A 72,089-nucleotide genomic window follows, 5' to 3' on the forward strand; every position below is an offset into this window, starting at 1 on the left:
TTATGCACATTATCCATTTATCTGACTTCTTTTATAATGGACTCACAGTCTTTGCAGATATTAATTTCATCATAGGAAAGTCAGGAAATCTTTCAAAACAGTCATCTTATTTTCCTCTTAAGACATCACCCTCTAATATTTTTCAAACTCAAATAAAATGTTGTATTCTCATTCTCTTGACCTTAATGTGTTTATTGCTACTTTCTACTTGTTTGTCCTCCTTGACTTTGTCATTGAAACATGTGCAACACTGACCTTTTCTTTCATATTCTTATACTTCCATTTCCCACAGATATGACCAAGATGATCACTTGCTATTGTTTGGGAAAACAGCATACTTGCCATATCTATGAATCCTTCCAAAGTCTCTCTTTTCATGACTTATGATTTATTATGGCATGCCTGTAAATTGTATAATGAACACTTATTCGATAGTATAGCATTATAATAAATACATAGATTTCGGTAGATCATACTTAATATTTTTATGTGAAAATTATTTAATGTTAAATATGAAATTTAAAAATCATCAAGGAAGATAGTATTTATGAATATGAACATGACTGAAGTTTGTCATCATGTGATACACTAAAAAACAAAGTAATTTTTGTTCACTTGCTTTTGAGTTATATAAATTTATTGAAGTTAAAAAAAATAACTCTAAACTGAAGGTTCAGTACAGTCTAGCCAACAAATTTTATGAGGTTTAAATAGAAAAAAAAAATGAATGAAAACATTCATCACCTTGTTTTCAATGTATAACTATTCTGTTATTGAAACAAAGAAAACTTCTATCCATCTGTATGCAGGTACTACTTACAGTTCATAAGAAGTTCATATTAGGGAATAGCAGAAGAACACTTGAAGTATTTAAGCTATGTAAAAATAGAATTTTTATAATCATAGAATATCAAGCTAGGAGGGAACAAGGAGGTATGGAAGTGCCATTATGAAGGTAACACCGCTGATTTTAAACAGAACTGAAACAATAGTGGCTACCATGATGAGGAAAGGGAGTTAACATATAGTGCCTACCCTGATTTAGGCCCGGTAATGGGTCATTTATATAAATTGTCTCCTGTAATCCTTCTCATGTGCTGGTGAGGTAATTACTATTATAATTGTTAGGCCATATTTAGGCCAGGAACAGAAACCTTCTTATCTTAAAAGTCATCTTGTCTTGCTTTGTACCTTGTACCTGCTGGCTTGTGTTTGCCTTAGGCTTGGAGAAGCCGCCTGGAATATAGAAACCATCTTATCCTAAAAGCCATCTTGTCTTGCTTTGTACTTTGTACCTGCTGGTTTGTGTTTGTCTCCTAGGGGCTTAGGATCAGCGGGCCTGGGTTGTCTAGATGGTGGCCATGGGGCTAGAATGTGGAACCGAGGGTTTGGTCATGCCCCGAAACTCTTTGTTTCGAGAGACAATGTGACGAAAATCCCCTGAAGCATTGAAGGGGGAACAGCCTAGTTTACCCCCTCCTATAAAACTCCATACCCCTTTTTGCTCGGGGAGGTTATGGTCTTTTCTAGCCTGACCTCCCGCAGCTCAAACATGCCAAATAAATTCTAATAGACCACTTTTGGTCTCCCGCCACTCATTCCTCCAGCCATGCCTAAGAATAATTCCCATTATACTGATAATACAACTGAGATTTGCCCATGATCAACTCAGTTTTGAAGAACCAAGTTCAGTCTGAGTGCAAAGTCTTTGCTCTTTCCATTATGCTATTCTGCCTCTCATATTTTCCTCTTCTAGCCCGATGTTTTCTTTCTATACCATTTTGTTGATATGTTTTTGCTTTCCCAGTAATAACAGAAGCTAAAAGTGCAAAAATATTCAAAACTGTGCCCTGTCATAACATTTTATAATATCCATTACCCTTATTTCTACTGCTTCACTTGAAATCTCAGTCAGGTGTGTGATGCATGTACAGCAATTGCATGAAGTTTAGAGAGTAGAATAAGTTTATAATAGAATGATAATAATGCACACAGCCTTCAGGGCACATTTTAGTTCCAACATGAGCTGAGTCTAGGGTTAAGAAAGAATTAAGGATCCAACAGAAATAGTATTGGGCCACGGGTTGGGAAGGCCAAGGACTGTGCTCTTAGCACAACAATCACCTTAAGTGAGGCCTAATCTAGGTATCCTTCCCCATCCTTAATCTCTGAATCTTAGAATTAGAAAATTTAAAAAGTAGGGAATATAGACTGTCAGAGACTTTCAAGCTGTTTTCTCCCAATCCACTTAGGGACAGCAGAGGAAAAGGGAGTACAGACCTGACCAATCTCCAGGGCCCTCCCTCCACTGTAGCTAAAGCAGCAGCAGTGCTTTTCATGTAGGTGATGTTGGATCTATTAGCAGTTTCAGAGTGTGGGCCGGATTTGTGTCTGGTGAAGCTGAAGAATGAAAACACAGACCAGGAGACGCAAAAAGTTTTAAAAAGAGGAGAGTTTATTAGAGGCAGGAGAAGAGGTTGCAGCTCCGGAGCGGGAGGGGGTCCTGAATGGGTGTGCCCCCTGATTGAGGCAAAAGCTCTTACTTTTATACCTTCTCTTGCCTGTTTGGGGAAGGGGAGATGTTTGAAGAAGGGAACTGGCACCTTCTAATGAAATTCGTCTATCAGGTTTGTTCTGCTTGCCCATCATAAGGAATCCTAAAGGAATTAGCAAAGTAACCCACTCTTTTTTTTTAATTTATTGGGGTGACAATTGTTAATGAAATTACATAATTTCAGGTGTATAATTCTGTATTACATCATCTATAAATCCCATTGCGTGTTCACCACCCAGAGTCAGTTCTCCTTCCATCACCATATATTTGATCACCCTTACCCTCATGTTCCACCCCCCAAACCCCTTACCCTCTGGTAACCACTAAACTATTATCTGTGTCTATGAGTTTTTGTTTCTCATTTGTTTGTCTTGTTCTTTTGTTGTTTTTGGTTTATGTACCACATATCAGTGAAATCATAGGGTTCTCTGCTTTTTCTGTCTGACTTACTTCGCTTAGCATTATACTCTCAAAATCCATCCATGTTGTAACAAATGTTTCTATATCATCTTTCCTTAACACCGAATAGTATTCCATTGTGTATATATACCACAACTTCTTTATCCATTCATCTATCGAAGGACATTTTGGTTGTTTCCATGTCTTGGCCACCGTAAACAAAGCTGCAATGAACATTGGAGCACAAGTGTCTTTATGTATACATAATTTCAAATTTTTGGGGTAGATACCCAGGAGAGGGATTGCTGGGTCATATGGTAATTCTATTTGTAATTTTTTGAGGAACCTCCACACTGCCTTCCATAAGGGCTGCACCAGTCTGCATTCCCACCAACAGTGTATGAGGGTTCCTTTTTCTCCACAGTCTCTCCAACACTTGTTACTATTTGTCTTGTTGATGAGAGCCATTCTGACTGGGGTGAGGTGATATCTCCTTGTGGTTTTTATTTGCATTTCTCTGATGATTCCCTCTTAAAACTGCTTTTGCTGCATCCCCAAAATTTTGGTAAGATGTATTTTCATTGTCATTTGTTTCTATGTATCTTTTGATCTCTCCTCTAATTCCTTCCTTGACCCAGTCGTTCTTTAAAAGCAAGTTGTTAATCTCCATGTATTTGTGTTTTTTCCTGCTTTCTTTTCACAGTTGATATCCAATTTCAAAGCCTTGTGATCAGACAATATGCTTGGTATGATTTCAATCTTCTTAAATTTGCTGAGGCTGCTTTTATGTCCCAATATATGGTCTATCCTTGAGAATGTTCCATGTACACTCGAAAAGAATGTATAGTCTGATGTTTTAGGATGAAGTGCTCTATATATGTCAATTATGTCCATTTCATCTAATGTGTCATTTAGGGCTGCTATTTCGTTATTTATTTTCTGTTTGGATGATCTATCCATAGCTGTCAATGATGTATTTAAGTCCCCTAGTATAATTGTGTTTTGGTCAATTTCTCCCTTTAGTTCTGTTAGTAGTTGCTCGGTATATTTCGGTGCTCCCTTATTGGGGGCATAAAGAGTGATTGTTATGTCTTCTTGTTGTATAGTCCCCTTTACCATTATGAAATGTCCATCTTTGTCTCTTGTTATCTTTTTCACCCTGAAGTCTGTTTCATCTGATATCATTATGGCTACACCTGATTTTCTCTTGGTACCATTTGCTTGGAGTGTCAATTTCTACCCTTTCACTTTGAGTCTATGCTTGTCCTTGTAGCTGAGATGTGTCTCTTGGAGACAGCATATGGTTGGTTTAAGCTTTTTAATCCAATCGGCGACTCTGTGCCTTTTTATTGGTGAATTCAGTCCATTTACATTTAGGGTGATTATTGATACGTGAGGATTTCGTGTCATTCTATCTTTAGTTTTCTGGTAAGGCTGTGTCTCCATTGTTTCTTTGCCTTTTTGTTGTCTATTTTTTCTGTGTGGTGGTATTCTATGATGTTTCCCTCTGTTTCTCCTTTTATTATAGTATATATTATAGTTCTGGATTTTTTTTTGAGTGTAACCCACTCTTATGTATCAGATCTTCTCCGTTTGTCAGGCCAAAAGGAATTTTATGATTAACCTCAAGGCCTTGTTACATTATGTCCTGGAGCAAAGGAGTGATTTCAAAACCTGAAGTTTTAGAATATGGCTGTCTGTTGTTTAGTTCACCATGGACCTCCGTGTCTACCTGGGGACATGCTAACTCTCGTGTATCACTTTTATCTGTTTTGTACATTTGGCTTCCAGTTAATATTTGATTTAAAGATAATATATTTCAACCAAAAAATTAAAATGAAAACCTTGTGAGGGTGTTTGAAGTCCAAATAATGTTGGTGATTTCATCATATTTGCAATAAAATTTTTTAAATGTGACAAAAACAAGAATCTGTTTAAGTTGTAAGAAACTTAGAACATATTTTTTTTCCCCTTTTTTCCTGCTAATACATTTTCTTGAAAGGGTGCCAGTCTTTTTAGGGATTCAACTAGCACAACATTTTTTATTTAGCAAGTAATGTTAAAGGTTTCTAGTGTCTGTCAGAGTATGCAGAAAGGCTGTAAAAGGAAACTATAAATTATACAAATTCTTTTTGAAATAATGAGAAAAACTCTCCTCTTAGCCAACAGTAGAGCCAAAAAGCTAATTAAATGGGTCTGAACATGCAAAAATGCGCTTCTGCCTGGCCTAATAGGAGAAAGCTTGGTTCTTTGTATTATTTTTCTTGCAATAATTGCTTTATCATTAATTTATTTTTAATCATAAATGTTTGTGTGTGATTGTCACTATTTCATTTTTGCAGAATCATACTGCCATCTAGTGGTAAGATTGATGATGATTACTGACTTAAAACAGGAAAAATATAAGACTAGGTCACAACTGCCTCAAGTTCCACTCCTTGTGGTTTCTCTTAGGACCCTAGTTTACTTCTATCTTAGTAAGTGTTAACACTGGACCAAGCAAACTTTGTTGTTCTTGTTTTAAATGGTAGAATTATACTAGAACATAGTGTAACCCACACCACGATGCAATTGTTACCGTTCTTAAGGTCCGGCTGCTCCCGCATGAAAGCCAAAACTGGAGAGAGGAGGTTGGTGGCAAGAAAAGTAGGTTTATTCAAAATGTTGGCATTCTGCAAGGATGGTGGACTCCTGTCCAAAGGATATTCGGTTCCCCTCCCCCCCACCCCCCATGGCCTAAATGTTTCATAGGCTTGTAAGGAGAGGCGGAACAAATGGGGGGGGGGGATTGGTGGTCTTGGCCTGAAGTAAACCTTCATTGAAAAGGGGCTTCCCGCAGGCTGGTTTGTTTCCGGGCTAGAAGTGGATGTTATGCAGATGTAAAAGCTTCTTTCAAGTCAGTGTCCTGGAGGTTTCCTTGAGGAAACAGGGTCATTGAGCCTGGTATGCATAGGGTCTGGAGTAAACAGAACCATTGAAATTGGCACGCATAGTAAATATATAGTAAAGAGTCATTAAGGTTTGGAAGGAGGGAAGAGAAGCAAAGAAAAGAAAAGTTTTAAAATCTCCCAAGCTAAACTACAGTGTTAAATCGAATTACACTAGAGGTTTAAATCTCAAAATAAAAAGTACAGTGTCACCTTTACACAGTCATTTCCAAAATATAACCACAAAGTGTAAACATGGTTATACCTGTGAAATCTTTCCCTTGCTATATATTTTGTCTGGGGTATCCTGTTCATTTCTATGATTTCAACTATAATATTTATAAAGAAAGCTCTTACATTGTTTGCCCCACTTTGCCCTGAAATTTTGCTGTGCATTTCTATACATCTGATGTACATTTCCACTTGAATATCCTGTTAGCATTATATATGCAGCACATCCTCAATTGCGTTTGTCAATGGTTAGAAGCACTGCCTCCAATGTCAGTCAAGCCTGTAAAAAAGAATGCAGCTTCCCACTGGTTCCCACTAGGGCAACTTATATAATTTCTTTAAGAACTCAGTTTACCCACATATAAAATGGGGATAAATTTCTACTTAACCATATAGAGCTATGGATTTAGTACAGTGCCGGTCACACAATGCATGTTCAGTAAACTGACATTATTTTTATTAACATTATCACAAGTTATTATTCCCATCACCATAGAGAACCCAATAAATTTTCTAGTGTTGTTAGTGGCACCACCTTTTCTCTCCTTTCTCAAATGTGAAACTGCCGAGCCTTCTTTGGCATCTCCTTCCCCTCAACAATCTGTAGATTTACTCTTTGAAATGTCTTTTGCATCTACTGCAGTTCCAATACCTCCACCTCTGTTTAGGCCTTTGAATCCCTCTTTCCTGAACTCATGTACTATTATCTCCCTTCTATCTGTCTTTACTCAGCCAGTCCAGTGCACTGTTATACTAATTGCACTAAAGCAATTAATCATGTCATCACCCTTTTAAAAATCCTTCAATGTATTTGCATTTTATTTAAGGAATAAATTGAACTGAGTAAATATTCTTACCCTACCATTCAAATCATTGTTTCTTGTTAACTTTGACTTCTCATGACTTTCTATGTCTATTCTAAGCTTAAGCCAAATCGAACCATTCATCGGCCCCCAAAATACTTCACAAAACCCCATTTCTGTGCTTTTAATCATCTTTTTTCTTTACCTAGAAAGATTTTCTGAATATACCTCTGCCTGTTAAGATTCTAAATATTTTAAGATACTTTCATTCATTCAATAGTATTTAAGTGCCCACTTTATGCAAAGTACAACTCTGGGAATAGTTGAGGTAAGCGGAAAGAACTTAATTAAGGGTTTATGTCAGAAAATCAGAGTTTAAACATTTGCTCTGCTTTTATCTAGCCATGGGACATTGAACTAGTCATCTCCATTGCTTAGTAGCTTCAGTTTTGCTTTTTAAAATTGTTATTAAATTTATTTGGGTGACATTGGTTAGTAAAATTATTGCTTCAGTTTCTTCATCTCTAAAAGCTTGTGTTACTAACACTTGCTCACAATATTTTTGTAAGTAATGAGTTAGATAAGGTCTGAAAAAAATATGCCCCAAACACCTAGCACAGGGTGTCTGCCAAATGAACACACCTTGAGTAAAATATTACCTCTTTTTTGAAGCCTTTATCTATCACCTAGGAAGATGTGTTTTCTTTCCCCCCACAATACTTTGGAGGAAAAGCATGACATAATAGTTAAGTGTGAGTTATTTGGATCCAGACAGATTGAGGTTCAAATGTCAGCTCAATACTCACTAGTATGTGAGCCTGAGAAAGCCACTTAATCTTTATGATCCTCAGCTCCCTTCTCTTCAAACTGCAAATAATAAGAGCTATTTCTCCCCGGGTTCTTGTAAGGATTAAATATTATGCATGTAAAATCTTTGACAATGCTTTATGCTATGGTATCATAGCCATTTTTGATATTTGTCTAATCTCCATTGCCTAATTGAAAGATTTCAAAAGTAACAGCTGTATTCTCCTAATTTTTATATTATCCATAGTGCCGTGCACATTGATTGATTGTCTCAATACATATTTGTGGGATGAAATTGAAAAAGAAGCATTCATTCTTGAGGTAGCACTGTGCACGTGAAGGAGTTGAAAGCACTAATGTAATGTAGGATTACTTCACTAATCTCACTGCCTCAATTCGTATAACACTGAGATCAATTTTAAAATTTCTCTTAACATGTGTGGTTTGTTAAAACTGTCAGACACATTTTGCATTGCTTTGCCCCTTTCACATGTAGAATATTCAAGTGTTCAATATCTTCAGATCACAGAAAAGAACACAATCAATACTGGGACATAAAGAACACGAAGATCAAAGGTACTAACTAGCTGGGCAATGGGCAAACTATTACTGGTAATCTCACCAATATCTAAGCTTTGATTAAACACAGTAATCCCTTTGCCCTAAACTTAATGCTTTTCAGCCTCCTGTAAGTAGGAGAAAATAGAAAATTTTTATTATTTTAAAATGACTTTGCTAAGTGAATTATCCAATGCAACAGTAAATCTGCGACAGAGTTTAGAGTAGAATAAATGCACAATCCACAGCCCAGAGGCTGTCTCAGTGTTCTGGCTGTATTTATTAAGATTTCACTTAAAATGTGATGCAGTTTTCTAAAAGAGCTGGAATTTCTATGGAAGTACAAAACTTTATTTTAAATGTCAGAATCAATTTACATTTCTGAAAACCTTTGCGGCAATTTCAAGGTAATCGTTCACTTGCCTGTTTGTGTGAATGAAATATTACTCTGGCAATTGTGTTATCTTTAATCAGATATGGTTCACAAATAGAAAGTAAGAGACTCATTGGGCCTCTTATCTAATTCTAATCTATGATAGTCAGTTGTAATAAGTAAAATTAATTGCCCAATTCAGAGACCATAATTTCTGTCCTAGAAATGGTCTCAAATCCTTTTCTATGGAAGAAGTGAAAACGACAGAGAACAAACTAATGAAACTCACCAGCCATTGAAAAATTTAGGTTTAAACTCCACAATTTCTGTCAACTTGTTAAGAGGAAAGATGAACATTACCCAGGAGATTCAAAGTTTTATTTTTACTTGCCTAGACAAAGCACATATGGAATTTGCAATAATGGACACTCAAAGATAACATGACCATGCATGTGAAACAGGAATTGAGCTGTATAAGAAAACTTAGACAAGGAATGTACCATCAGGTCTGAACACTCAAATGTAGAAATCGTTTGAGTGAATTACTAAAACAGATTGTGACTATCTCTCCCTTGAGACATTTTAAATGCAGTATCTTTAAGAATCATGTTCAATCTTATGTCTGCTGTCTGGAATAATTCAGGAGAATGATGCTGAGGGCCAGGTAATAGACTAGATTAAACCTGGAGTGTCCTTCCAGTCTTTTCTTTTACAATTTATGATACAATGAAATTTCAATTAACTAGAATATTTGAGGAAATGATTCTCCTGAGAAATCTGATGTTATTTTGTTTGTGTGAAAACTGAAAAAGGAAGAATATTAAACTAGGGTCCAAATTTGTAAATCTTTTATAGGTTATCCGATTCTATTTTCTTGCCACATAAATACAATATTGTTTTTTCCTTTCGTTGAAGTTTTGTAGAGCTCAGGGTCATCAACGTGACCATCAATTCTTACTATCCAGGATAATAGGAATGACTGAATTCAAGCGATGTATGCTTAAGGCAGAGCAAATGGGATTTTCTAATGGATTTGATGGGTACACAAAAGAGAAAGGCCAAGGATAACACCATGAATTGGGGTCTGAGAAACTGGCAAGAAAGAGTTTCCATGAACTGAAATGGGGAAAATTGTGGGAGGACCTCATTCAGGCAGAAATATCAGGAGTTCAGTTTAGAGTGTTTGTTTTGAGATGCCTCTTTACCATTCAAGAAGAGATGATTTGGAGGCAGTTAGAGGTCTGTGTCTGTAGTTGAAGGGAGAGCCAGGTCTGTGCTGCACAGTCACCCACCCAAGCGTTCTGTAATCCCTAGCTTTAGTCTAAGTAACAACATCCCGTAGCGTCAGGTGCAAAACTTTGCATCTTTAAATATAGTATTGCTCCTAAATCATTTTTCCTCATGATTTCCTATTATACATAAAAATGTATATATAATGTACTAAATAATCTTAATAGCAATACCCAATATCTGCCTTATCTCATGTAATCCCCAAATCTTAGATGAGAGATACCTTTATTATCTCATTTTACAGTTAAGGACACTGAGGATTAGGGACTTAAATATCTTTGCCAAGGTCACACAGGTGTTGAGTTCAGCACTGGTCTGTTTTCAAACTCCAAAATTGTAGCCACAACATAGTTCTGCCTCTCTCTGATGACTTTATTTTCTCCCTTTTGCATTATGTTGTTTTCCTCAACAGCTATATGCCCGCGCGTATGAACGCACGCGTGTACACACACACACACACACACACACACACACACACACACCTGCTTGTTAAAGTTTTTAATCAAAGCAGAGCAAGATCCATGACACTGCTATAGGCTCCGGTGCTTCTTCTGACTACCTGTAGCTTCTTCAACCCAGTGTATCTTTTTTCCTGTCAGTGTATTCATTGTGTACTGGTATCGGTTGAGAAAAATATTTGTTACACACATATTTTATGAGTAATATGATATCACACTTCTCAGTTACAGTAGTGGTGGGATCATTAAGACTCATGATAATTGACAGAATGTTAGGTAAAAAAGAGGCTTTAATTAATATTTTGGCACAAATAAAATTTGCTACAATTATTTTGCCATGCTGACTGTTTTTAGATGCTAGCATTTTTGAATGCCGAAAATACACTGCCAATAAATCATTTGACATATTATTTAGCTATGCTTCTACTTAGAACAATAATGAAAACAAAGATGGAAAACATGCATTCTGATTGTTGTCTTCTTGCAAATAATAATTTTATATTGTTGAGCAATCGGTTGCTTCTCTATTTCTCTCCATTTGTAATCAGTGTGAAGATCAACTTACAAGTCTATCATAGTCTGACTTTATTTTAAATGAGTTTCATCGTCTTTTTTAAGTTCCAGGTACTTGTAGTTTCAAAAGAATATTCACATCCTATCTGAGTTACATGTTATGGATGATTGTGCTGTTTTACAGCTGCAGAGTCTCAGAGTCAGAGAAACAGGTAGTTGACCCCAAAATTGCTTATTCTTGCAAACAGCAGAGCTAAATTTGGAATGTGATCTTCTAGTGCAATTTATCTCAAACTTTAATATACATAAGAATCATCTAGGGATCGTGTTAAAATGTCAATTCTGATTTGTTAGTTTTAGAATAGGGTCTGATAATCTGTATTTCTAACATGCTTCCTATTGCCAATTTTAGTCACTGGGCCCAGGACCACATCTTGAGCAGCAAGGGACTAGATCAAGCTGCTGTTCATAGTGGAATTCAGAATAATTTACACTATTTGCATAGATCAACGATTTATTCACTCACACGCAAACATCTACCAAGTTTGAAATGTTGTGGATGAAAAGACACGTAAGCCATAGTCCCTGTCCTCAAATAATTGACCATCAAATTGAGAAGGGAAATTCCTTTACAAACAACTGCAATATAACACATACAAATATGCATATGAGGTAATTTTGAAAGACAGGCAACATTTCATTCTTTATGTAATTACAAAAATTCAAACACTGAAAAGATATATCATATAAAAAGTGAGAGCTCCCCTCTCATTTTCATTCTCACTCTTTCTACTTTTTTTTCAGTTTTATTGAGATATAATTGACATACATCACTGTATAAGTTTGAGATATTCTGCTGTAAGAAAAAATGCTATAGCGTCATTGGTGACAGCATGGATGGATCTTGAGAGTATAATGCTAAGTGAAATAAGTCAGACAGAAAAAGTCAAGAACCATATGATTTCACTGATATGAGGGATATAAAATTGAAAACAACAAAGGTACAAGACAAACAAATGAAACAAAAACTCATAGACACAGACAACAGTTTAGTGGTTACCAGAGGGTAAGGGAGGAAAGGGGTGGTAGATGAGGCTAAACGAGATCAACTATATGGTGATGGAAGGAGAACTGACCCTGGGTGGTGAACACACAATGTGATTTATAGATGATGTATTACAGAATTGTACACCTGAAATCTATGTAACTTTACTAACCATTGTCACCCTAATAAACTGTAATTAAAAAATTAACATTGCATCTATAATTAAGCAATTCATTAAATTGGAAAAAAGTGATGTATAGCATAATGGTTTGACTTATATGTACAGTTGACCCTTGAACAACATGGATTGAAGTGTGTAGGTGCACTTATATGTAGATCTTTTTCAATAAATATATTGGAAAAATTTTTTGGAGATTTCCATACTATTATGAAGCAATCATATAGATTATACTAGGCTACCATAAAGCAATCATATTTCTGCTTCTTCATTATCAATGCATGAAATTGTTATACCTGTAAATAAATATGAATTTATTTTTCACACACTTTTCATTTTTCATGTCTAGTGTTAATCATATATGTAACATATACAGTGCTTTGTATCATATAATATTCATGTAGGTATTTTTAGACCATTCACCTTATAAACAGACTATGTAAATTTACAGTATCAGCACAGTATTGTAAATGTATTTTCTCTTCCTTATACTTTTCTTAATAACAGTTTCTCTTCTCCAGCTTAATTTATTACAAGAATGAAGTATACATGCATATACACGTACAAAATATGTGTTAGTTGATAATGTGATTGGTAAGCTGTTGGTGAACAGTAGGTTACTAGGAGATACATTTAAGGGGAATCCAAAGTTGTACACGGTGTTTGACTGCACAGGGTGTCATTAAACACCACACCGTTTAAGCGGCAACTGTATTGTGAAATGATTACTGCAATAATTTTAGGTAGCTAGAAATACCTACTTTTAATCGGTCAATGTGTATTCTTCCAGACTTCAAAAGTAAATAGACAAATACAGTAATTTACAAAAACAAAACTGGTATGAACTCTATTGTTCAGCAAGTGTTTTGTTCTTTATTATTCACAATGAACATCCTATTTCAGTGTGTGTGTGTGTGTATTTTTTCTCTCATTCACTTTAATGGCTACATAGTTTTTCCAGTAAGGAGATACCATAATTTGTTGAAATATCCTCCCATTGATACACATTTAGGTTGCCTCTATTTTTCTTAGTACAAACAGTGCTTCAAAGAACATACTAGTTCCTAGGCCTTTGCCCATCGTCTGTATGATAGAAAGAACTGCAGTCACTTTACTTTTCATAAGTAATGATAAATGAACCTCCAAGGAGGTTGTACCAATTTAGACTCCCTTCAACATTATATAATAATGCCCTATGTTCCACCTACTCTCAAACACCGAATAGCATTATTTTTTTTAATCTTACCAATTTATGGCATATTAATAAATGCATAAATATTAAAATAAGACCACTTAAGGAATGATGTAGATGCCTGATCACTGCACTGTACACCTGAAGCTGAAGCTGAACGATAATGAATGTCAACTACAATTTTATATACATATATATATAGTTACAAGAAGTGGAGTACAGCATTAGGAACAGAAACAGTGGAAATGTAATGGCTGTGTGTGATGTCAGAGGGGTAGTAGATGGGGGACGGGGTTATCACTGTGTGAGGGATATAATTGATAAATGTCTAACTATTAAAAAAAGAAAATAAAAAATAAAAAATAACATAAATAAATAAATAAATAATGTGCATGATAAATCAAATAGTTAAATATGTATGTGCATACTTATATGTCTCTTTGTATGACGTAACATGTATAGTTTATATAAATATTTACATATATTATTGTCATGGGTAAATATAAACTTATCTATTACTGTTACAAATGTATTTTTCATTTTTTTTTCTGTCTAAAAGATGATTTTTGTTGTAAATATTTTCATGCCAGGCAGATATAAATTCCATCAGAGATCAGCATCCTGTCTTATGGTAATGGCATTTACCACCAAATGGTCATATCTAGAATGATATTTTCAGGCCATAATTGTGAATAACTAAGTATTTGAGACCTTGCCCCAAGTGTCTTGGTATATCCACTGTTTTCACTACTCTAACAGGAATATCAAAAGATCTCTATCTGCACTGTTTATCACTCACCCAGCATTCATTTTCCACCTCTTCACGCTGATTAAAACCTTCTTGCTTCATGTGTTCTTCAGGAACAGCTCATTTAAAAGCTTAGTTTAACATGGTTATACCCTTACTCAATGACAATTTGGCAGCAATGAAATGCATCCTTTTCTTTCTTCATAGCAAAACTGTGAAGTAGTTCTATTTTAAGCAGGTTGTGATTTTATTTGGTAATAAATTGATCTGTGAGGATGGCTAATGATTTTGATTCCACATCATTTTATTTGACTTCTGTTTACTTAACTGGCTCATTTTATTGGCCTCTGTATTTTCTGTTATATAGAAAAAAAAATCCCCCTTTCTGCTCTTATTTCAGTGATTACGTGGAAATAAGGTTTATAGAAATAGCATTGCATTGAACATGATTGCTATTTTTTTTTTTTTTTTTTAATTAATTAATTTATTTATTAGTTTCAGGTGTACAAAACAAGGTAATACTTAGACGTTCATCATTTATATCCCTCATACTGTGAACCCCCCTCCCCCCATCCACTATCCCTCCGACCTCACACTGAACCATCACATTATATATATAAAATTATAGTTGGCATTCATTAATGTTTAGCTTCTGATGTACAATGCCATGATCAGGTCATGATTGCTATTTTTGATTTGTGCAGGCCGTGCCAGAAACACACACACCTCTCGGAGGGTGAATTTTCCTTATTTCTCAAAGGGCTTTGCTTACTTAATTGCAATTGTGTCTTCACAAATCTCTTTTAACATCAAGCATAGATATCGGGAAAATATTCTGCCTTCTATTACTCTTGTCTACTGGCTGAGACCCTGGAAACTCACACCAGTGATAACCCATATGGGGAACTCATTGTTGCATTTCTTCTAAAAGTATTTGCATTTTTATCCCATACACTCAATAACAATTTTTGCCTACTTTCTGATGAGTACTGTGCTAGATTCTGATTACCCAATTGCTGCTCTGGGATGTAAGCCCAGGTCTATAGGGCTCTAAGTTTGGTGCCCTGAAGCCTTGCATTCAAAAACATAATATCTCTAGCAGAATAGTGACATGATTCAAGAGAGTTTTGAGCACTTACACTGGTCTGGCTGTAGTATTCAAAATGGATTAGTGGATGTCTACAGCAGGTAGCAGAGTTAAGAAACTATTGTTTAGTTAGTAAGGGCACATATTGAGTGACATATAATAACAACAACAATAATAATATATTTAAAGTTAAGGGATTAATGGAAGGATGTCATTTAATTACTATTTAACTACCACTACAGCCCTGTATAAAGTAAATACAACTTATATCAATTTTACAGATGAAGAAACTGAGCTTCCGATAATTTTCCAAGATGGATAAATGGTGGAGGCCAGATTCAAATCTCAGACCTCAGATCTTAGACTCTTAACATCTACACAACAAAATTTTATGCCCTAAAAGTAGAAGAAAAGAAAAAAACCAAGAATACACAGAAGCCCTCCATACCTTTTCCTTTATCTTCCCCATGAAGTATGAAGTGTCTCTGATTCTCTAGTCATCTAACTAAAACCTAGAAAAATCAAACCTAAGAAGATGTGGTATATGTACACAGTGGAATACTAATCTGCCATAAGAAAAGATGAAATACTGTTATTTGCAACAGCATGGATGAATCTTGAAATTATCATGCTAAGTGAAATAAGTCAGACAGAAAAAGTCAAGAACCATATGACTTCATTCATATGTGGGATATAAAACTGAAAGCAACAAAAGACAAACAAATAAAGAAACAAAATCTCCTAGACACAGACAACAGTTTAGTGGTTACCAGAGGGTAACCACTGGTAGGAGGGAGGTGGTTAGAAAAGGGAGGAGGGAGGTGGTAGAAAAGGGTAAACGGGGTCAAATATATGGTGATGGAAGGAGAACTGACTCTAGGTGTTGAACACACAATGTGACATATAGATGGCGTATTACAGAACTGTACACTTGAAACGTATGATATTTTACTAGCCAATGTCACCCCAATAAATTTAATTAAGAAAAAAAGATAATTAGAAATTGAATGGATGGCTGCAGCACACCACCTGCATGATCTGGACACATTACTCAATTGTACTCTGCTTGTTTTCCACATCAGTAAAATGGGAATAATAACAGTACCTACCTCATAAGGTTATAAGATTAAAAATCAAATGAAAAACAGCATATACATTACAGAGAATAGTGCCTAGCATGTGGTGAGTGCTAAAAAAATGTTAGCAATTATTAGTATAAAATATCTGTAGTTTGAAACTAACATGAAGGAATTTGGAAGTTTCTACAATTGACATCAATTACTTATGTAAAAAAATCTGCAGTGTTAAAGAAGCTGCACAAAACATAAACTAATTGAAACACTGAATAGCAAACACACTGCGTATGCTATTTAATCCTTTTACATAAGCCACCCAACAAAAACAAAGCTTCCAAAGAACTACTTAGAAAGTAATGTATTTTGCTATTCTATAAACACATTTTCCAAGTTTCCTGTGAAGTCCCCAAACTGTCTTTTTACCATTCAGAGTTTCTAAATAAGAGGTGTCTATACTCACATAACAAGTCCAGATGGATTGCTTTCTAAAAATACTGGCAGAATTATTGTGAGAATTTAATGTGTTTCAAAGTCTTTAAGAACATCTACTCTGCAGTCCATCACCAAATAAACTTTGAGCGCCTTAAAATTTTCTCAAATTGCTATAACCAAATTTACAAAACAAATTTACTTGTTTAAAAAAACATTCTGTATTTGTGACCAATTGCTGCTTTGTTATAAGGATACTTATAAGTAACTATGTTGCTAGGAAATATAGCTCTCAATTGTCACTGTTGTCTCTTTGTTAAATAAAAGTATGTTCATTAGTTGATACTGGTTTTCAAATGAAAATCCAGCAGCTCATTCTATTCTGATTAATGAAGCAATGTATCATATTAGGTCAGTGTTCAAAGGCTTTACTAACAAGAATTGGAACTGGAACAGTCTTTGATCATTTTAAACATCTCTTTGTAGTGCACCTACCCTTATGCTAGATTGTCTCGATTCATCTAGGTGTAAACATAAGCTAGAGTTTGCCACATCTTATTATAGTTTTCCTCAATATCTATGGTAACATGCATTTAATGTAAAGAGTAGATGAAAAATTATTAGGCCTTAATCATCTGGAGACACAGGAAAAAAGAAATAAGATTAAAATTTATGAATTCATGAAAAGATAGTCACAGTGTGAATTCAACCATATTGATCAAGTCCTAGTATGTTAATGAACTGGGATGAGATCCTAATGAACACTTGAAACCTATATCAGTTTACTGACAATTGCCATCCCAATAAATTCAACTAAAAAATGAAAAAAGAATAAGAATCAACAACGTAGATTTTCAAATAATTTTGGCTTCTATAACTCATCTAGCCTGTAGTCTCCATTCTACTATCTAGCCAAGGAAAGAGGGATTAGTGGGAAAGAATTATTTCTGTCAAATAAAGGCATCCCAGTCTGCCCCAGTTGAATAACCAATAATAGTTACATTGCTCCTACTATGTACCAGGCACTATTATAAATATTTTACATATGTAATCATGTAATCCTCACAGTAACCTTATGAGGTAAGGACTATTGTCATCCTCTTTTATAAATGCGGAAACTGAGGTACAGATCACTTAAGTGATTTTCCCCATTTTCACACATGGACATGAAGAACTGGCTCTTTTATGTTACTCTTTGAAGTACATCTTGAAGTTTTCTGATTGTGTTCTTCTTGCAGTGCCAGCATCTGTGTGTGGAGAAAAGTCTATCTGTTCTCATGGTGATGAATGAGGGGACATTTGTAGGTGCACACTCTTCTAGGTTTTTACTGGGTTCTGATGTGATGTGATTGACTGGCTTGGTTCTCTCCCTGGGCATCACAATATTATCAGCTGTTGAAGTGCATGAATGGTGAATTGCGAGATCTGCTGCTGTTTCGAGCTCTGGTGATGTCTAGTTGATGTTGCAATCATGTGGCACTGGTGATGCTTTTGGGTACCCAACTCCTTACCCTTTCTACAGTGTCTCACTATCAGGGAGGCTACAGAAGCTTGTCTACTACTCCCCCTATGCCACTAGCAAGATATCCACCTTAAAGCCTCCTCACGGGACAACTTTGCCCTACCACGTAACAGTAAAGGGGATAAGTGAGGAGAGGAGATTGGAGTCTACGAGGTGTGACAATTAAGTTCACTAACTTGTTGCAGCGATGTTGCTAATCTTTTGTGATATCAGAGGGATTATTCATTAGGAATTTGTACCAACTGGACAAACAGTTAACCAAGTTTCTTATTTGGAAGTGCTGAAAAGGCTGTGTGAAAAAGATGACCTGAATTTTTCACCAACAATTCATGGCTCTTGTATCACGACAATACACGGCACTGTCTATGAGGGAGTTTTTAGCCAGTAAACAAATAACTTTTTGGAACACACTCCCTACTCACCTGATGTGCCTCCCAATGACTTCTTTTTCACCAAAAAATAAAGGAATTGAAAGGAAGACATTTTGATGATGTTCAGGACATCAAGGGTAATATGACGACAGCTCTGATGGCCATTCCAAAAAGAGTCCCAAAATTGCTTTGAAGGGTAGACTAGGCGCTGACATCAGTGCATAGCTTCCCAAGGGGAGTACTTCAAAGGTGACCATAGTGACATTCAGCAATGAGGTATGTAGCACTTTTTCTAGGATGAGTTCGTGAACTTAATTGTCAGACCTCGTACGTCCCAGTTTTCTTCCACAGCCTGCTTTATTTAGGTCAGTGGGACACCTAGGGATACCTGCCATGCCAACCTTGTCTCTGTGGAAAAATCAGAGTGATCCTTTCACTCTCTTGTCCTTACCTTTCTGTGCTAATATCCAAGGTTACACTTCAGCAACTGTAGGTGCTATTGACTACTTCCCCTCCTTGCCTGGATGGCCTTCTTGAACATTACATCTTCTTTCTTCCCAAGTTTTCACCTAACTTTTTCCTTCCCAGTGGCAATACTGATGAAAAAATAATAGCTTACTGAAAAAAGAAGCACCTTAGGAGTTACTTAAAAAAGATCCTCATCAATTTGTAACACTTTATTAATATTGGCTACCTCATCAAACTGTGGGGCGGTGAGGTGGAAATGGATGGAGAAAGGAAAGAGGAGCATATTAACTTTTCTGTATACATTTCTATGTACTTTGACTTGATACAACAAATATACTACTTTTTAAATTTATTAAAAGGTAAAGATATATTTTAAAAAAGAAACAAAATGTAGAAAATAATTCATCAGGGCAAACAAAAAGAAATAATACTTAAATGTCAGAATGTTCAGAAAAGCAGATACAGAAAAAATAGATTTGTGAAAATAAAAATAGTTTTCATATGCTCACAAATAAAAATATCTATAATAAGGTATATATTATAGGCTATAGCAGAACTAAGTAACAGTTCTAGCTTTAAGACCGATAAACTTCTGTTGGTGCTGTTGTTTGAGATATCTTCTTGCCATGAGAGGGCTATCAGGTGAGATTGGATGGAATTTATTAGTTTCTTAAATGAATGTTCTACACTTCAGTTTCAAAATTCCAAGTGTCAATTGTGAATGTCACCTTCAGATGTTTGTTTAAAGTATGAAAACAAATGTCCAAGAGATACAGTACAAAAGGTACTGAGCCAGAGCAGGCATCCATGCAGAAGCAAAATCCGAAAGACTGGCATTTTGGCAGCAATGTGAAGAAAGTGTTTCAAATAGGAGAGACTGACAAAATATATCAAATTCTCTGGATATTCCAAAAGTTTTCTCAGATCAAGAATGAGGTGCTGAGAACTTCATCTCTAAAAGTCAAGCAGAGTTTAGAAATTCATCATGTTTGTGTTATTATCATTAAATTTTCTTTTCTACCAGGAGGATAATTTGACACATACACATACGTGTACTTCTCATGCATGTTTAGTTCATAAGACTAAATACTCAAAACATTAAATATCAGTTATCTTGGAATTTTATTATGAGTATCTACCTCCATGTAAAATCAGTGGTTCTTAACTGTTGAGACCCTTTCAAAAAATCTGATGAAAAGTATGAACCATCCTCTGAAAGAAATGATAGAACCACAGTTTCAAAATTTTATATTCTATTTTAGGTGGTTCATAGCCCTCTCAAGCTGCTTCCATGGACCACAGGTTAAGAAACCCTATAATGTGAATTTTTTATTTTAAAGAAAAAAAAAATCAAGCAGAGTATCTTCAAGTAAAAACCCAAATGAAAAGATATCTAACAGCAGCCTGGGCTGAAACCCCAAATGAAAACAATCATAGACCTATATCTGCTTGGTCTAGAGGTTGATAAAATAAAATAGTTGGAGTCACACCAACTCAGATAGTTCACAGAATTATTGGGTTGGTCCTGACAGCAAAGTAACTCAATTTTGGGGATATGCCATCAACGATATGAGCTTTGAAGGGACTATGAGTTGAGCCTTGCAATTTTTATGACAAAATGCACACTAGGTAATGTCCTTGGTCCACAAAAAACACCAAAGACACATAAAAATGGATTCTAAAATAACAATGATTCTAAAATAGCAATGACCCCTAGTCTTTAGATCAAATATGTTTTCATAATAACAAACTGTACCTTGATTTTATCCTATATATCTTACTATCTAGAGATAGCTAATATGTTTTTTTTAAAGTTTAAGAGCACTCAGTAAAGAATAATTATAGTAGAGAAGGAAAGGAAAAGCAGTAAAGAAAATGAAGAAATAAAAATAGAAGGAGGAGTTAGTTTCTTTCAAACAAGTTTTACTTCAATATTAGTGGTTGTTCAGTTAGTCAGTCAAATATCCACTCAGTCATCCTGCTCAGTTTTATTTTTTTTAAGCCTCACCAATGGTTGTGATAGGTTTTAATTGATATAGCCTTCCAGCAACTGTCAGATCATCTTCACTTACATGATCATCCAATGTGTATTATAAAAAATAAGAATTTAATTAAAAAACATTATAGAAAAGAATGACAATGATATACTGCACTGCAAAGCTAAACATATTTGGGTTCCTTGGGAGAGTAACATTTTTCATTACAAAAACTCTCTTCCATCTCTCCTTCTATTCTGCATCTAGAATCTAGAATGCTATTCTGAATCTAAAATGGAACTACTAGCTTAGTGGGACTGTTTACCGTATTTCCCCGAAAATAAGACCTAACTGGAAAATAAGCCCCACCATGATTTTTCAGGAGGACATCCCCTGAACATAAGCCCTAATGCATCTTTTGCAGCACAACTTAATATAAGACCCGGTCTTATTTTGGGGGAAACACGGTACATGTGGGAATTTTATTCCTTCTTGTGAAGAATTCTACTTCTGATTTCTTTAGGAAAACCCGAAGTCAAATCCTTCCTTCTTCTCAAACAGTAACCTTAATCTGTCTTGCTCCCTGGATACTGCAGGTGGGAAGAAAGGATGGAGGTTCATTCCAGCAGGAATTGGAGTGGCAGGCAGTACATATAACAGCAGTCTGTGGAAGTTCCTTTTAGTAAATCCAAAATGTTTACTTTGCTTTACCAATAGAAAATTTCAGGGTCAAACTGGTGGTATTATGAGAATCCACCAGCAGAGAAGATAGAAAGGTAGCCAGAGGTTGGAGACAATTTCAATGAAAGACAGCTCTGCCTAGCCCCAGCTTTGATGTGAGAAACGGAGTTTATCTCAAAGCCTGAAGCATATCAGCCATTTACTAAAATTATATATCTTTTACCAAAAATCAATGAATACAAGGCATTCCCTATACCCTATTACTATCCTCCTCCTAATCTGGATGGACCTCTCCTCAGAGGATTTGAAAGAAGCTATTTTCACCCCAGTCAGTTTTCCAGGAGTTGTCAGGAAGCCACATGGGGTGGCATTCTGAACTCTTCAGCCCAGGATACAGATGATGATATGCCAATACACTGCTATTAAAAAAAAAATCAGCATGCTCAGAGTAAGCTCCCTTTAATCCAGCCATTACACATCTCAATCATGAGCTTTTCATTTGAATGGACAGTTGTAGAGTCTGTAACCGTAGTGTTCGTCTTCTTAGTAGGAAGAGATGAAATCAGCCTAACAGAGCTTTTCACATTTAGGAGTATCTTCTCCCTCTTTATTACTTAGGCACAAGGCCCATTGACATGGTTCTAATAGGGAAGTGGAAGCTGGAATATAATCTGCTGCTCATATGGGAGTCATAGAGCCCACCAGAGACCAGAATCCTCAGGCTCCAGAGACAAGCTCCCATTGCCACCTTCCCCGTGCTCCAGGCTGCATCAGGTGAGCAGGTCTTCAGTCAGCACCTTCGCACTGGCATTCTAGCTGGTGTGAATGCAGATCCTGTCAAAAATGGCTTTCTCATACCCAAACTACCAGCAAAAAACATAGGAGCCCTTGGTCTCTCACCTCTTTCCTATCAGGCAGTTTAGCAATGGTTGCAAGGCATCAGAGAGATTTCAAGCAGACCTGTTTACTCAGCAAACCAAACTCTGAGGGAGTTTGGGTTCTTCCATATACGTACTGCTCGGCCTCTTCAGATGGCTCACGTCCATTTAAAATTTCTGACCGGCCTGCCAGGTAATGGTAAACTTGCTGATGTAATTCCCCCAATTGTTCTGAAAGGGAAATGATTAAGGGTAAATTCTACACACTGGTCAATACAGCATGAGGTGTAGCATAGTGAGGAAACTGGACCCTAGATTTACTGGAGTCCCAGAATCCCTGAGCCTGAAGAAGTAACCCAATCTCTGTCTCTACTGCCACCATCACCACCGCAGAACTCTGGTTTCATGTTAAATATTTCAACACATTTAATTAAAAAAAAAAAATCGAACATATACAAGGCATCAGGAATTGTTTTAACATGGGTTGGCAAAAAAGATTTAGCTCCTTAACACCACAGCATTTATGGTTGTGGGGAGACCTTCCATTATACATGTCACTATAATACAACACAATGGGTTCTAAGATGAGGTAATAACAGGGCACTCCAGATGCACATGACAAAGACAACAAGCGAGGTCAGGAATCACACGTAAGACTTTCTGAGGTGGGGGCATCTAAACCTGAATTTGAAGGGCAAATAGGAAAATCAAAAATGATGAGGGGACTTTTAAATGTTAACACCTTTATCTAGTATGTGTGATTGTCTATGTTAATTTTAGCATAATATTTGAGGTTTAGTTTTATGTTGATTAAAATAACTTTTATTGCTTTTTATTACTTCAAAAAGTACATGGTTACAATAGGAAAAAAAGGAAATACATATAAGCAATAAAAATAAAATACGAATCACCCATTAACCCAAACCCTAGATAATCTGTTACCAAGTTGGTAAGATAACTAAATCTAAGTCCTCTTTTCTATGAATATGTCTTAGCATGAATTTTTAAAAAACAAAAAAATGTATATATCATGTTGGTTAGTCATATTGTCCTGTAATCTGGTTTTTAATTTTCATTTAAAGATCATGAACATCTTTCTGCATCATTTAGTATTTCTGTATGAGCTTGTCTTTTGAAAAAATTTCAGTAGTAGTAGCAGCAAGATAAAAATTGAATACAGAGAGGTGTTGAATTTTCTTTTGCTTCAGAGAATATTATAAAAGGGAATGCTGGGATAGATAAGAATATATTGGGAGATTCATTGTCTGTTTTGCTGTTGTCCCCTATTTCTTTTTTTCCTCTATTTTTAAATCTGGATAAGTAAGGATAGAATAAAGCTGTCAGTGCAAGGCAATGAATTTTGATTTTCTTTCTTTTTGTTTTCTTTTTAAATAGCCAAGTATGGGGGAATCATATCTAGGAATTAGAAAGCTATTTAAAAATAGATGTGGCAGATAGGTGAAGTCAGAATAATTTATAACAGCAACATATGTTTCTTTCTGGTTGAAACCAAAAATGACAGAAAAGGTGGTCACCTTACTATTTTTTTTTTTAATTTACAATGGGGAAAGATGGAAATAGGTTTCCATTTCCTTTCTCTGAAAAAAAAAACACAAACAACAACAACAACAATAACAACAAAAATACCTAAGATAATAACACCTTTGCTATCTAACGCATAGTATTGTTGGGCATCTCAATTGAAATTATGTATGTGAATGTGCTTTTGCAAACTGTAAAATCCTATACAAATTTTAGAATATATATTTTTCCTCACAAGCACCTGTCTTGCCTTCTTTCCTCCTTCCTGCTTCATGAAAACATGTATTTGAGGCTGTACATGTTTAAGCAACATAAATGTAGGAGTAATTAGGTAGCTATCAAGGAATGATAGGGAAATGTAGCTCTCTGTGTATTTTAAGGAATTACTACAGAATTTGCAAAAACTAAATTTTTTGTAATAAGAAGTCTTAAGCAGCAGATAGATGATTGAGACATAGATATAATGAAGATTAGAGGTGCAAATGGTATTAATGAAAATGGCATTGATAAATTATGGTAAACATATTTCTGAAAAAGAAGAGAATCTAACAAAAGTTACTAAGGAGGATTTTTGAGGTGAGTGAAGACGGCTCAGGGTTAGGGCATGGCAAGAGAGAAAGAAGTACCAGAGGTGTAGAGGAAGTTGCTGCCATGCCTCTGTTCATCTCCATCTCTATAATAAAAGCCAACATGTATCTAGGACTCAATGTGTGCCTGAGAAACTACCAAGGCTTTATGTGGATTACCTCCTAAACACAAGTCTATGAGGCAGGTATTATTGCTATTTTCATTTTCAAATTTAAATAAAATACAAAACATTACAAAGGCATACAGCTAGTTAGTGATGGGATCAGAATTTGAACCCAGGCACCCCGTGTTGCTCTTCAGTTTAGTCCAGGACTCATTGCATTGGTTCTAATAGGGATTTTCTGTAACCAATCCTATTTCCCTAAACCTGCCAGATAATTTTCCGTAAATGCCCTTCATCATGCCACTTACCTACAGGGTCCTCTTCCCACTTGTACGCGGGTTAACCTTTGCCAGCTGTTAAATCCTCCCATTACAGGGCCCTACCCTACATCTCTCACCATGTTTCCTGTTTCTCTGGCACATACCGTCTCCCACTCTAATAAGGTCTTTGAAGAAGAAACTATTCTTAATATCAAAGAAATTAGAGTTAATCCAATCATTTCCGTTTTAAGATTTAATCCCTCCATTTTCTTCACCTCAAGCAGACCAAACAACCAGCGAGCTGACAGAAGTTTTAAAACGCCCCCTCTTTTTTTTGTCATCTTCAATTAAACCTGCTAAATATTTACTAAGTATCTATTATATGCATAGACCAGGCTGTTTGCTGGGAATCCAAAGATGAATCCATGGATCTCAGAAGTAAATAAATGTATAAGGTAGACGAGGGGACAAATATAGACTACAATGGTAAGGGGAAAAGATTAACCACTTAAAACAGTTGTTTTAATAATGAACATCATTTTTTAAGTTTAGGGCATTTTCTTCCTCCTTTTAGACTAAGGAGTGGTAGAGACTTAGGGACCATTGCAGTTTTTGGATCTCTTTCATTATTAATCCACTTTGATTGATTTATTTGCCTTCATTAAAACTGTAACATACTAGAGTCAGTTGTAATTAAAAAGGATGCATTCTTGATGAAACTATTTAACAAAATCTGGTTTTAAAATCAACATGGCCTCTTAAATGAAGATTACCCGCCATTTCTCATTTTACATAGAAGTGGATATCTCTTCACAGGAGATAACACTTTTTAAAAAATGGTTAATATACATAACTTCATAGTTTTTGCTCTAAATGCCAATGCTGTGGAATCTTTCTCATTCATGTGAAGACTTTAGGTGTTGCATTTAAATGTATATGATTGCATCTTTTTCTTTCAATAAGCAAATTGAAACAGTAATAATCCCTTATATGATTATACTTGAATCATGTGTGAAAAGCAAATTGGTGCTTTCTCCAGAATAATAAGCTTATCTCTATTTGTCACTATCCCTGGTCTCTAAAAGTAACTGTATTACTGTTCATATGCAAATTTACAGTGAACTCTTTGAAACTTAGAGATGAAATTATCCTTAACATTCTTTGTCTACATTATTATCACTATATTTCTGAGTGATTAGTTGGAAAGATTTATGATGATTTTAAAGGAAAATGGACATGCAAATTAACCTCATTTAATCTTTTTAAAAAATTTCGTCCGCTCTATCTCAATTTCGTTTGAAAATGAACATTCTACAAATGATATTCTCATGAGAAACATCACAATTGACTATCTCAATAATAACAATACATTTATTGCTACCATTTTTCATTTTATTAATAAAAAATGAAAACCAGGCAACTACTAACAAAATTGTTACTATTACTAATTCTCCTTAAATGTCAGGATTAAAAACAGACTTTGCTGGGACAGGTACATATTGAGCATTACTAGAACTTGTTTTTAATATGACAGATTTTTTATTTTAATTAGAACACAAACATAAATGTTCTCAATGTGCAATGAAAATAAATCTGATGCTCTGTTATTTTTTTGTAAACTCAGCATCATTACTAGATTCTATCTTGGTGATAAGAAAGGAGATAATATTTTTTTCCACTTTGTACATAATGATCACTTACGATAGAAGCATAGCTGTTAGATAAAATTACTCAGCAACATAATTGGGGTGAAATGGTCATGGTGGAAAGGAAATGCTGATTACAGGAGTAGGACAGGAGAGTCACAGTAGATATAAACATAAAATACATGGATTTAGCATGGCGTGGACATGTGACTGTAATAATAGAAACATAAAATTTAAATATATGTGTAAATTAGGAAAATCTTTAAGGATATTGGAGTAAGGTGTTTTCTAGAAAAGGCCAGTGACAAGGATAAAAAGTTGTGAGCTCAAATGGGAGAGAAAATGATCAAAAATTTAAATTTGAGGAGTGACGTCAGAAACATGACAGCGTGAGGGGTGCTCCTAGATTTCTCCCCCTAAAGTTAAAACAAACTGAACAGCTGTAATTCAACAAAGGAGTCCCTATGCAACATCTGAGAGATCTGCACATTGAAATATCTGAAGGTGGGTGAATTGGAATGAACAGGGGAGGCGGGAAGGGGGAAGTGCAGAGATGGGGGCCTGCAGGATACAGCCCGAACCTCACTGTGATCCTGGGAGAGGGGAGGATTGAGACTGCAGGTCCACTTTCTGCGGCCAACATTCCTGCCTGAGGAATCAGCATATAATATGGCAGCACCCAGCTATCTGGGAAGAGACCTCCGGGGCTAAGACTGAACACAGAAGTGCGCTGACAACTGCAGTCTAACAGCCTTCACAGCCGAGCAGAATACAAAGCCACAGAGCCTTTTGGCCTCCTCCCAACCTCCCACCCATGGCTTGCCAACCCACACCCTCCCAGTGCTAGCAGCAGGCCCAGATAAAAAAATGGTAAGAGTTGGATTACAAAGCACAATATTTACAGCCCTGAGAAGTGGAGAGAGTTCCTGAGTTGTAGACAAACAGTGCAGCGAATCCCCATGACAAGGGAAGAGATATAGGGGTGAGGCAGCTGTGGTCTAGCAATCACCATTACTTGGAAGAGTAGAAAGCCCCAAACACACCTGCCACTTCTCCCAGCTAACCCCACCCTCACCTTTCCTGGCTGATCCCAGGGGGACATCCAGGGCTGCTGAGGCACAGAGCTCTGCATCTGGCTGCAGGGGTAGCACTGGGATTAGAAAGGCTCAGAAACACATCCCCCACCACATCCTCCCACAGGGGTGATGCCCTGAGCCTGAGGCAACCTGGGCAGACAGAAGAAGCCCACCTCCCCAGGCAATCTCCCACCAAGTCAGAACAGCACAAGAGAAAAACAAAAATGCTCTAGCGCCACCTACTGGAAAGCAAAAGAAAACCTCTTTCTATCAACCTGTTGCAGAGCCCACTCCTGTAGATGTCTAGGAAGATAAATAAGAATTCATTAATTGCCATGGATAACCGAGATAACAAGGCAGCTCAGAAACAAAATTAAAAGTCTCCAGAAAATGAACTTAAACACATGGAAATATGTGACTTAAATGACAGAGAATTCAAGATTGTGATCCTGAAAAAACAACGAGATATAAGAAAGAAAACTCAGGCGGTTTAATGAACTCAGAAATAAAATGAATATTTTATGATAGATATTGAAATTTCTTTAAAAAGTAAACATCCTGGAGCTGAATAACTCAAGAGATAAAGAATGAAATAGCCAGCTTAGAAAGTAGAGCTGACTAGATGGAGGAAAGAATTAATGATATCAAAGATAGAAGTCTGTAAATGACACAGATGGAAGAAGAGAGAGACTTGAGAGTTAAAAGAAATGAACTCTACAAGAAATATCTGACTCCATCAGAAAGCTCAATATAAAAATAATGGGTATACCAGAAAGAGACAAGAGGAAGAAGGGCACAGAGAGTCTATTCAAACATATAGTCAATGAGAACTTCTCAAATGTATGGAAAAAACTGGATCCTCAAATCGAAAAAGCAAACAGAACACCAAATTACTACGATTCTAACAGGCCTTCTCCAAGGTACAGTATATTAAAGATGTCAAAAATTAGTGACAAAGAATGAATTCTCAAGGCAGCCAGGGGAAAGAAGATGGTAACCTACAAAAGAAAGCCCATTAGAATATCATCAGACTTTTCAGCAGAAACTCTGCAAGCCAGGAATGAGTGGAATAAAATATTCAAACTATTAAAAGAGAGAAATTAGCAGCCAAGAACAATATATCCAAAGTTATCCTTTAAATATGAAGGAGGAATAAAGACCTTTCCAGATATATGGAAGCTGAAAGAATGAAAGGCCTGCATTATAGGAAATATTGAAGGAGGTGATTTGACCTGAAACAAAAAGACAAAGGATACAAAACCATGAGCAAAATTACTAACAGACAGAAGCAGGAAATGGCAACCCCTACACAGAACAGAGCACTATACACTTAAACATAACATAAAGAGTAAAATAGATAAAAACATAAAAAAGGAAAAAGAATCTATTCTTTTTTCTCTGGACTTATTAGGGGGATCACTTCACAGACTCTGTAGGTGCCTGACCACTGTGCTATACACCTGAAGCTGAAGTAGAATAATGTTGAATATCAACTATAATCATATACATATATACATATATATGCATATATATAAATATTCACACGATGTAAAGTATAGCATAGAGAAATAGAGAAATATAGTCAATGGTATTGTAATAGCTATATATGATGTCAGAGGGATAGATTGGGGGGTTATTACTTTGTGAGGGGTGTAAATGTCTAACTATTGTGTTGCTTTGTACACCTGAAACTAATAAGAAAAAAGGGAAAAAGTGAAGAAGAAGACAGTATACTACTGCAACTCAGATATGAACTCACAGCATAAATAGGGATTATTAGTGACAACAAGAACATAAAAGGGGGGAGTAAAGGTCTGAATTTACAAAGGAGAATAGAGATAAGATACATGCTGGAGAAAAAGGATGACTGTATATATGAAACTTTCTTTTACATAAACTTAAACCACTCAAGAAACATCCAGAACTGAGACAAATAACATAAAAAAGAGAAAACAGAGGAAAAAAATAAATCATAAATACTGCCAAACTGAAATAATGAAAAGAAACAGAAAGGCAAAGAAATAATGGAGACACTGAGCTACCAGAAAACAAAAGATAAAATGGCTATAGGAAAGCCTCATATATCAATAATCACCCTAAATGTAAATGGACTGAACTCACCAAAAAAAGGCACAGAGTAACACACTGGATCATAAAACAAAACCCAACCATATGCTATCCTCCAAGAAACACATCTCAACTACAGTGACAAATAGACTCAAAGTGAAAGGGTGGAAATTGGTACTGCAAGCAAATGGCATCCAGACAAAAGCAAGTGCAGTCATACTTATATCTGATGAAACAGACTTCAGTATAAAAAAGGTTATAAGAGACAAAGATAGACATTTCCTAATGATAAAGGTGACAATACAATAAGAAGATATAACTCTTATCAATATATATGCTCCCAATTAGGGAGCATGAAATTATACAAAGCAACTACTAACAAAACTAAAGGGAGAAACTGACAAAAACACAATTATACTGGAGGATCTAAATGCACCATTGACAGCTATGGATAGATCATCCAATGAGAAAATCAATAAGGAAATATCAGCCTTAAATGACACATTAGACCAAATGGACATAATTGACATTTATAGAGCCCTTCATCCTAAAGCATCAGACTATACATTATTTTCTAGTGTACATAGAACAGTCTCAAGAATAGACCATATGTTGGGACACAAAACCAGCCTCAGCAATTAAAAAGATTGAAATCATATCAAGCACAATGCTTCAAAATTGGAGATCGACTGCAAAAAGAAAGCGGGAGATTTCTTTTGTGGAGATACTACAAAAGAAGAAATAAAAGGAGAGATCAAAAGATACATAGAAACAAGTGAGAATTAAATTACAGCATATCAAAACTATTGGGATGTTGCAAAAGTGGTAGTAAGAGAGAAATTTATATCATTACAGGTCTATCTCAAGAAACAAGAAAAATTCCAAATACACATCTCATTTACTGTTGATTCTCTCTAAAATGTGTTCTTCATTTCAGTTATTGTGTTCTTCATTTCTGACTCGTTCTTTTTTTATGTTTTCTATCTCCATTTTTATGTTTCCTACCTCCTTCTTGAAGTTCTCACTGAGATCTTTAGGCATCCCTCTAATCAGTGTTTAGAAATCTGCATCTGGTAGATTGCTTTTTTTCATTTTGTTTAAATCTTCTTCTGGAGATTTTTTCTGTTTTTTCATTTGGGACATGTTTCTTTGTTTCCCCATTTTGGCTGCCTCCCTTTGTTTATTTCTGTGTATTAGTAGAACTGCTATGTCTCCTGGTCTTGGTAGAATGGCCTTATGTAGTAGGTATACTGTGGGGCCCAGTGGCAAATTCTCCCTGGTCACCTGTGCCAGGTGCTGGTGTGTCCCTTGTGTGGGTTGTATGTGCCTTCCTGTTGTTGTTGAGTCTTGGTTGCTGTTGGCATGTCAATGGGAGTGATTGACCCTCAGGCTGATTGGTTGTGAGGACTGACCATAAATACAGTGGAGGAGCTGTTGTGCAGGAGCTGACCCTATGGAGCAGGATTCATTTTAGCAGGGCTCTGTTGCTTGCCCAGTTGGCTCTTTGTGTGTGCCATCATAGGAAGTAGGGTGTGGTGCTCTGGCTCCATCTGAAACTGACACTGGGTGTGCCAGCCCAATGGCCTCCTGGGAGGGGCTCTGCCACAGACTAAGTTGAGCCACCACCTGTGCCCTATTTGGGGACACCTCGCATGAGCCACAGAGCAAGCCACAGATGACTGCCATCTGTGGTGGACTTGAGAAGGTACCTTGAGAAGCCATGCTGCAAACTGAGGCAAGCTGCTGCTAGTGCCCAGGCTTGAGGCTACTCAGCAAGAAGTATGGGACATGCTGAAATCAGATGCTGCTTGTTTGGGTTTTGTGAACCTTTGAGAGATTTTAGGGAGTACACAGCATGAGCCAAGACAGCCTGTTCATATGGAAAACCCACTGGAATCAGCTTGGGTGTGCCCAAAAGTTGGCCGTGACAGGGTCTCAGGGAATCACCAGGCAGGTGGAAAGAATGGTGTTAGCTAGGTTGGTGGGGACTCAGATATGGCAGCTGCCTACGTATGCATCTTGAGAGTGGGGAGGGCTCAACAAAGAAACAATTGATTCTGCCAGCACTTCTGTGTGGGAGAAAGCTGCCCCTCCAGCCTTTGATCTGACAACTGAGTTCCTCTAATATGTCTTTGTGGTCTTTCGAGCCACTGCCCCAGCGCTGGAGCTCTGAATGAGTCAATTTGTCAGCTAGTCCATCCATGTGTGGGACCTTTAAGAGGAATGCCTGGGACTCCAGCTGCTCTCATCTCAACCACAATCTCTGCTGGTTTTCACAGCCAGACATTATAGGGATTTCTCTCCCCAGCACTGGAATCCTGGGTTGTGGTGCCTTTTTTTTGGGCTGGGACTCCTTCCGTTGCTCCTCTGTGGGAGAGACCTCTGCAGCTGCGATATCCCTTATGATTTTTAATGGTCACACCCGTGTGTGGGACCAGCTTGTTCTGTATCTCTGCCCCTCTTACCAGTCTTGAAGTTGCTTCTTCTGTATGTCTTTAGGTTCATCCAGACATCAGGCTGAATCTTTTTCTGTGGTTTAGTTGTAATTTTGATGTGGTCATGAAAGGAGACAAGTACAGTGTTTATTTACTCCACCACATTGACTAGAAAAAAAAATGAAAGAAACCCCATGTATATTATTTACATATGAAACAATTTTCTTATATGTTGAGTACACCTGAGAAACAGTACATATTTATTTCTGTGACTTCACCCTTTCCCTTCCACACAGCACCTAATCACTCATTAACCCCATGGCTTTCAAACCCAAGATTCACTGAAATAGTGTTTGGTAAGTTCAAGTACACTGACAACCTCCAGATCATTTCATTCAGTGGATATAATTCAGTCTTCACCTTTCTAATCTCTCTGCAGCATTTAGTGCTGTTCACAACCCTTAGTCCTTTAAGTACTACTTTTTCTTGGAGTCATTAATACTCCCTTGGTTTCCTCCTACCTCTCTACCCACTCTTTATCTGGCTCCTTTGCAAGCTTTATCTGGCTATTGATTGTTAGAATTCTTCAATTCTTACCTAGAAGATTCTTCCATGGTCATGCTTCAATCACCACTTACCTCAAAATGACTCAACTTGTATTTCTCTAGTCTGAACAATTGATCTGAGCTATAAAACTTTAAATGCAATTGTTTACCGGATATCTTTTCTTGTGTCCAAACTTGTGTCCAAAACAGCACATAATTTCCTGAAACGTGCTATTCTTATATCTCATTGTAATACATCAACTTCTATTCATGTACACAAGCCAGAAGATGTGGAGTTGTCCTTGACACTGCACTCTCTCACACTCTGTATACTTAATATATCTTCAAGTTTGATTTTTTAACCCTTAAACATTTGTTGACCTTAAAGTTATAGCATAAGAGTATAGTAGCCAGTGTATACAGGTGTTGCATAAATGTCAGTCAATGAAATTTCTATTTTCAATTTTCCATGGTCACTTGTTTGAGATTCATTCAATATTAAATGAATGAAAGTACACAATTTTATTAAAATTTTATTTATTTTTTATTTATTCACAGGCAAATTCACACATGGCATAGGTAGAGAAGGCTCAAACATTTAACCATCATCCTTGGGAGCCACTAAACCTTTCTGCAGTACTGTTTGATTCCTTCCACTTCTCATCTCACCACTTCCACCATCATCTCCCATCTGAGCTAATGCAATATTCCCATAACTGGTCTCCTTGCCTCCACTGAGGCCCTTCTCTAAATGGTTCTCTAGACTTCTATCATGATACTCATATCTAATTATATCATCTCTCACCCAAGGAGGTGACAAAAATTCTTTTAGTAGTTTTCCATCACTTAATGTATAAATAAAACTCTTTCTTGCATACTACAAGACCTTTTATGATATTCTTGTTTCCTTTCTCAGCTTTATCTGCCAATATACATCACTTGTTTTTTCCTACTACTGGTTTTCTTTAGAGCTCACATATTCACCACACTTTGTCCCAGTGGGGGGCATTTACACAAGCTGTTTCCTCTGCTTTGAATGTTTTTCCTTTCCCTCTTCATCTATTTACCACCTTTTCATCTTCAAGATGTTCTCTCAAAGTTCACTTCTTTAGGGAACTTTAGTGGCCTCTTTTTAAGTCCAATACTTTTGTTATAGATTATCCTTCTTAATATTCACCACAGTTATAATTTTGTGTTCATTCACCTAGTTACATTTATTACAGTATACTGTAAAGTCTGTGATGACAGTTTTTCTTTCCTTGTTCCCTTTCGAATCACCAGACTGAAGCACAGAAAATTCTCAGTAACCATTTTTTAAAATAATGAAATGCTTGCATGAATAAATTGACCTGCTTAAAAACATTATTCTATTTTTAAATGAACAAATATCTTAATGAAAACACAAGGACTAATAATGTTCCAGTTTCACAATTTCATTTTATTTAATGCTTACATAAAACTCATGTGACAAGTACTAGATTTATTCTCGTTTTACAGCTGAGGATACTAAAGTTCAGACAAATTATCACACTACCCTTAGTCACACAACTAGCAAGTAAAAGGAGCAGGATTAAAACTCAGATTCATCTGTCTCCACAATGCCAGAGTGCCTCCCTTATACTGTTTTGGGCAGGCAGGAAGTAGTGGCATACAGTTTTTTGTTTTGTTTCTTTTTGTTTTTTTTTATAAGCCTAAGTTTTCCTTAAGTTTTCCTGACCAATAAATATTAGATGTAAATCAATTTTCAAAACAATCAGCATTCTAATCTACAGGGAAAAAGTTCTCCTTATAATCGACAAACCTACTTTTTGTAGGTAAGTAAAATATATCTGTATGTCTCTAAGGAACCAAAAGTAAATAGTCCTTGTGTTATCTAAACTAAAGCATTTTAAAACAAAACCCAGAAGTAGTTATCCTTAATATTCGAAAAATGTGCATTTTAGTCCAATAATGCAGTCTTTTTCTTTCCTGGTGATAGTTTCACCATAGAATATTTGAAAAAAATCAATATAACTATCTTCCCTTAGGCAGGGCACATTGAAAAGGAGTACATACCTACTACACAACTTACATCATTTTTTTGGAAAGAAAGAAAGTAAATCATGAAGATAAAGAAATTGTAAGAAACAACATGAATTTTGGATCTCTAGCAAATGGTTGCTAATGTCCAAGACAATTTTTTCATTTTATTGGTGAACTCTGGGCACTCATAAATGATTTTTTTCCATAGGTTCCTGGCACAGTACGAAATAAGACATTGCTGAAGCAATTTTATATACCTATCCTAATGAAAAAAACTTGGCAATTTTCCCAAGTGGTAGGAGTTGCCCCACTGAAAATGAAGCATCCCCAAATTTCAAGGCAGTATAGACTAATGGTCACATGTTAATAATTAGAATGTTTTTGAACAAGGAACAGAGTCTATGATGCTCAAAAACAGCATAGAAATTGTTCAGACATATTTGCTCCCTTTTTCTGTTTAATCACCTCATTTAGAAAGAAAGCCATAACATTTGAGAATGGCAGTCTCTCCTTATTTGGATAAAGTAAATCTTTATGCTAGGGAGTGTATAAGAGAATGGACTGTGAAGCTATCTTTTCATGGCCCAATTAGAATAGATGTCAGGTGCCATTGCTGTAAATTAATGACTAGTGTGTTCTTTACTGAAAGAGATCTCTTCTTCCTCTGGTCAGGCAGCTGGGGAAATACAAAACAAACAAACAGACAAACAAACAAACAAAAAACAAAGAGAACAAAGGCAAACTCACAGTAGTTTGTATAGTTCTTATAGAGTTGTCTTTCTAAAAGAAGGACAATTTGGCTCAGAGTCCCTTAGGCTTTAAGTACTTCTTTTAGTAATTGCAAAGGTAAATGATCTTTAGTGAAGAAATTAGAAATATGAGCAAGGTAGCATTTTCTTCAGTCCTAATTTGACTTTTTGGTTGCCCTGGAATTATTGGCTCAAGACATTTAATGTAATAATAATTACAATAAGAATGCAGGGTAACACCTAGTTAAAGAGCAAAAATGATTTTTTATATGAGTTCAACATATTTTACAGCACAAATAATTTCACTTTTTAAAAAATTACAATGTAAAGTCTTTTCAATAATGAATACTTTATTTAGGTCTAGAATGCTGACTACAGATTTCAGTAACTGATTCTGACGGGCTCTGTACAATTTCCATTGCACACAAGACAGTATTTCCCAGGAAAAACACTGTATTTGATTTTTCAACTTAGGCAGTTTATAGAAAAAGCAACTTTTCTACATATATACTTATGTATCCCCCCCCCCCACTAGGACACAGCTTTCCACTTTTTTGTGACTAGCTATCCAAGGACTGAATCCTATAGGCCAGTGTTTTATAAAGTGCAGTCTGGCATCAGAACCACCTGAGGTGCTTTTAAAATGCGGACTTCTAGAGACAACCAAGATAGTGCAGTAGGTAAATACTGTGCTTACATTCTCTCACAACCACATCAAAATTACAACTGATCTACAAAATAACCATTATCACCTAAAAACAAGCTGAGCTGAAGCCTGTCAACTAAGGACTTGCAGAAGAAGCCACATCAAGACTGGTAGGAGAGGCAGAGACCCAGAATGGGCTGATCCCACACCCATGTGTGACCATTAAACATTGGGAGGGCTTTTTCGGCTGTGGAGGTCCTCCCTACTTCCCAGTGGAGTGAGAGGTATCAGCCCCAGCCCAGGGTTCCAGTGCCAGGGAGAGAAGTCCCCATAATTTCTGGCTGTGAAAACCAGTGAAGATTGTGACTGAGTGAGACTGAGTGTGGCTGCACTCACAGGCACTCCTTTTAAAGGGACCACATGTGGACTTACCCACCAATGGAATCACTGGCTCTGAGCTTCAGCCCTGGGGCAGCTGTTGGAGAGGCAGCAGGGTCATATGGTGGGGAAGTGAGTTGTCTGGCTTGAGATGGGGGCTAGAGAGGCAACTTTCTCCCGGATGGGGGAGCTGTTGGAGGCCATTGTTTCTTTGCTGATCCCTCCCTCTTCCCCACGTATGTATACAGGTGGCTGCCATATCTGAGTCTCCACCATTCGTTCGCCCTGCCCTGGCAATTTGAGACCCGGCCTCGCCCAACTTTTGGGCACACTCAGGCTGCTTTCAGTGGCTTTTTCATGTAAACCGCCTGCATTGGCTGAAGCTGCACACTTTCCTAGGGTCTCTCAAAGGTATGTGGAACCCAGACAAGAAGCATCTGGCTTGAGTGTGTCCTATACCTCTGGCTGAGCAGCCCTAAGCCGGTACTAGTGGCAGCTGGTCTTGGTTTGTAGTTTGGCCTCTTAAGGTGCTTCCAAGCACCGCATGGGTGGCAGCCATCAGCAGGTTTCTTTTTGGCTCCTGCCGGGTGGCCCTAGGTGAGGCCCGGGCTGTGGCTGAACTTGACTTACAGCAGATCTCCTCCAAGGTGGTCATGGAGCTGGTGCCTCCAGTGGCCAGCTTCAAAACAAGCTGGAGCATCACCCAGCTGCCTCCAAGTATGACTACCCAAGGGGAGGATTGGGCAGGCACCAGAGTCCTGCTAAGGCAGATCCTCTTCTGTAAAATCAGCCCCTGCACAGCAGCTCTTCCACTATAGTCGAGGCGAGTCCTCACAACAAGTGAGCCCAAGGGTCAGTCCCTCCCACTGATGTACAATTATCAACCACGCTTCAACTACAAGAGGAGGGCACACACAATCCACACAAGAAGCAAACCTGGAGTGCATGGCTCAGTTGACCAGAAAGACTGTGTCACTGAACCCCACAGCATACCTGCTACATAAGGCCTCTCTGTTAAGACTGGGGGACCTAGCAATCCTATCTAACACATAGAAACAAACACAGAGAGGCAGCTAAAATGCCTTGACTAAGAAACATGTCCCAAGTAAAAGAACAAAACAAAGATCCAAAAAAAGAAGTAAGCAAAATGGAGATAAGCAATCTATCAGACGCAGAGTTCCAAACACTGTTTATAAGAATGCTCAGTGATCTCAGGAAGAACTTCAACAGAAAGATAGGAAGCATAAAAATGGAGATTGAATTCATGGGGCGGGGAATAAGTCAGAAATAAAGGATACAATAACAGAAATGAAGATTATATTACAGGGAATCAACAATAGATTAGATGAAGCAGAGAATCCAACAAGTGATGTAAAAGATAAGGTAGTAGAAAACGCCCAACCAGAAGAACAACAACAACAACAAAAAGAATCCAAAAAACTGAGGAGAGTTTAAGGGGCCTCTGGGACAATATCAAGTGTACCAACATTCGCATTATAGGATTACCAGAAGGAGGAGAAAACAAGAAATTTAAAACCTATTTGAAGAAATAATGACAGAAAACTCCCCTAAGCTGGTGAAGGAAATAGATATTCAAGCCCAGGAAGCACAGAGAGTCCCAAACAAGATGAACCCAAAGAGGCCAACACCCAGTCACATCATAATTAAAATGCCAAAGGTTAAAGACAAAGAGAGAATCTTAAAATCAGCAAGAGAAAAGAACTCAGTTACCTACAAGGGAGTCCCCATATGACTGTCAGCTGATTTCTCAACAGAAACTTTGCAGGCAAGAAGGGAGTGGCAGGAAATATTCCAATTATGAAAAGCAACGACATACAACGAAGGTTACTCTACCCAGCAAAGCTATCATTTAGAATCGAAGGACAGATAAACAGCTTCCCAGACAAGAAAAAGCTGAAATAGTTCATCACCACCAAACCGGTATTACAAAGAATCTTAGAGGGACTTCTTTAAAATGAGAGGGGGGATAAGGATGGGTGAAAAGGGAAGGGATTAAGAAGTACAAATTGGTTGTTACACAGTAATCATGGGATGTAGGGCATAGCATAAGGGATATAGTCAATAATATTGTAATAAATAGGTGTCATGCCAGATAGGTACTAGATGTATCAAGTTGATAGATGGGAATGATGTGGGGGGCAGGGTGAAAAATGTGAAAATATTAATACAAATTGGTAGTTAATACAGTATGGGGAATATAATCAACAATGTTGTAAAGATCATGAAGGTGCCAGGTGGGCACCGGACTTGTCAGGGGGACCACGTCATAGACTGTGTCCAATGCGCTATACACCTGAAGCTGAACTGGAATAATATTGAATGTCAACTATAACTAAATATATAGTATATATAGTCACGGGATGTGGAGTACAACATAGGGAAGATAGTCGAGTGCATTTTAACTGCTATATAAGATGTCACGTGTAGTAGCTTTGGGGTGGGTTATCACTTTAGGAGGGGGTTAAATGTCTATTACGTTGCTTTGTACACATGAAACTAATAAAAATATTTTTAAAATTTAACCTTTATAAAAGTAAATACATGCATAATTTCCTGATTTTATCGTGGCGCAGAACAAATACCCTGACTACATACTTATAGGCAGCACGTGGTGCAAAGCTGTACTGGGTTTTCAGCTTGTTTTTGTAGATTATTTTTTTCACTTATTATTCAGTTATAGTTGACATGCGATTTTATATTAGTTTCAGGCATACAACACAGTGACTAGACATTTATGTCACTTAAAAAGTGATCCTCCCTATAAGTCTAGTACCCACTTGGCACCACGCTTAGTTATTACAATATTAGTGATGGGGATGTAAAATACAGCACAGGGTATTTTCAGGTCTTTTTATATGGAATTAAAGCTACAGTTACACATTATCCTCCTTTTAGTAAAAAGTTGGCAGATATTCGATTCCTGACCATAGTTACATTGAGCTTATCTTCATGTTCTGTTTTACATAATTCTTTAGCTGTGCCTTCTACAGTCACCTGTAACATGTACCTTGCATTTGACAAGTCGTATCCTTCAACATTCCTCAATGAGGTGAGATTAAGTTCTGTTTTCCAGACAGCTAAAATAGCCACCCAGTTGTTTTCATATCATTTCATGTTGATTTTCTTTATAACACTTATTGTTTTCTGGTGTATTTTAAAAATTTACTTGGTGTATTTGTCTATCTCTCTATATTAGGCTATTATCTTCAATGACAATCAGTAGATGTATGAAAACTTTTGTGAGTCTGTGTTGGAGTTATAAATTCTAAGTCGAATATAGAGACAGCTATGCATGTAGAAATTTAAATATATTTAGGTATTTTCTTGCTATATGTGTAATAACTAAAGGATAATATTTATTTGCCAGTAGGAGTAAATGCAAATACATTTTAAAATGCTAATAAAATAAAATAAAATGCAGACTTCTACGTCCAATACAGATAAGTAATTCAGATGCACAGACCACATTTTGAGAACCTAATGGTCATTAGTGTCCCCCCACCCCCTTGAAAAGATTTTCCCAGTACTTTGTAACCATTCCACTTGTCACTCTCATTAAGAAGAAACAAAAATGGTCTCTTAATGTAACAGTGATGGGGGCAACACTTAGCCTTTGACAAAATGGGTAAATCAGTGCTCCTGACTTGGTCAAGATATCTTTGATTTATATCCCATTTGAGTGGTTTTCACATAGAAATATTTTCAAATTAAAAATAAAAGCAAATAAATGGACAAATAGATAAAACCTTTGGACCTTGTCTACCCTGGTGAAACTGATATGAAGACCCATTATTAAGCACAAAGGGAAAAGAAAGAACATTGTAGGGCACAGTGCAATGATCACAGTGAAACAGGTAACAAGGTATGAAGGAAGAGGATGAGCTTTTGATCTGAGTGCACAAGTTAGATTCCAGAAAATCTATAGAGCATTTCCAGGGACAGAATTTGAAAAGAGAATGCAGCAGAGTTCCCTGGCTTAGATGATCTTAGCAGCTGCATTTCAGAAAATAAAAATCAGGCCCACCTAATTAATCTGATCCTATGCTGCCATTTATGAGAACTTTGGGTTTACACATTCATGACCTGGGGTCTAAACACTTCTATGGAACTCATGAATGACTTTTAAGTGAGTTAGAAAATGTCCTGAAACTATGCAAAGATTTGTGTGCATCTGTGTTGTTTTTTCTTTTTTCTGTCTAGGGTAGGGAGAAGGTTGTCCATAATTTCAATCAGTCTCTCAGAGATGTCTGTGACCCCACAACAGGTGAAACCACAGGAGTCTTCTTTGGCTGCCTTAAGGCCCCTTAATTGTATCCACTTATTGAAGTGAGGCTAGAATTTAAGTAAGGTGAACATCTGAAAAGCTGGGAAGGAAGGCAAGACTGCTTCTACCTACAGATAAATGAGCTGGTATGACCAAAACATCACTTTATTACTTTGGTCCTGGCACAAGATTTCATTTTATCCATCCCATCACACGTAGCAGAAACACTAACCTAGAGATCATGCAGAGCTTGTGCTTGGCAAAGTATTGTCAATATAAAGCAAAATAAAAGTTATAAGCAGGGCAGGCAGGTTCTAATTCTAATTTTGAGGCTCATCCCTTCTCCATTCCAACTACCTTCTGTTTCTTTGACACATCAAGCTTGTTTTCACCTTCCAAACTCGTGTTTTTTGCTCTAGTTGGAGCATTTTGCCCCTAGATCCTAAAAGCTGGGTTCTAAATCAGCAGAATTCTTTTCACTCCTTTTTATTAAAGCAGGCAGTCCATGTCTCTAAAATCATCAGGTACGTGCATCATCCTACTGTATCCAAGTAACTATAACCAACATGACTTTATCTAGAGCCTGTATCAGGAAGGCTTATGGTCTATGAAACATGATTTTGAATGTGGAGAAATAAGGGATAAGCCAGTGAAAAATGGACTCAATGTGAGAAAGCAGTAAGTATGCTGAAGCTGGTAGAAAACATGGCTTATAATCTAGATGGTTATAAAATATTCTACACAATAGTCATCTACTTATTGGAGAAGCAGACCAATTGCAGGTAATGGTAGATAGCTATAACTCGTCCTCTCTTGAAACAGGAGTCCCAGGAAAAACTATCTGTCTGTCACATGTAGGGCTCTTTGGCTCAAGTTAACTTAAAATCTAACTTGATCTACACCAAACCCTTGGAGGTAATCATATGAATTAACACTGTGCAAGGTGAGGGTCAATAATTAAGTGGTATAAAATCCATAGTTTGTATGAAAACATGCATGTAGTTATTCACTAGCCACTTATTGTCATCTGGTGTAAATTGCCCATGAAGTATTATTTCAATTCAAATCAGTTCAATAAGTACGAAAATTCCATTTAGACATGGTTACTGCTTATTATGAGGTACCATAAAACCTTTTATTCATTATTTTTACTATCAATTGTTTTAATGCTTGTCTGCTCTCTGTGCTTGAGTTTCATTTTGGAAGCATGTTTAAAATAAATCATTTTAAATGTGGGAGTCAAGAACATGATACCAAACTCGATTGATGGGGCTGTACTGGCAGTGACTAGTAAAGAGGATTCGCCAAATTGGATCAATTCTTGGAGAGAAAGAGGAGATTTAAATAGATTAAGAGATTAATGGGATTAAAGATATTTGGGGACCAAGTTTTCTATTTTGACTCAGATTTCCAAATGTGAGCCCTTAATATGCTATTTCTTCTACGTTCTTTTTTTAAACATACGTTTTTGTTTTGTTTTGTTTTTAATTTTCAATTTCCTCTACCTTCTTAAAGCCAGATTTTCAAAGACATTTATTTGGGAAATCAAATCTAGGAAAGCTACATTGATCTAACTAAAATAACAAGTTAGGAATGCTAAACACATTGGGACCTTGCCCTGAGGAACTGAAGTGACCCTCTTCACAGAGTATCCTAGTTAGCTTCCTGGCTGGGAATTGTTGATATTTCCCATTAAAAGAATCTTTGATTATTTCTGGTGGTTAGCAAGAACACCAAGTATTAACCTTAGACTACAAAAATTCTCCTTTTCTACTTACCACCCCACACACATGCACACACATAGCTTACTGGAACTTTCAAGGTGACATATTCAAATCATATACAGTCATACATCCCTGATGGGGATATTTTCTGAGAAATGTGTTATTAGGCAATACTGTCGTTGTGTGAACATCATTGAGTTCACTTACATAAACCTAGAGGGAATAGCCTACTACACACCTAGGCTATATGGTATGGCCTGTTGCTCCTAAGCTACAAACCTATACATTTTGTTACTGTACTGAATACTATAGGCAATTGTAACACAATGGCAAGTATTTGTGTATCTACGTATATCTAAACGTAGAAAAACCACGGTAAAAATGCAGTATAAAAGATAAAAAATCGTACACCTGAAAAGGCCACTTACCATAAATGGAGCTTACAGGACTGGGAATTGGTCTGGGCGAGTCAGTGAGTGAGTGGTGAGTGAATGTGAAGGCCCAGGACATTACTGTACAGTACTGTAGACTTTATAAACACTGTCCCACAAGCTCTCTCTTTGCTTTCTTCTGGCAGAGTCAAAAATAGAACATTGAAGCTGTTCCATGAACAGCTCCAAGTATTGCTCCATGAACAGGATGTGGACTGGATCAATTAAAAATACTGTGAAGAAACTGGCTGGGTAAGGCATAGACCACCATAATAGTGACTGTCAGGAGGGAGTGAAAGGTGTTAGAGGATCATTAGGAATAAGAAATCAAGATGGAGAGGTAAAGGAACGTAGGTGATTTCCATGGTAATGTGGTTTTGGCTATTGCACGGTGGAGCAGTGGTCAGATCAGGAAGGTTTGTGCTATTTATAAAAAGAGGTTGTTTAACAAGGAGAGGGTGTAGTACTGAGGACTCAACATTTTGACTTTGGAAATTTGTTTTTGGCTCCATTGGTCCTATCTGGCACAAAGGGCTCTTTCTGACATTGTATTGATAGAAGAAATAAAACTTATCTATACTTTCCATCATTACAACCTGAAAATAATTCCAAAGTGCAGAGACAGCTGGCTCCACACTACAGTGAAAAGCTTTTATTAAAGTGGCAGTGGCACTTAGTAGTTGTTAAGGTAGCTCCCATGGACCTGTGTCCTTGTACACGATTGTAGGGCCTCAACAAAAAATAATAGCAATGTACTTTGAATACCTTCAGGTTAGATCTGGGAAGGCTGTAGCACACTCTGCATATTTAGTGCTGGGGAGGCAGGCTTCTCTGTGCTGAAACAGGTCAGTGGCTGACTGATTGGTATAGAATCTGTGCACTCGAAACTGAGGAGCTGTGAGTGGGAAGGAATCTATTACCAGGCCTCCACAGTCATCAGAGAAAAAAAATAATCCTCCTCAACCACATATCGTTCCATTCCTTACAGGAAATTCAGCTCCATTATAATCTTTTGAGACCATCATCATATATGTGATTGGCCGTTGACAAAAATATTATGTGGCACAAGACTGTAATCTGAAATTGAGAAATGTCTGGGAAGGGTGCAGATTAAAATTTAACTTGAAGTCCTGGTTTTTAAATCATATGGAAGGATGAATTTTGGTATAACATTCTGATTATACTATCTCACTCTAAATGTTACTTTATAATTATTGATACAATTTTATCATATTCATTAAAAACATTTATAACATTTTTCTCAAATCACATAGCTATTTTTGTTTTATGGAACGGAAAGGCTCTTGAAAGTTTCCTTTCATCTACAAAAGAGGTTCCATTCAGCTTCATGTGGTTAAATTCTTCATCTTACTCCCACCTGCCTTCAGTCTTCCTTGTTTTTCTGACACACTAAGCTCATTCTTACCTCCAGAACTCTTGCTTTGCACTCTCTAGCTGGAACAATTTGTCCCTAGATCTGAAAACTTGGTTCTAAACCAACAGGGAAATGCCTTCTAACTTACTTCTATTAAAGGTGGAAATCTCTATCCCTGAGCAACTCTGAAAAGACCAACTGCTAGTGACCAGATGATCCTATGTCCACTGGTTTTTCTACTTGTCCTTGCAAGTTTATTAGGAAGGAAGATGGTAGGAGCTATTGGATTGTTTTTCTCCTGGGAGCTGCCATTTTTTGAAGGTACCTCTAGTCAGTATACTGGAGAAGTAGGCTGCAGAGTTGAGCTGTTCTGAAGCGCTATTAAGAAGCTGATTGGGCACCGGATGGGGAAGTCAGGAAATTACTTGGAATCTAAATGACAATCTATGATACCTTCACCTCCTCCAATACCTTCATTATTCACTTGTATCTGAAATGCTTAACCAAAAGGGCTTCCTAAAGGAGCTACCTAGAGCTTGATGTGGAAATAGGAATAGGAGCTCAATGTAAAAACAGTGGTCTCACACAGGGAAGATCTGAACTTCCTCATTTATTTTCTTCTCCGTCACAGATAGGACTGTCCCAATGTAAGCCACCAAATGTTTTAGACCAAACTCCAACACACAAGGCTCTTTCCTTTCTCTCATTTTTTTGCCAACTGTTCTCCATCCCTGAAGCAAGACTCCTAGTATATCCCCGGTGGCAACTAAAATGTATGCACTAGTGTGCTGGGCCTGTAGCTGTTTTGTTCACCACCATATCCCCAGGGCCTAGATCAGTGTCCCAATAAACACTAGATAAGTAGTTCTTGAATGAATGAATGAATGTATGAACACACTTTACTATTGCAGCTTTTAACATTTCCACAGAAACTTTTCTTTATACGGCTCACTTGAAGTTAATGATTTATTCTATTTACAATGACTAAGATTCAAGAATGTATTTCGTGACTGTGTTTCCTGAAAAAAGAAAGATGACAGAGAGTAATCAACAGAATTGTTGGAAGGCTCAGCCTGTACTTAAAAAACATTAAGTAATGACTCTAAAGATTGGAATGAATGTCTATAAGCTAGAATTCGATAACCAAACTTGTCAGGGATACGGTGAAGGTCAATGTGTCTGTGGATGAGACCTACAGTATCACAAATAACGCGCTGGATGATTCAGCAGCAGTCTGCCATTCATCATTGTTAGAACACTGGAGAGGCATAACTGTGATTAATTTATTTCTACTATTTTATCTATTTCAAGTCATATATCATATTTTGTTGATCAGACAACTCATTTTTGAGGTAGATTTATAGCAAAAAAAGAAAAAAACAAAAGTACAACCACACAACAAAAACCTCTCTGACATAGTCCTTATTTGATTTTTTAAAAATAACAATATTAAGTACTATATTTTCTGATGCTCAACATTTACATGATCTTAGATATATGTCATTAATGTTTTAATAATTCTGATTATTTAAATATTAATATTAGAAATACAATTAAGGCACACATTATGTATGCTTTTTAATGACTGATATCTGAGCTTTCACTTAATAAGAATTGGTAAATCACATTTATTTAATTATCCCATAATAATTATGTTTTGGGAATCAAATATTCCAGCTATCATGTGATGGGACAAAGATAATCAAACTGTTAATGAAGGTTTGATTCTGTAATGAATTTTGTTTTCTCAGCATCCTAGTATCATAGCAGTCTTATAGTATCGTAGGACTCATCTGCTAAAGAAGTTTGGATTAGATCATCTCTAAATTCTCTTCTAACACATATATTCTATGACTTAAGGTTTACTTCAAAACATCTTTTGCTTTCTTTTAACTCTACTTCTCATTAGTTCCATTGTGAAAGTTACAGTTTAACTTACGTAATTTTACCCATTCAAAGTTTAAATTATATAATTTTTGATTAGAAAACATGCTGACTTTTATCAGGAAAAGAGCATAAAAATCAGTTTCAAAAATTACATACCAGTTGGAGGAAAAAAAGATGCACTAGTTAAACGTGTTAAACACCACCCTCTAAAAAATAAAACAAAAAAAAGACAAAATAAAACAAGCAAGCAAATAAAAAAGGAGAAAGATTTTCTGTCTGGATATTCTAATACTGAATATCATACATTTATAAATAGCAATGTACTAGGTAAGTATCACTTTATAAAATTCTCAGCTACCAACCCTTGAAATCAAAAGACACTTTTGGGTAATGATAAAGGGGATTGTGATCCCTTTCCCTGCAAGACTCAATTATATAGCCAATTTTGTAGTATTTAATGCTAAGCAATTACTTAACTATCCCTGAAACAACACTCTCAACCCCTCTGTTGGCACTTTCTACACAGAAAGTCGATGGATACTAATGGATGAAGCCAGGTACATTATTTTTTCAAATGCTATATTCAAATTCATAAAAAGAAGAAAAAAAGAGTCTCTTCATGTTGGGCAACATGCAGGTAGATATAAAGTGGGAGGGAGAGGGAGAGAGAGAGATTTGTAGCTGCATTTTTCTATTTTCTTTGTAATGTGATAGGAGAAATCATTTGGCAAATGTTGAGAAGGAAAATGGAGGATTGAAGGGTTTTCAGAAGGGTAGTAAAGGATTAACGTGACTTCATAGGGGATTAGGTAAAGAGTTGACTGGGAACTTGGTGGTTCAGTCCTTAGGAGCACTTGCAATACATAGAATCCTTGCCCCGAAAAAAGCCTGGATTTTAAAAGAGGAAATTAAGGCAGAAAAAAAAAAGTGAAACAGTTAAATAAATAACAGGCAGTATGGCATGGAACTTGACAAATTCTGGTCCATAACTTCATCTCTCTGGTAGTTCAAATAAATGTTTTAATTATGGTTTGAAAAATCTACTTTGATTTATGGATTAGTTTAAATCAAAGTTATGCCCTTTCATTCACCCACAGACTCAATCATACATCTGTTTATTCTTCTAGACTCCACGTTGAATAGCTTCTGGTAACAGAATCTCTTCCTTGGCAGTTTGTGTCATAATTTCAAAGTAAACAACAAAAAAGGGAAGCTGTCCTTAATAGCACAGTAAAGTTTGTTGTATTTTCTACTGTGAGACTAAGACTCTGATATTCATCTTGTTTTATACTCTGTGGAGCTGAACCATGCCTACGATTCCCATTAACTTCAAAAAGAGCCCATACTCAGATCAGCTTCTCAGGAGTGTAGAACTAGAAAACTGTCTTGTTTATAAAAAGCATCTTGTTTTCTAGTTCTACACTCCTGATAATTAGAAAAAAAAAAAAGAAAGAAAAAGAAATCATTTTACTCCAGTTCTCCAAGAGGGATTCCTTTTGTTTTATGGATTATCTGTTCTTGTTGTTGGTCTCAGAGATTACTGGGTCATTATTTACTGCTGCACTTGTACATTCTAATCTATGTGACATAAATAGCAAAAAGTAGATAGGGGACAGTATAGGAACACTTAAGCATAGGTGTCACTACAGATGCCAGATAAAACTATCGAAACTTAATGGTCCCTGTCAGCAAATAGGTTTATGACAGTGGCAATGGATCAACTGTAATCAGTTTCTTCTGGAAGGGTAAGCACATTTAAACAACAAATTTCTCATCTCCTTGCACACCAAAAAATGTTGAACTCTGCTTATAGATAGCTTCACACTGCAATGGAAACTGCATGTTAAAATAATCCAGGGAAAACAAAGGACTCCTATATCATTGAAAATGTTGTGGTTTCAAAGCCAGCCTATATTAATACCAAGCACAGAATCAGACAGCATGGGTGCTATCTTTCACCCTACTTTTTCAATCACCCCCCCCCAAATCTTCTTCCATTAAACGCAGGTGAATTTTGCTTATCCTGTAAAAAATCAACTGTAGGAGGAAAAGGCTATTCTTGTAGTTCAAGTGATAGATTATGATGGCTACAACTAGAGTGGTAAAGGGAAATGAAGATAATTGGATGGATAAGGGATGAATTGGGGAATTAGAACTGACATGATTTGATGATAAATAGTATGCAAGTTAATTAAGAAAAGATGTCAAGGGTGGCTCCTATAGTCTCATGATGTTACTTAAGAATTGAATGAAATAATGTATGTAAAATGCCTGGAAGAAAGAAATGGCTTAATAAAATTAGCTATTATTGTTAAAATGTCAAAGTGGATCTTTCCTCAGAGTTACTGTGGCATTGGTTATGAAAATAATAGATGTTTTTAACCTTTATCATGAGGATGCTGCTATCTTATTGGCAGTTTCTCTTGAAATGTATAACAATATTCAGAGCATAAGACTATAAGTTGTATTTATCATTAACTCTTCCTTGGAATCATGCATTTAGAATAAAACTACGCAAGACGAGTACACTCCAAAAGCAGAGTACTTGGAATAAATTTATGCCATATAAAGGTGAACTAGTATTACCAATTTACAGAAGTTTTCAAAATGTTTTTGCTAAAATCTCTCAGGAGATAATTAAGGAAATTTATAAATAAAACCGGTTAACCAAAAAAGCTAAAATTACAGTCTATAGAGTAGTAGGATTAAAACTGTCTTTACATTTGTTTTATTATCCATTCTTTTTTTTTCATTACATTTATTGGGGTGACAACTGTTAGTAAATTTACATAGATTTCAGGTGTACAATTCTGTATTACATCGTCTATGAATCCCATTGTGTGTTCACCACCCAGAGTCAGTTCTCCTTCCATCACCATATATTTGATCCTCTTTACCCTCATCACCCACCCCCCAACCCCTTACCCTCTGGTAACCACTAAATTATTATCTGTGTCTATGAGTTTTTGTTTCTCATTTGTTTGTCTTGTTCTTTTTAGTTTATATACCACATATCAGTGAAATCATAGGGTTCTCTGCTTTGTCTGTCTGACTTATTTCACTTAGCATTATACTCTCAAGATCCATCCATGTTGTCACAAATGCTCCTATATCATCTTTCCTTAACGCCGAATAGTATTCCATTGTGTATATGTACCACAACTTCTTTATCCATTCATCTATCGAAGGATATTTTGGTTGTTTCCATGTCTTGGCCACCGTAAACAAAGATGCAATGAACATTGGCGTACACGTGTTTCTATAGAGAAATGCTTTTATATTTTTGGGGTAGATACCCAGGAGAGCGATTGCTGGGTCATATGGTAATTCTATTCGTAATTTCTTGAGGAACCTCCACACTGCCTTCCATAGCGGCTGCACCAGTCTGCATTCCCACCAACAGTGCATGAGAGTTCCTTTTTCTCCACAGCCTCTCCAACACTTGTTACTATTTGTTTTGTTGATGAAAGCCATTCTAACTGAGGTGAGGTGATATCTCATTGTGGTTTTCATTTGCATTTCTCTGATGATTAGCGATGTTGAGCATTTTTTCATATGTCTATTTGCCATTTGTATATCCTCTTTGGAGAAATGTCTCTTCAGGTCCTCTGTCCATTTTTCAATTGGGTTGTTTGTTTTTTTGTTGTTGAGTTTCATGAGTTCCTTGTATATTTTGGATATTAGCCCCTTTTCAGAGGAACTGTTTGCGAAAATCTTCTCCCATTCAGTTGGTTGCCTCATTATTTTGTCAACAGTTTCTTTTGCTGTGCAGAAGCTTTTCAGTTTCATATAATCCCATTTGTTTATTTTAGTTTTTACTTCCATTGCCTTTGGAGTCAAATTCATAAAATGCTCTTTGAACCCAAGGTCCATAAGTTTAGTACCTATGTTTTCTTCAATGCAGTTTATTGTGTCAGGTCTTATGCTTAAGTCTTTGATCCATTTTGAATTAATTTTGGTACATGGTGACAGATAGCGTTCCAGTTTCATTCTTTTGCACGTAGCTATCCAATTCTGCCAGCACCATTTATTGAAGAGGCTATCTTTCCTCCATTGTATGTTTTTAGATTCTTTGTCAAAAATTATCTGTCCATATTTATGTGGTTTTATTTCTGGGTTCTCAATTCTATTCCATTGGTCTATGTGTCTGTTTTTCCGCCAATACCAAGCTGTTTTGATTATTGTAGCCCTGTAGTTCAAGCAAAAATCAGGGAGTGTGATACCTTCAGTATTGTTTTTTTTTTTTTTAATATTGCTTTGGCTATTCGGGGTCTTTTGTGGTTCCAAACAAATCTGATGATTTTTTGTTCTATTTCTTTAAAAAATGCCATTGGGATTTTAATGGGGATTGCATTAAATCTGTATATGGCTTTGGGTAATATGGCCATTTTAACTATGTTGATTCTTCCAATCCATGAGCACGGAATGTCTTTCCATTTCTTTGTGTCTTCTTCAATTTCTTTCAAAAATGTCTTATAGTTTTCAGCATATAAATCCTTCACATCCTTGGTTAAGTTTATTCCTAGGTATTTTATTCTTTTTTGCTGCAATTGCAAAAGGAATTGTTTTTTCCATCTCTTTTTCTGAGATTTCATTGTTGGTATATAGGAAAGCAATGGACTTTTGTACGTTGGTTTTGTAGCCAGCAACTTTACTGTATTCATTGATTGTTTCTAATAGCTTTTTGGTGGAGTCTTTAGGGTTTTCTATATATAGCATCATGTCATCTGCAAAGAGTGACAATTTAACTTCTTCATTCCCAATTTGGATGCCTTTTATTTCTTTCTCTTGCCTGATAGCTCTGGCGAGGACTTCCAACACTATGTTGAAAAGCAGAGGTGATAGGGGACAACCTTGTCGTGTTCCTGAACGTAGAGCAAAGGGCTTCAGCTTTTCACCATTAATTATGAGATTAGCTGAGGGCTTGTCGTATATGGCCTTTATTATGTTGAGGTATTTTCCTTCTATACCAATTTTAGTAAGTGTTTTAATCATAAATGGATGTTGTATCTTATCAAATGCTTTTTCTGCATCAATTGATAGAATCATATGATTTTTGTCCTTTATTTTGTTTATGTGATGTATCACATTGATGGATTTGCGAATGTTGAACCATCCTTGTGCCCCGGGGATGAACCCCACTTGGTCGTGATGAATAATCTTTTTAATGCATTGTTGTATTCGATTTGCTAGAATTTTGTTTAGGATTTTAGCATCTGTATTCATCAGAGATATAGGTCTGTAGTTTTCTTTTTTTGTGTTGTCCTTACCAGGTTTTGGTATCAGGGTAATGTTGGCCTCATAAAATGAGTTAGGGAGTACAGACTCTTCTTTAATTTTTTGGAAGAGTTTGAGCAGGATTGGTATTAGATCCTCTTTGAAGGTTTGGTAGAATTCACTGGTGAAGCCATCTGGTCCAGGACTTTTGATTTTGGGAAGGTTTTTGATGACTGATTCAATTTCATTACTGGTGATCAGCCTGTTTAGATTTTCCAGTTCTTCATGATTCAGCCGTGGAAGGCTATATGTTTCTAAGAACTTGTCCATTTCTTCTGAGTTATTAAATTTGGTGGCATATAGTCCTTCATAGTATTCTTGGATAATCCTTTGTATTTCTGTGGTGTCCGTGATAACTTCCCCTTTTTCATTTCTGATTTTGTTAATTAGTGTCTTCTCTCTTTTTATCTTAGTGAGTCTAGCCAAGGGTTTGTCGATTTTGTTAATCTTTTCAAAGAACCAGCTTTTTGTCACATTAATTTTTTCTATTGTCTTTTTGTTCTCTATTTCATTTAGTTCTGCTCTGATTTTTGTTATTTCCTTTCTTCTGCTGACCTTGGGTTTCGCTTGTTCTTCTTTTTCTAGTTTTTTAAGGTGTAACATGAGGTTATTTATTTGGGATTTTTCTTGTTTCTTGAGATAGGCCTGTAATGATATAAATTTCCCTCTTAAAACTGCTTTCGCGGCATCCCAAAAATTTTGGTAGGATGTATTTTCATTGTCATTTGTTTCTATGTATCTTTTGAGCTCTCCTCTAATTTCTTCTTTGACCCAGTCGTTCTTTAAAAGTATGTTGTTTAATTTCCATGTATTTGTGTTTTTTCCTGCTTTCTTTTTGCAGTTGATATCCAATTTCAAAGCTTTGTGATCAGAGAATATGCTTGGTATGATTTCAATCTTCTTAAATTTGCTGAGGCTGATTTTGTGTCCCAATATATGGTCTATCCTTGAGAATGTTCCATGTACACTAGAAAAAAATGTATAGTCTGATGTTTTAGGATGAAGTGCTCTATATATGTCAATTATGTCCATTTCATCTAATGTGTCATTTAGGGCTGCGATTTCGTTATTTGTCTTCTGTTTGGATGATCTATCCATAGCTGTCAATGATGTATTTAAGTCCCCTAGTATAATTGTGTTTTGGTCAATTTCTCCCTTTAGTTCTGTTAGTAGTTGCTTGGTATATTTTGGTGCTCCCTGATTGGGGGCATAAATATTGATGACTGTTATGTCTTCTTGTTGTATAGTCCCCTTTACCATTATGAAATGTCCATCTTTGTCTCTTGTTATCTTTTTCACCCTGAAGTCTGTTTCATCGGAAATCATTATGGCTACTCCTGATTTTCTCTGGGTACCATTTGTGTGGATTGTCAATTTCCACCCTTTCACTTTGAGTCTATGCTTGTCCTTGTAGCTGAGATGTGTCTCTGGTAGGCAGCATATGGTTGGGTTTTGTTGTTTGATCCAATCTGCTACTCTGTGTCTCCTTATTGGTGAGTTCAGTCCATTTACATTTAGGGTGATTATTGATATGTGAGGATTTCCTGTCATTCTGTCTTTAGTTTTCTGGTAAGGCTGTGTCTCCATTGTTTCTTTGCCTTTTTGTTGTTGTCTGTTACTTCTGTGTGGTGGTATTCTATGATGTTTCCCTCTGTTTCTTCTTTTATTACAGTATATATTTCAGATTTGGATGTTTTTTGAGTGGTTACCCTTGAGTTTATGTAAAAGAAAGTTTGATATTTAGAGTATTCCAGTTTCTTCAGTACGCTTACTTTCTCTATTCCCATATTCCAGTTCAGGCCTTTACGCTCCCCCTTTTTATGTTTCGGTTGCCACAAGTTGTCCCTGTTGATGGTGGTCTAATAGCCTCCTTTAGTATTTCTTGTAGTGCAGGTCGTGTATTAGAAAATTCCCTCAGCTTCTGGATGTCTGGAAAGGTCTTTATTCCTCCTTCATATCTAAAGGAGATCTTTGCTGGATATATTATTCTTGGCTCATGATTTCTCTCTTTCAATAGTTTGAATATTTGGTTCCATTCCCTCCTAGCTTGTAGAGTTTCTGCTGAAAAATCTGATGATAATCTAATGGGCTTTCCTTTGTAAGTTATCGTCTTCTTTTCCCTGGCTGCCTTGAGGATTCTTTCTTTGTCATTGATTTTAGACAGCTTCAATACAATGTGCCTTGGTGAAGGCCTGTTGGGATTGAGGTAATTAGGTGTTCTATTTGCTTCTTGGATTCGAGGATCCAGTTCTTTCCACAAGTTTGGGAAGTTCTCATCGACGATTTGTTTGAATATATTCTCTGTTCCCTTCCCTCTTTCTTCTCTTTCTGGTATGCCCATTATTCTTATATTGCTCTTTCTGATGGAGTCAGAAAGTTCTTGTAGAGTTCTTTCATTTCTTTTAAGTCTCAAGTCTCTTTCTTCTTCCATCTGTGTAAATTCCAGGTTCCTATCTTCGATGTCACTGATTCTTTCCTCCATCTGGTCAACTCTACTACCTAAGCTGGATATTTTATTGTTAATTTCTTCTATTGAGTTCTTAATCTCCAGAAATTCTATTTGGTTCTTTTTCAAAATTTCAATCTCTTTTGTACAATGCTGATGGTGTTCTTTGATTGGGTTTCTGAGTTCATTAAACTGCCTTTCTGTGTTTTCTTGCATCTCGTTCAGTTTTTTCAGAATTGCAATCTTGAATTCTGTGTCATTTAAATCACAAAGGTCCATATCTCTAAGTTCCTTTTCTGGAGACTTTACACTTTCTTTCTGAGCTATCTTGTTGCCTTGGTTATTCATGGCAATCACTGATTTACTATTTCTCTTCCTAGACATCTACAGGAGTGGCTTCTGCAACAGGTTGATAGGTATGCGAAGAGCTTTTGGAGTTCCAAAGCTCTTTCTGCACCAGATTCAGAGCCCGTATGTTTCAGCAGTTCTGTTTACTCCTGCAGGGATTTGCCCAGATAGGTGGGGCCAGGGGCGGGGTGAGTTGTGAGAGGTGGCCCAGAGCAATGGCGGCGACCACCGCCACAGCCAGTCCTGCTTCCACAGCTCCCTCCCCTTTGCCGGAACTAGTTGAGCTACGAATCTGTGTCTGCGGTCCACAGTTCTCAGAGCAGCAAATATTCTGTCCTTTGATCCGACACTGCTACTTTATAGCTTTAGCACCGGGCAGGTGGGTCAGGGCGAGCTCTGGAGGGTAGGGTGGGGCGGCTAGTCTCCGTGCCTAAGGCTTCCGTTCTCTGCTCGGCAGTGAGAGTTTAAACCACCGATTTCAGCCCTCTTCCCTCAGTCTTTGCTCCGAGGTCTGCCGTGAGTGAGCGTTGGCTTCAGCCGTTTTGTATCCTGCCCCCTCAGCCCTGTGGGCCATAAGCGGAGCCCTAGCAGTCCGAGTCCTTCCCTCTCCCGCAGCTGCGGAAGATCCGGGCGCAGCGGGCTCCGAGCACTGAGCTAGGTCTGCGTCCTGCGCCCGCGCGGCTCTGTCTCCGCACTTCTCCTCTTCCTCCTCCCCCGCTCGCGCAATTCACCCACCTGGAGGTGAATTCAGTAGTGGGCCTCTTCGTCTTGCCTGTCTGCTGTGCAAGGAGTCCTGTGTGGAGTTATTGTTGTCCGATTCATTGTAAATTCCAGGGGAGCGTTACAGAGGCTCACCTCACACCGCCATTTTTCCCCCCCTCTCTTTATTATCCATTCTTTTTTGTTTTTTTATTATCCATTCTTAATGATAAGCAGCTATATTCCCATTTAGCAGTAGACTCTTTTACTGCCATAGAACACTATAAATACGTAACTTTCTTGAATAGTTAATTGACAAGATGAGGTCAATTTGCAGTATGTAGAGAATTCACAATAATGCATACAGACAAAAGAAACTGTGCCACCCACTTCTGATAATCTTCAAGAACAATCTTTCAAAGCTGACTTAACTTATCCCAGTCTTTACAAATCAGTATGAGCTTGAAAGTAAACACAGTAAATGCTTTCAGAAGCCCAAGTCAAACAAACTTTGGGGAAGAATTTATTACTCATTGACAAAGCAAAATTTGTGATAGAAGTGTTTTGATTACCTTTCTCAGTCACTGTTTTAACATTTTATTAAATTTATTAGGGTAAATTAGTTAATAAAATTATATGTTTCAAGTGTACAATTCCATAATACATCATCTCTATATTGCACTGTGTGTTTACCACCCAAAGTCAAGTCTTCTATCACCATATGTTTGACCCCCTTTAACCCCTATGGTAACCACGATACTGTGTGTATGGATTTTTGTTGGTTTGTCTTATTTAGTTGTTTGTTGCTTTCAGTTTTTTATCTCATATGTGAGTGAAATCATATGGTTCTTGACTTTTTCCATCTGACTTATTTTATTTAGCATGATATTCTCAAGCTCCATCCATGTAGATGCAAATGGCAGTATTTCATCACAAAGACATATGTACGTCCATGTTCACTGCGGCGTTATTCCTGGCCAAGACGTGGAAACAACTGAAATGTCCTTCTACAGAAAATTGAATAAAGATGTGGTACATATGTAAAATGGAATACTCTTGAGCCATAAGAAAAGATGAAATCAGTCACTTTTTTTTTGTTTAAAAACATAAGCACACAGTGAAATAATAGTAACCATAATAATAATAATATCATTAACAGTGACAATAGTTAACTTTCACTTATGGACGTCTACATACTAGACATCGTTCTAAGACATTTTTTTAAAATTTATTGGGGTGACAATTGTTAGTGAAATTGCATAGATTTCAGGTGTACAATTCTGTATTACATCATCTATAAATCCCATTGTGTGTTCACCACCCAGAGTCAGTTCTCCTTCCATCACCACATATTTGACCCCCTTACCCTCATCTCCCTCCCCTCACCCCCCTTACCCTCTGATAACCACTAAAGTATTGTCTGTGTCTATGAGTTTTTGTTTCTCATTTGTTTGTTTTGTTCTTTTGTTGTTTTTGGTTTATGTACCACATATCAGTGAAATCATATGGTTCTCTGCTTTTTCTGTCTGACTTATTTCACTTAGCATTATACTCTCAAGATCCATCCATGTTGTCACAAATGTTCCTATATCATCTTTTCTTACCGCCGAATAGTATTCCATTGTGTATATATACCACAACTTCTTTATCCATTCATCTATTGAAGGACATTTTGGTTGTTTCCATGTCTTGGCCACCGTAAACAAAGCTGCAATGAACATTGGAGCACATGTGTCTTTATGTATAAATGTTTTCAAATTTTTTGGGTAGATACCCAGGAGAGGGATTGCTGGGTCATATGGTAATTCTGTTTGTAATTTTTTGAGGAACCTCCACACTGCCTTCCATAATGGCTGCACCAGTCTGCATTTCCACCAACAGTGTATGAGGGTTCCTTTTTCTCCACAGCCTCTCCAACACTTGTTACTATTTGTCTTAGTAACACAACTACTTTCTATTATTATCTCTATTTTACAAATAAGAAAATGGAAGTATAGGAGGGTTTAATAAATTGACCTAAGTCACACACTATGTAACTAGTAGGACTTGGAAGAATACAATATGTCCCTAGGGGCCATGCTTTTTTTTTTTAACTTTTAAGATTTTTATTAAAATATAGCTAACATATTATATTAGTTTCAGGTGTAAACAATGGTTATTCCACATTTATATACGTAAGGAAGTGATCACCACGATATGTCCAGCAACCATCTGACACTGTACTACACTATCACAATAATATTGATTCTATTCCCTATGCTGTACATTACATCCCCATGACTTACTTGTTTTATATTTGCAAATTTGAAACTCTTATTGCCTTTCACCTTTTCCCATCCTTTTTAAATATTTCAATTACAGTTGACATTCAATATTATTTTATATTAATTTCAAGTGTACAGCATAGTGGTTAAAGATTTATATAATTTGCAAAGTGATCACCCTGACTATTCTAGTACCCACCTGGCACTATACATATTTGTTACCATATTATTGACTACCATGTTTCCCCCAAAATAAGATGGAGTCTTATATTAATTTTTGCTCCAAAAGACGCATTAGGGCTTATGTTCAGGGGATGTCATCCTGAAAAATCATGCTAGGGCTTATTTTCCGGTTAGGTCTTATTTTGGGGGAAACACGGTATATTCCCTATGCTTTACTTTACATCCTCATGAGAGTTTTTAAACTACAAATTTGTACTTTTTAATAACTTCACCTTTTTCACCCCTCCCATCTATTACCCCAGTAAGTCTAGCACCCATCTGACAACATACATAGTTACTACAATATTATTGACTATATTCCTTATGCTATACCCTACATCCCCATGACTACTTTGTAGCAACCAATTTGTACATCTTAATCCCTTCCCATTTTTCCCCCACTCCAACCCCCTTCCCATATGGCAACCATCAAAATGTTCTCGGTATCTATGAGTTTGTTTCTGTTTTGTTTGTTTATTTTTTTCTTTAGATTTTCATGTAAGTGAAATCACATTACATCTGTCTTTCTCTGTCTGGCATACTCCATTCAGCACAATATATTTCAGGTCCATCCATGCCATCACAGATGGCAAAAACCCATTCCCTTCCCTAGCCAAGCAATATTCCATTGTATATGTGTACCACCTACACTTTAGCTACTCATATATTGATGGACAACCAGGCTGCCTTCACATCTTGACCACTGTAAACAATGCTGGAATAAACATATGGTTGCACATATGCCCTGGAAGTAGCATTTTGCATTTCTTAGGATAAGTACTCTGAAGTGGGATTACTGGGTCCTTCTTTGTCTTTTGTTATAGCCTTTGTTTTAAAGTCTCTTTTGTCTGGTATAAGTATTGCTACCTCAGCTTTTTTGTTGTTTCCATTTTCATGAAATATCTTTTTTCTATCCTTTGCTTTCAGTCTGTATGTGTCTTTTGATCTGCAGTGAGTCACCTGTAGGCTACATATGTAAGAGTCTTCTTTGCTTATTCATTCAGACATCCTGTCTTTTGATTGGAGCATTTAATCCTTTTATATTTAAAGTAAGTATTGATAGATATGTAGTTATTGACATTTTATTATTCATATTTTTTATCTTTATTTTTTTATCTTAAAGAAGTCCCTCTGAGATTCTTTATAAATCTGGTTTGGTGTTGATGAACTACTTTAGCTTTTTCTTGTCTGGGAAGCTCTTTATCTGTCCTTCAATTTTAAATGATAGCTTTGCTGGGTAGAGTAACCTTGGTTGTATGTCCTTGATTTTCATCACTTTGAATATTTTGTGCCAATCCCTTCTGGACTGCAAAGTTTCTGTTATGAGATCAGCTGACAGTATTATGGTAGCTCCTATATAGGGAACTAACTGATTTTCTCTTACTGCTTTTAAGATTCTCATTTTGTCTTTAAACTTTGGCTTTTTAATTATGATGTGTCTTTGTGTGGGCCTCTTTGGGTTCATCTTTGTTGGGACTGTCTGTGCTTCCTGAGTTTCTATGTCTATTTCCTTTGCCAGGTTAGAGAAGTTTTCCATCATTATTTCTTCAAATAGGTTTTCAATTCCTTGCTCTCTCTCTTCTCCTTCTGGTACCCCTATGATGCAAATGTTCATATGCTTGATGTTCCAGAGGCCCCTCAAACTATCCTCATTTTTTGGATTCCTTTTGCTATTCTGTTTGGGTGTTTTCTGCTACCTTATCTTCTAAATTGCTGATTTGATCCTCGCTAAACTAATCTGTTGATTCCCTGTAATTTATTTTTTACTTCCCTTATTGTATTCTTTATTTCTGACTGGTTCTTAATCATGTTTTTTATCCCCATTTTTATGTTTCCTATCTCTTTATTGAAGTTCTCCCTGATAACATTGAGCATCCTTATAACCAGTGTTTGCAACTCTGTGTCTGGTAGATTACTTGTCTCCATTTTGTTTAGTTCTTTTTCTGGAGCTTTGTTGTGTTCTTTTATTTGAGGCATATTTCTTTATCTCTCCATTTTGGCTGCCCCCTTGTGTTTGTTTCTGTATATTAGATTGGGCTGCTATGCTTCCCAATTTTAGTAGAGTGGCTTTATGTAGTAGGTGTGCTGTGCGGCTCAGTGGTTCAGTTTCCCTGGGCACCTGAGCTGGGTACTACAAGTGAGTTCTTGTGTGGTTTATGTGTCCTCTCCTGCTGTAGTTGAGCCTTTGTTGCTGTTTACATGTCAATGGGAGGGATTCATCCTCTGGCTGATTGGTTGTGAGGACTGACAGTGGAGGAGCTGTTGTGCAGGAGCTAACCTTATGGAGAAACATTCACTTTAACAGGGCTCTGGTGCTTGTGACCTGCCCAGGGCCACCTGCCATAGCCACAAGCAATTCCCTGAGGGCCGCCATCTGTGATGGACTTGAAGGTGCCTCAAGAAACTAAGCAGCAGACTGAGGCCGGGTGTTGCTTTTGCCAGGTGTAGGGCTTTTCAGTCAGGCTTATGGGACACACTGAAACCAGATGTTGCTAGTTTGGGTTTTGTGAACCTTTGAGAGATTATAGGAAAGTCCTCAGCATGAGCCAGGGCAAGCCATTTATATGAAAAAGCAGCTGGAAGCAGCTTGGGTGGGGTGGGGTCTTAGGAGATCACCAGAGCAGGGGGTTGGGGGAAGAACAGTTTTAGCCAGGTTGATGGAGACTCAGATATGGCAGCCAACTGTGTCTGCACAGTGGGAGTTGGGAGGTCTCAACAAAGAAATAGTGGCTTCCACCAGCATCTCTGACCAGGAGAAAGCTGCCTCTTTAGCCCTCTCCCTGAAGGAAGACAATTCAATTCCTCTCCATATGTCCCTGGTGACTTTTGAGCTGCTTTCCCAGCACTGGAGCTCAGAGCAAGTGAGTTTGTCAGCAAGTTAGTCTGTGCACAGGCCCTTTAAGATGAACACCTGGAACACAGCTGCCCTAGTCTCTCTCAGCTACAATCTCCACTAGTTTTCACAGCCATAAGTTATGGGGACTTCTCTCCTGGCACTGAAACCGTGGGCTGGGAAGCCTGCTTTGGGGCTGGGACCCCTTTGTCCTCTAGGAGGGACCTCTGCAACTGAGATATCCCTCCCTATTTTTAATGGTCATATGCAGGTGTGGGACCAGAGACCATTCTGCATCTCTGCCCATACTACCAGTCTCAAGGTGGCTTCGTCTGTGTCCTTAGTAGTAGGGCTTTGGTTCAGCTAGACTTCAAGAAATTTTCAAAGATGAATTTTCTGTAGTTTAGCTGTAATTTTTATACAGTTGCAAGAGAAGGCAAGCACAGCATTTAACTATTCCATCTTGACTGGTGAGGCCATGCTTTTAATCTGTGTGTTATACTGTCTTCCTAGAATATGGTGGTGTAGTGTCAAACACTAGTATCACCATCATTTCCCAAGAGCATGTAATCCTACAGAATTATCATGTCTTTGGGTAGCAATTACAGTGTCACTTGTTTCTAAGTTCCCAATCAGTTGTATTACTGGGTTGGCAAAATCCCCAGAATTCTCTTTTATATGCTGACAGTTTTGGATAGTTCCAACATCACTTGTATTGCCATAACTACCAATGCTGATAGTCTTTCATTCTTGTTGCTATGATTGCTGCTGTAGGAGTAGATGACTATATGTTGCCTATGTACTATTCTCCTATTCCCTTGCCATCACCTGAATCCATCTCCAAATTGTCAATTGAGATTTCCCCAAACTTTGTGGTACCCATGTTATCAAATATTCATTGAAAAGGATTTCAGCATCAAACATAATTTGGAAACACTGAGTTAGAGATTTTTTTATTGATAATTATTGGATCATTTAATAAAAGTATTATGTATTTTGAATCTGCATATTAGGGGATACATTCAGCTTTTTGCCCATTGTTTTCTAACAATGGGATAATTTGCTTTTTATCAGAAAAAAACTATTAACCTGTCATGAGAAGCAAGTTCTACAGAACACAGTTTGGGAAATATTGGGAACTATGAAAAAAAATGTATAGCTCTCAGTTTTACACTAAACTATGATTTTTTTAAATGATTTATGTCAGCCAAAGGTGGCATGTTTGAAAGCCAGATGTGTTCCACAGGCCATCTGTTAGCAGCCCTTGCTTTAGATTATTAGATTACAGGCTCTCACAATCATTCCACATTTCACTATTCCCCAAACAATGATTTGGCCACAGGAATTGTAGCTTTTTTGGCCCTTCATAGGTATGCCTGTCCTTTCCCATTTATGGTCCCAAGTAAAGGACTTTGGGACCATAGACCAGAGGACATTTGGGGAACGTTCAGTGACACCCTGAAATGTGTTTTTACTTGCTGGGATCAACAATGATTTAAACCTGGGAATGTAAATTTTTGCTTGCTCTTACTTAAGAATTATCTGCTTACCTGAAGACCCAGGGTGTTTTCTGATATAGAGCTCCAAGTGCTTCTTTGATATATCAGAGTTCCCAAGGTGGGTTTGGAGGTTAAGTGCCTACAGTGACCCATGCTCAATTAGTCTCTGAAAGGATATAATAATATAATTGTATTTTATTATACCTACCTCATACCTTGATACAACGATGGAGTAAATGTCATGAAAGGGGAAAAATTAACATGCATGGAACAACTACTGGGGCCTAGGTCCTTACACAGGCATTATTACTTCATTTAATATAAAACCATTTGTCATATGATCCAATTCTACAGATGAGAAAACTGAAGTTTAAGAATTTAGGTCTGACAGTTAAGTTTTCAAACTCATCCTAGAAAAAGTGCTCATACCTCACTGCTGAATATCACTACACTCACCTTAAAAGTACTGCCCTTGGGAAGCTATGTGCTGATGCCAGCACCTAGTCCACCCTTCAAATCAGTTTTGGAACTCTTTTTCTGGAATGGCCATCAGAGCTGTCCTTGTATTACCCTCACTGTCCTGAATGTCATCAAAATGTCTTCTGTAGTGAGAAGTGGGAGAAAGAAAAGGGAAGACACATGCTAGAGAGGGGCTAATTGATTTATTTAGCAATATCTAATCAACTTATTTAGCAATATGCAATAGCAAAAGACGAAGGCAATTAATAGAATGTGCTAATGCCAGAAAGTAAAGGTGGTTAAGACTAAACTATATACCTTGATAACAATGTTGCATCAAAGGAGTATACATACATATAAGTCTAAGAGATCCCAACATATGTTTACTATTGGTCAAAAGTCACTTGGCTAAATACACAAATAACATCAGTAAGGAGTATATCTCAACATAAGAGTAATAAGGTTTATAGGATAATAACTATTACAATAGATTCCAAAAAGTCACCAAACAGTAGGAAAAACAACAGTGGAAAGTCAGGAATCAAAACCTTGCCAGGTCTGCAAGCTGAGAGAAACTCAGGCATCTCCCACACTGTTCCTTGCTAGTTCCCAAGAATGTTGTTGCTGTTGCCATTGCTAACAAGTTCTCAAGAATGTTGCTGCTGTTGCCGTTGTTGTTGCCGTTGTTGTTTCTGGAAGTTAGGGCATCTTCTGATGTTGCAAGCTGCAAGCTGCATCCAGGCTTTTAAAATGCTAACAAGTTCTCAAGAAGACTAACCATGGGGAACAACACTGGAGAGGTCTGGAACTAGCCAGACCTCACCAAGTCCGCGGCTGGAAGTCAGGGCGTCTCCGGTTGTTGTAAGCTGCATGTTGCTGGAATTCTTCAAAATGTTAGAATGATGAAGAATCACCAATGACAAATGACCGAATGATGAAATTCCACTGCCAACTGAGGTCTGTGTTATATATTTTCTCAGATGTACCTTGTTCCTGCCTCCCCCTCTGGGAATGGCCAGTTCCAGGAGGGTCTGGCAATCAATGATAAAAATATTGCTTGTCGGGCTGAAGGGCCAGTTCATCCAGACAAGCAACATCTACTGTTCCTGCTTGGGGCCATGGGCCCACGGTCTTCCAAAGCCCGGCAACGTGCGTGTCATGTCATCCTGATATAACTTAGCTACTTTTTCATTTCATCTGCTGATGTGGGCAAAACAGACAGAAAGCACCATCTAGTATCTCCCCTGCTCCAGAGAATGAGACCGAAGGGGGAATTTACTCAACCCCTAATCACAGCACAGAATTCTTTTAACTCTAAGGTAATGAATACCTCATGTGCAGTCTCTCATGGGAGGGAGCCCCATATGCAGTCTCTCATGTGGGGCAACAAAAAACTAACTAAAAGTTACACAATACCTCATGTGTAACTCATGTACCTCTCACATGAGGGAACCTCACACACAGTCTCTCGTATGAGGGAGCAAAAACTAACCTTAGTCTGACCAACCACCTCACATGGGGTAGACTAATATCGCCCCACATGAGGGAAACAGAGAAACAGACAAAAGCTAACATTAGCCAATGAAGGCAAATTTTCTTCAACATCTTTCTTACAATTCGGCCTCAAAATTTGTAAGGTAATAAGTTATTATTGGTAATAAGTTATTATTGCCATTCATATACGAGTTGCGTTCCAGCACACCTGATAAAACTGCAAACAATATGAATAATTTATAGTTCAAGGTCAAAGCTTCAGTATCTAGCAAAGCCCAGTAACAAGCTGGTAATTGTTTTTTCCCAAGGATTTCAGCATCAAATCAGGTGAGTAGGGAGAGTATTCCAATACAGTTATTTGTTTACTGGCTAAAAGTTCCCTCACAGACAGTGCCACATGAGCTGGTGCATTGTCATGACACAAGAGCCATGAATTGTTGGCGAAAAGTTCAGGTCATCTAACTTTTTCACGCAGCCTTTTCAGCACTTCCAAATAATAAACTTGATTAACTATTTGTGCAGCTGGTACAAATTCATAATGAATAATCCGTGTGATATCAAAAAAGGTTAGCAACATCATTGCAACAATTTGGCGAACTTAATTGTCAGACATTCATATATTGTGCAGTCACACAGCTACTATTTGGTACAAAGAATCTGTGTTTTTTTCTATAACTACATAATGTTGAATCAACACATTCACAATCTCCCTAATGCAGAATGCTTTTTTTTTTTCTTATTTCTGTTTAGATTTAATTTCGGATGGCTTAGAATTTGCATTAGAACAAAAAACTTTGCCAGATTTAATTGAATAGTGTTGGAATCAACAGAAAATTTGAAAGGCTAAAATTGTGGGAGAAAGTCTGTTAATGGAAAACAACTGAGGTGTAAATAACCTAAAGGGAATTTCTAATTGATTTTCACATGTAGTTTTTGTCCTTTCATTTTATAGCCTAAATTTCCAATAATAATTTCAAATCAACTGTTGAAACAACATTGTGAAAGCTTGATTTAGAGGGTTCTGGGAAACAGTTTGTCCGGTTTCCCCATTCAAATTCTCCCTATGCTATCACCTACAAGATTTTTTTGATATGGAAATAGAGTGCTGCCATGTCAGATTGATGTTAACTACCATTCAAAGTGTAGAGGTACTTTCTCTGAAATCATCCTTGATATCAGGGAAGTGTTAATATGTACATTGTAAAGAATTTCTCTTCTGTGCTACATGAAGTCTTCCAATTTTGTGGTTCCTAACAAAACAGACAATTCCAAAGGGAAGATGCTTGCTGCAAACAATCTAAGATTTACTAAAGTCACAACTTATTGGGTATAATTGAGAGTTATCTGTAATACAGCCCCTAAAATACAGCTTTACATAATTCTTAAGTCCAAACAACATCTTTTGACTAGTAGTGTTTCTAGATGTAAATGAATAGTGTGAAACTATTAAGTTTTTTATTAAGGAACTTCGTTATTTTTCTGTCTGGTAAGGTCCAAAGAGTTTCTATGTCCTCTTTGTTTGTTTCCATAAGCTCAAAGGATCCAGTGTAGCTCAATGACAGAAAAATGTGATAAAAGGCTTTGAATTAAAGCCTCTTGAATCCTGTCCCTGCCATTTATCAACTGTGTTTTGGGGTAAGCTCCATACACTCTGGCAACGTAGTTTTCTTAAATATAAAACAAATAGAATACCTCCTCTGTTGTTATTATAATTGAATAAAATATTTTGATAAGTCTTTAGCATAATACCTGACACATGGATGATACACAGTCAATAATAGGTCCACATTTAAAGCTGCAACTATCTACTCTTTTTTTTAAGGGTTTTTCAGTTTCTCCTAGACACCCCTCTGACTTTTGCCCTTGAACGTCCTGTTACCATTTTTGTTTTACCAGACCCATGTGTGCTGCCAGAGACTCCTCCCTGTGATTCAGAATATTCTATCCTAAATAGTTTTTGTCACCTTCATATTTTCTAGAAATCTTTTATATCTTAGCCCTGAAAGGTCCACCTTCTTCCCTGGCCCATTTATTAATGTACTCTGTTGATGGCTGGCAGCTTATTTAACAGGTTACTTATACCCATGAGTGAAGCTCAACTTCTTACTGTTATAAATTTAAGTCTAAGTTTAAGCTGTTTGAAAGTCACGTGGCTCTAAGAGCTAGTACACCTTTTATCTTTCCTAGCACCCAGTTTGGCCAAAGTTCCTTTATTTGGCCTATTCTGGTGTGTGTGTGTGTGTGTGTGTGTGTGTGTGTGTGTGTGTGTGTGTGTGTGTGTTTCTAGTTCAAAAATCCATAGATTCCTTTCCGAACTAAAAGCCATTGCTAGTTTACAGCCCATTTGCAAAGACTAAATTGTTAACATAATTTGAGACAAATGAATAAGCTACCCTCAATGAGTTTGTGTTTGTATTACTTACTCTGTCAGGGCCCCTTGAGTGACTCATTGAAGTATTCTATATTCCTCAAGCAAATGGACTTTTAAGAGTTATCATTTTACAACAAAAATAACTTGAACATAAAAAAAACCATGTGTCAGCTATAAGGCACAAAATAGCGATCAAGATTTTTAAAAAAAATTACTCTGTCACAACAAATGAGAAACAAAAGCTTATAGACACAGACGATAGTTTAGTGGATACCAGAAGGTAAGGGGGTGGGGGGTGGGTGATGAGGGTAAGGGGGATTAAATATATGGTGATGGAAGGAGAACTGACTCTGGTGGTGAACACACAGTGGGATTTATAGATGATGTAATATAGAATTGTACACCTGAAATCTATGTAAATTTACTAACAATTGTCACCCCAATAAATTTAATTAATTAAAAAAATTACTCTGTCACATACACATAGGTAAGAGTTAAATGCACATACATATTGGTTTAAACTAAAGTAGGCATTTCCAGCTCTCCTATTTTTTCAATAAAAATAAAAGATTGCCTTAAAATATTGATAGTGGTTACTTTTAGAATTATATCTTTACATTTTAAATGTGTTAGAGAGTCGAAGAACTGAATACCAGAGTTATGATATTGTGTGCTACTATGTGCTGAAATATTCTCCGTTGCAAATAGATGCCCAAAGACATTAATTAGATGAATGTTTGACCTACAGAATGTTTTAGTTAGTAACACTCTTAACACTAACCTTGCTATGCTAGGTGATCAATAACTTGCAATCAAATTGAATTTCATGAAAATTGAATGGTTTTTCAATATTATTCACATAAGTTACATAGTTAGTAACAAAGGTATGACTCAAACCCAGGACTCTTTATCTTAGTCCAGAGTTTTTAATTTTTCCCCCTAATATACCACGCTGCCTATTTATAAAACTAATAAATGAAGACAATGGTTGGTTACAAATAGGGCTATTCACTTTGGCATCAATAGCAAATATGATCTATTAAGAAGGCAAAAAAATATACTAAATAATAATATAATAATATACTAAATAATAATAAATAATATACATATCTGTCTCAATAGATACATTATATTTGGTTACAATGGAGATGTAAGACTTTGAAACATAGTAGTCAATGGACTAATGCACTTTAAATGTACATGTTCTTTATCAACAGCCTAGCTTAAATAAATGATATGGTAGGAAATTTTCTGATGTAGTCTATCTGTTCTTCTCTGCATATTTAAAATTGTATCCTTGGAATAAACTAATGCATCAGGAGACATGTTTATATAATGTCACTCCCTTCCCAATAACCATTAATTACTTTCACTTAGTTGTGTTTTTATATCAAGTTCCTGGAATTTCTAAAAGTTTTCTAAAAAAAATATGCATATGAAATATTTAATACATTTTCTATAATGCACAAGTTCTCCATCAACATTCCTATACAAGTTAATGAGTTTAGATTTTTGTATTAGGGAAAGCGGTGCTCCTCCAGAGGTACAGGTCTAGCAGCCCTATGAAGAGACTTGGCAACCAATCTATTTTTAGCCTGCACCCCACTCCCACTTTCCATATATCTGATGCTTTCAAGGGCTGAGACTCTGAAGGGTTGTATTGGGCAAACTGGCATGTTCCTTGACGGCATCCCTCTGTGCAGGAGCTTGAGTTTTTCCTCTGATAAATAATTTGCTACTGTTTCAATCACATGTCTTCTATAAATTTAATGAGATCTCTTACCCATTTTCCTCTGTCTCACATAGCCATTGTCCTTGTAAACAAATACATTTTCATTCATTTTTTTCTATAATTTTAGTTATTTTTTGTAAAGCAGAAATGACAAATGTGTGATCTATAATTTCACTTATGTGTGGAATCTAAAAAATAAAATCAATGAACAAACAAAACAGAAACAAACTCATAGATACAGAGAACATGTTGATGGTTGCCACATGGGAGGGGAGACGGAGGATGGGTGAAAAAGGAAAGGGGATTAAGATGTACAAATTGCCAGTTATAAAAAGTCATGAGAATGTAAATTACAGCGTAGGGAATATACTCAATAATATAATAAATATGTATGTGTCAGATGAGTGCTAGAAAGTTGATTAATGTCAACCATTATTAAGGAAAAATTAAGTTGCAGAACATTATACATAGTATGATCTTTGGATGTCCTGAAAGTGTCCTCCTCCAATCTCCCTTCAATATAAACTGCTATTGTGAGCACAGCTGACCTGCAGCTTCCAAACTTTTGGGTTTGCTGTTTTTCTCATGCTGAGGTTTCACTTGCCCTAGGATTCTCCAGAGCAATGACTGGCAGGGTGGGAGGCTGCTAGATTTGGGCCATTTCTAACCTGGGACTCACTCCTATTACAGGGAGGTTTATTTAGAAAATCACCATCAGTTTAACTGAGAAATTTTCAGAACTGTGTTGTGTGGTTTGAGACTTTTTCTTCCCAATGTTTCCTCCTTTTTTCTCTTATTTCACAGGTATCAGACCAACATTTCTGACTAAAGGCTCTCCTTGCCTATTCTTCCTTCCCATCCCTTCATGCTTCACAGGTATTTTCCCCAATAAATCTCTTTCACGTATAATATCACTTTGGCATCTGTTTCTCACAAGTTCCAAACTGAGACAGATCTGATATGTATCAGGAAAACAAAGCAATATACAGGGTGCCAACAATTGTATGCACATGACTTGTATTCGTCTTTTGTTATTGGTATATATCGATCATTACAATTTTAATACAGTTTTCCTTTCTTAAAATGCGTGTATTTTTTTGGCAACCTCTGTATGTTTGAAAAAACTTTTGTAAAGATAAAGAAGACATTGATCAATTGCCTCAAAGGAGTAGAAATGTGGGTTGGAGAATTTGGGGTTTTCTTATTTTTGGCTTATATGCTGTAAGAAGTTTGTTTGAATTTTTAATAATAAACATTATTTTACACCTTTAATAAATAAGTAAATAAAAATAACTAAATGTAATCAGAAGCAGCATCATATAAGGAAAAGAATTATGAACATGGATTTAGAAACTCTGGATTTGAATATTTGCTATTACATTTTTCAACTGAACAAACTAAATTTCGGCCTCACTGTCTTCATATGGGAAATAGAGATAATGATCAGTACTTGACACTGTGACTAATACAAAATGCAACAGTTATCTACACCAATTACATCCATTGTCAAATGTTCACTTCTCATTATTTAACCTGAAGATCAGCTTTGCACAGAAACAGAATAAATGATTGCCTATAAAGCATGATCTAAGTATGTTGAAGGGCTTTATCTATGCAATAATATGACCTCCATCTATTTTCTGTGGTTTGAAGTGCTGTGGGAGAGGGGATTCTTAAATCCTACTATTAGAGCCACACTATATGGTGTTTAGTGCTGTGTTCAGTGCTCTACCATTTTAAATTACCCACAGAATTAGCACTTGAATGACCAAGGTTCACTGTGAGCTTGATGTCGGTGAGCTGAAGAGAACCTCATTCCTGGAGATTGATACTAGCTCCATTTGCAGAATCCTCTTTTTTCTTAAACCAGAATGCTTTCATCACTTTGTAATTTGTTATTAACTGTTAGTTAATAGTAAACTAATTATTGAAAATTATCCAGGCATCTCAGGTACATATTCAGAGGTACCATTTGTATAGGTTTTACTAAGTATCTGATGGAATAAAATGATTACAATGGCTAGTAAAAACCAAAAAGTTGGACAAATAAAATGCTGCTCCTTAATGTTTACCATTGCTTTTAAATTAAAAAAAAAATTAGTCTATCTAATTTATAGTCTGGGTAGAAACTTTCGAAAATGTGGTGCAGCATTAATCACATATGCAGTTACAGGCAATTTCAGCATATGACAATCCATATACACCAAGCGTTTAACCTCAGATCCTCATATCTAGCAACTGCATGGCCATAGCAAATAGAACTAATCCCAAACCCTTTCATAAAATGTGCAAATTCAAAAATGATATAGTAAAGAAAATGAATGAATCCTTTGCCTCTACATATAAGCATTCTCTTTTATTATGTAATAATAAAACAAAATGAAAGTTTAAAAAAATATTATTTGCTATCACATCATACTTTTATTTTTTATTAAATTTATTGGGGTGACAGTGGTTAATAAAATTACATAGGTTTCAAGTGTACAATTCTGTAATACATCATCTACATATTGTGTTATGTGATCACCACCTAAAATCAATTCTCCTTTCATCACCATATATTTGACCCCCTTTACCCTCGTCTACAATCCCCCTCCCCCCTTACCCTCTGGTAACCACTAAACTATTGTCTGTGTCTATGACTTTTTGTTTCTTTGTCTTGATTGTTTGTTGCTTTCAGTTTTATATACTACGTATGAGTGAAATCATATGGTTCTTGACTTTTTCTGACTGACTTATTTCACTTAGCATGATAATCTCAAGATGCCTCCATGTGGTCACAAATGACAGTACTTCATCTTTTCTTATGGCCGAGAAACATTCCATTGTGTATATATACCACATCTTCTTTACCCAATCATCTATCAAACGGCACTTTTGTTTCCATGCCTTGGCCACTGTAAATAATGCTACAATGAACATCAAAGTACCTATATCTTTATGAATAAATGTTTTCAGATTTTTTGGGTATTGCTGGGTCATATGGTAACCCTATTCTTAATTTTTAAAGGAAACTCTTTAATGTTTTTTCATACTGGCTGTATCAATTTACATTTCCACCAACAATCATATGAGGGTTTTTTTTTCACTACAACATCTTCAGCACTTGTTATTATTTGTCATGTTGATAGCCATTCTAACCAGTGTGAGGTGGTATCTTATTGGGATTTTGATTTGCATTCCCGTAATAGCTAGTGAAGTTGAGCATTTTTTCATATATCTATTGGCTATTTGTATATCTTCTTGGTGGGAGAAATATCTGTTCAGGTAGTCGGCCAATTTTTAAAAATTGGATTGTTTGGTTTTTTGTTGTTGTTTAGTTTCATGAGTTATTTATATATTTTGGATATTGGCCTCTTATCAGAGGTGTTGTTTGCAAATATCTTCTCCTATTTGATTGGTTACCTCTTTGTTTTGTTGACAGTTTCTTTTGCTGCGCAGAAGCTTTTTAGTTTGATATAGTCACTTTCATTTATTTTTTATTTTACTTCCCTTGCGTATGAGGTCAAATGCATAAAATCCTTTCTAAGATGAAGTTCTATAGTTTAGTACCTATGGTTTCTTCTGTGCAATTTGTTTCATATCTTATATTTAAGCCTTTGATCCATTTTTGAATTAATTTTGCTATATGGTGACAGATTGCAGTCTAGTTTCATTCTTTTGCACGTGGCTTTCCAATTTTCCCATCATTATGTATGGAAAAGGCCTTCTTTTCTCCATCGTATGCTTTTGGCTCCTTTGTCAAAAATTATTTGCCCATATATATTTGGGTTTATTTCTGGGTTCTCAGTTCTGTTCTCTGTGTTTGTTTTTCTGCCAATACCATGATGTTTTGATTATTGTCACTTTGTAGTATAAAATGAAGTCAGGGAACGTGACATCTTCCCTGGCCTTGTTTTTTTTTCTTGCAGGATTGCTTTGGTATACTTTTAAAATATAATTAAGTTTTCCTCCTTTGTTACTTTCCATTTATTCCTGAATGCATTGCAATCTGGCCTTACCCCTTGGGTCCCCCATTTAGTGAATGATACTACCATATACCCAGATACTAACATGTTAGTCTATTATTTTACCCTTTTATTTCAATATCCATCCAGCCACTTGGATTTCTAATACACATGC

This window comes from Rhinolophus hipposideros, assembly GCF_964194185.1.
Source record: "Rhinolophus hipposideros genome assembly, chromosome: X".
NCBI lineage: Eukaryota > Metazoa > Chordata > Mammalia > Chiroptera > Rhinolophidae > Rhinolophus > Rhinolophus hipposideros.